The 72,089-nt window shown below is 37.7% G+C and overlaps 4 protein-coding genes across 5 annotated transcripts; 2 read left to right on the forward strand and 2 right to left on the reverse strand.

Annotated features, from left to right (window-relative positions):
• The first annotated feature begins 6,679 nt into the window (after positions 1–6,679).
• On the forward strand, positions 6,680–8,080 carry LOC138893546 (uncharacterized). The gene is made up of 4 exons (XM_070178167.1): positions 6,680–7,306; positions 7,412–7,468; positions 7,583–7,629; positions 7,819–8,080. The coding sequence occupies exons 1-4, from the start codon at positions 6,680–6,682 to the stop codon at positions 8,078–8,080; spliced, it is 993 nt and encodes a 330-aa protein (XP_070034268.1).
• A 5,291-nt stretch (positions 8,081–13,371) lies between these two features.
• On the reverse strand, positions 13,372–14,497 carry LOC138893547 (uncharacterized). The gene is made up of 2 exons (XM_070178168.1): positions 13,952–14,497; positions 13,372–13,797 (listed from the first exon to the last, which is right to left on the reverse strand). Exons 1-2 carry the CDS (start codon positions 14,495–14,497, stop codon positions 13,372–13,374), a joined length of 972 nt encoding a protein of 323 aa, XP_070034269.1.
• Positions 14,498–21,959: 7,462 nt separating this feature from the next.
• LOC117281419 (uncharacterized) lies at positions 21,960–23,101 on the forward strand. Its single transcript, XM_070178169.1, has 3 exons — positions 21,960–22,326; positions 22,427–22,556; positions 23,008–23,101. The coding sequence occupies exons 1-3, from the start codon at positions 21,960–21,962 to the stop codon at positions 23,099–23,101; spliced, it is 591 nt and encodes a 196-aa protein (XP_070034270.1).
• An 839-nt stretch (positions 23,102–23,940) lies between these two features.
• Positions 23,941–30,543, reverse strand: LOC104116040 (probable lactoylglutathione lyase, chloroplastic). 2 transcript variants are annotated; one of them, XM_009626808.4, is made up of 9 exons: positions 30,208–30,543; positions 27,724–27,928; positions 27,498–27,622; positions 27,328–27,392; positions 26,886–27,098; positions 26,708–26,755; positions 24,945–25,052; positions 24,449–24,589; positions 23,941–24,343 (listed from the first exon to the last, which is right to left on the reverse strand). In XM_009626808.4, exons 1-9 carry the CDS (start codon positions 30,347–30,349, stop codon positions 24,302–24,304), a joined length of 1,089 nt encoding a protein of 362 aa, XP_009625103.1. In that variant the 5' UTR covers positions 30,350–30,543; the 3' UTR covers positions 23,941–24,301. The 2 variants fall into 2 exon arrangements, with proteins under 2 accessions (XP_009625103.1, XP_070033187.1); XM_070177086.1 differs by having other exon boundaries at positions 30,211–30,472.
• Positions 30,544–72,089: the final 41,546 nt, after the last annotated feature.

Raw genomic sequence — 72,089 nt, forward strand, 5'->3', positions numbered from 1 at the left:
ACCTTCAACTATTTATAACATCATTATTTCATTGTCTCCTTTGGCCATACGTATTATTCTTCATTCACAGCACTGTGGCCATATATCATATTCCGCACTCTTATTTCTTTACTTTCAAGGATTATCATCATGAACATCATCATATAGAATACTCTTAAAATACCTTTCCCAAAAAGGGCAATATACAATTTTCACTCACGAATATGTAAGAACGCAAGACACATTGAAAATACTCACAAAGCATAGCATTAGTTAGAACAGCTACATAGGGGCATGACTTGAGTACATAAGCTTTTAGGCAATTCTAATTCTGAAGTCATTTTGGAACAGTTGAATCAAAGCTCATTTATTAACCTTTCTCACGTCATTTTATTTCTTTGGCACTATTGGCCACAGGTATAACTTTCATTCTTGGCACGGTGGTCACACTTCATATCACCACTTTCTTCTTTCTCTTTCAAGCATCTTTATATATTATCAACAAGGCATTTCAAATCATGACGTTAGGTACACAACACATATGATCAATTTAGTGTCTTAAGCATGTCGAGTTTTTCTCACACAATTCGGTATACTAGCATTCATTTGGAACACGACTCAAAGCCATAACATTTTAATACACATATCATTCTTGAACACATTCCCGAAGGATAACATCATATGATAAGAGTATCCGGAACACATTTCGAACATATATCTTTCAACACAAAGCTTATTCGGAATAGTTGATTTATAAAGAATAACTCGGGACTTACAAGAACATCATTGGATTCAATTCTAGGAAAGAAGTTTAGCCAACATACCTTAAATTCATCCCTTAATGATACTACAACGATCCACTATACTAAACAACTTCAATCTACAATAATAATATCCAATGGGACCAATATTAGTAACAAATCCCATAATTTAGGCCATTTAGGCATTTTATCAAACACCTAGTAGGCATGAATCTCTATATCTTTTAACCATAGAATTAGTCCATCTAACTATTACCATTTACCAATAATTTATCTCACCATCATTCTTAAACAATTCATAACTTCCAACATCACATACATGACCATCCATCCACACCCAACCAACAAAATTCCATCAAATAATGACCTTTCAATCTCTACAATGGTTATGTATTTAAATTAGGAACTTATGGTTTTCAATCACCATACTATAAGTTTCAATACTTAATTCATACTCATATTCCCATAATATATCCATACATATAAGTCTAAGGGTGTAGGATTACCTTTTGGAAGAAATCTTGCAAAACCCTTCTTTGAGTTCTTGAAAATATTTCTTAAAGATCTAAGTATTTTATGTGTAGATCTAATCAATACTAGTGTAGAAATGATAGAATTTTACACCAAGATTATGGGGATTGCTTACCTTGAAGATGGAAGGAGTTTGTGGTCTTGAGAGAGTGGAGAAGAGCTCCAAAATTCGTCCAAATGAAATGGAGAAAAATCATCCCCGAATTGGCTTTAAAAGAGCTGGAGCCGAGGCGCGTCTACTCTAGCGAAGTGTACCTCACTTCGCTATCCACTGCAGGCAAGGGAAGACAAAATCCGCGTCTGGTTTGGTGAAGCGAGCTTCGCTTCGCTGTCCGCCAAATTAACTGGATGATCTAACTTTGGTAATTTGATCATAACTTTTAGTATGAATGTCCAAATGACGAACAACTTAATGCGTTAGAAACTAGACTCAAAGAGCTTTAATTTTAGAGTATATCACCTCCTAAGTCTTTATAGTTTGGTATCAGCATGCATTTGAAGTAGGATGTTGTGCGAATTGAGATATCCTTTCCACTTAATGTATCCAACTTGTTCCACACAAATTCTTGTCATTCACAAAACTTCTTAATATGTTCCAACACACCTTAAACATATATTTGCATTTCAAAATGATATAGTTCTATCCCATAGGTCTCTTTAAATACTTGAAAATATTATTCCCAAAAATTATTGGTGCACTTAAAATATTAAATCATTAGGAAATTTTAACGGGCTTACATGTTGGATTCAGAAATGAGAATATATAGTAGTCATATTCATTCCCGCTACCCTCTTTTCTTGCTAGATCATTAGTTCTAAGACATGCAACGGTCTTTATATATCTTTGTCGATGAAAATTTAAGCATGTTCCATTATCCAGCATTAGCATTTTTGAATATCTCTATTTTGGATTTTACTATAATTGGAGAGGAAGCAGATACAGATACAAATGGAGAAAAAGTAGTACTGTTGTTCCATGTTTGGATTGGTAAAGAAATGTTTCCTGTATATTATTGATTATTTTAGTACTCCAAACTATTGTTTGTAGTATTGATGAATTAGTATACCCTATTAAATTAAAACAAAATAGTCCTTTCAATATTAATATGCAGAATGCAAAAGCGCTTGGATTCAAAAGATTGCAATTCGACCTTTTTTATTGGAATCCCTTTGCTCGACAAATATATATGGAATGAAAGTAGCTTGACTTAAAAATAGAAAAATATGGATATGTAATGAACTTTTCAACCTAATTTGTCTGCACTATTCATTTGTAGTCAAATCTAGAATCCTAAAATTATTCTTTCTCACTATATCTCTTCTATGTATTTGATTTGAAGATATATATCTAAAAATTGTAGTATTATGAAATGACAAACTGGAGATATAAAATATAAAATACTACTAGATATGTTTAGATGTACAATAATCATTTTTATATTCTGATCTTGCATTTTACACTTCAAATATTATTTATATCTCACATATGTTATTATTGTTATGATATTCAAAATGTTTATACTGATTGGCATGAAATATACGTGCAATGCACGTGATCAAAATTATATGACTATTTTGCCTTGGATTTGAAGACCTACTATGTAATTATTGTACAAAAAAATAAATTTAGTCTCCAATAAATGGTAAATAAATAGTACATATACAAAAGTAAAAGATGAAATCAATTCATGCAGCCTGTTCAATTCCTTATCATTGTGACGTTTTTATTGTATATGTAGGTTTCATGTTTTTAAAGCTACTTCCTTTAAGGCTGAGAGATTCAATTAATGTAGCTTATTCAATTCCTTAAAATTATTTTCATCTTTCAATTCCGTATTATAAATGTATATGTATATTTTATCTCAATCATTGAAATGTTCATTTAAAATTTATTATTTTCAGCTTCAAAACTGTAATTATATATGTATTCATGTATGTTAGCCTTTTTCCTTCTATTTATTTGTTAAATCTTGAGAATACATGAACTCGATTAACTAATTCTTTTCTGCCAAAATCATTGTCAATGGAAAAGAAATTCTTTCCATGAAAGAACATTGTTTTTTATATTGCTTATCTGATCATCATCTCCAACACACCAAATCCATCCGAAAGTGTTAAATTAGGTATGTTCATTTCTTTTCCAATTAATTTTTACGGATGCTTTAATAATTTCATGACTTTTTATTTCATCCATTTGACTATATAGGGTAGTTACATAAAATTTAAAAATTTAATGTACTGGTTGTCATATTTGGACAATAATTTTGAATACCAAAAAACTCAAAGGCAGACCAATTTTTTGGGACTGAATTAGTAGGAGAAAAAAATAATTAATTATCAGCTTCATGATATTTTAATGTACTGATTATCAAATTTGAACTATATGTTGGTTATCAAAGAAGTAAAAGTCGATCCCATACATAAATAGCTGTCTAATCTTCTTATTCCTATACATATGTCTTGGAATCGAGATTTGAAAATTCCAATAGGGCAATAGGTTCGCATAATAATTTTAAACTTGTATGTATGTTCGGATCGGATCTCAAGTTGTCCGGAGTTGATTCAAATTTTTTACTCGGGGATACATAGGAAGCCTGAGTCAGGTTCAGTCATATCACATAAGTTATGTCATTTTATTTTTTCGCGATATCATCAACTACACGTGTCCAGAAACTAGTACCTGTATAAATAGCTAGGAGCCCTTTTTTCAGTTGAAATTAGTCCCATTTTCAAAAATTCATTCTTGTTGCAATATCAGAAATATAATGTAATGAACGTATCAAAATACTAAAGTGGAGTCTTAGAGCAATGGTAAAATTATATCCTTGTGACCTATAGGTCACGGGTTTGAATTGTGAAATCAATCACTGACGCTTGTATCAGGATATGATGCAACCCCCTTTCCCTTCATGTGGACTATAAGTCTCGGGTACGATATGTGGAATCAATCATTTACGCTTGCGTCAGGGTACGCTGCCTGCATCACACTCCCTTCGGATGCTACCCTTTCTGAACAATGCATGAATACAGAATACTACATACATCGGACTGTTCTTTTTCTTTTACATATCAAAATACGCTTATTTATTCATAATTAAGCGGACAACACTTCGAATGAACCTGTTTGTAAGTGTTACCTGTGAATGATGTTGTCACCTTGAAATACTTATTGGGGTGATTTGAGTGTCGTCTTTAATTTTGTACTCTTTTCTACATTTTTTATGTAGTGAATATGATATATAATAGCTTGTTTGGTCACGCTTCTCCAAGCTGAAAAGTATTTTTTTTCAAAAATAAAATAAAATAAAATAATTCAAAGTTAAAGTGTTTGGCCAAGCTTTTAGAAGAAAAAAAAGTGCTTTCGAATAGAAGCAAAAGCAGCTTTGGAGAAACCAAAAAAAGTAGCTTCTTCCCGAAAACACTTTTTTTAGAAGCACTTTTGAGAAAAATACACTTAAAAATATTTTTTAAAAGCTTGGTCAAATATAAATTGCTGCTTAGAAGTGCTTTCAAATTAATTAGCCAAATACAAATTGCTTTTCACCAAAAGTACTTTTGAAAAAGCACTTCTGAAAATAAGCTGATTTTTTCAGATTGGTCAAACAAGCAAGTCTTAGTATTTCCTTTATTATATTATGTAAGACATCAAAATAAAAAGGATTTTACTAGCTATGCTTTACTCTTTTTATTAGTTTAATGAAAATCAATAAAATATCTCACATTCTTGGTTCCATGCTTGGTACTAGGAGTTAGAAATAAGATTTTAGAGTTAATTTGAATTAAGAAATATTCAGTTCTTCAAAAAGGAATAATAGGCATAAGAATCCAGCATCATCATTATTTATACGGCAAAGGGTCTGATATGCCTCTCTACTATCATCAATAGTTTAAATAAGTCCTCCGTTATACTATTAGAGCAACAAAGCCCCTGACGTTATACTATTAAACACAAATACCCTTATTTTAACAGATGGGCTACGTGACAACACCAAAATTATCCGGTTAAATTTAGTATAGATCCGACCCAACCCATTACCCAACCCGACCCAATCCTTCTCTAAAATATGGACTGTCACAGACCATTTGGTCAATTTTCCCTTTTTCTTTTCACTCTCTCGAAGCTCTAAGAGACCGGCGGTAGTGGTGACTCCAAACTGCCGATTTCATATGATCTTGGTGTAAAGGTCAGTCTTTTCTTCATTAAATTGCTTGATTTTAGTATTTGTTGATCGATTTTGTTGATTGCTTGTTATATTATTCTTATTTTTGTGGTCTAGGGTTTCTGTTTGGACAATATCTAGGCTTTATCCTTCATTTTTATGTATATACTTTATAGTTTGTCTTCTTGTAGTTGTTGCATGTTTCAGTTTTGAGGTGATCCCGATTTGTAGTGGTTGCATGCTTCAGTTATGCTAATAAATTTACATGGGTATATATCAAGGTGGATTTATTGTCTTCTGGTTTAGAGTTTTTTCTCAGAGGTGGTTTCTTAAGTGGATTATGATTTGTTTTTTGTCTTACTGGGAAAATGCCTTAGTTTTCTGTGATGTTGACTGAGATTTAGTGCTTTTTCTTTGTTTATTAGCTAAGGTGGTCCTAAATGTAGGACCCTTGTATGCAACTGCTTCATTAAACTATTTCGGTGGTTGGATTTTAGTGCATCTTTGCTCTCTTTGTCAATTGTTTATGAAGGGGTAGCCCATAAACTAAACTTTTTTGTGGATTCTTTTGTACATGTTGTATTTCTTTATTCATGGGACCCTCTGTCTCACATGTCATTTTCTGCCTATATTTATTCCTCTTTTTTTACTTTCAGCTTATATTGGTTTTTTTTACTGTTTGCTAACCATTCTTATTTGTTATATTTACTAGATTATTGGAGATGGTCTTAGTTGATTTAATATTCAATTATGAAGGTGAATGGGTTACACATCCTAAAGTTGTGTACACAAAGAATAAACTGCACACTTTATCAGGGTATGATTCAGACTTGCTTTCTTATATAGATATAGAATCTGAATTCATAATTGAGTTAGAGTTTGTAGGGGTTCAACAACTTATAGTTGCTGGACCTTCTAGTAAATTGTATGAGGTTCAAGGGGATGTGGGGATTAGACAGTTGATATCCTTGCTTTCTAATGAATATAATATAGTGAACCTATATGCTGTGGATGAATGTGACCCCCCTATTGAGTGTATTCCCAGTATTGTTGATTATAATGAATCATATCCTTGTTTAGATGAGGCTGGTACTGACTATAGTTTGGGTGAATTAGGATCTGACTCTAGTTCTGATTCTGAGGGATGTGATTCTGAAGGATATGATTCTGAAGAATTACATTTACTCAAAACACAAAAAAAGAGACATAACTGAGAATCTGAATGATTATAAGGAGATATATAAAGGTATGGCCTTTAAGGACATACCAGAAGCTAGGAAGTTTATGAAGTTGTATGCTCTAGCCAACAAGAAACTCTTAAAATTGAGGAAGAGTAAACCAAGGAGGGTTAGGTATAGATGCATTGTGGGCTGTCCCTTTGTTTGTTTAATATCCAAAGATGGTAATGCAGGGGTTACTGTAAAGACATTAGAGTCAGAACATAATTGTGGCACTTCATATGATAATAGTACTGTTGATTTCAATACCATTGCACATTACTTTAAGGGAAAGCTACAGGATAATCCTAAGTATAAGGTAAGGGAGATGGTACTTGATTTGAAAAGAATTTTTGAGTTAAATGTGAGTCATGAGAAGTGCAAGAGGGCAAAAAGAATGACATTGGAGACCTTAGATGGGAGTTTTGCAGATGAGTACAACAAACTTGATGCTTATGCCATTAAATTGAGGGAGAGTAATCCCGGCAGTGATGTAGTGATTAACATTTCAAAAAATGCACTTGAAAATGAGAAAAGAAGATTTTTGAGGATGTATGTTTATTTCAAAGTTATGAAGATGGGTTTCAAGTTAGGCTTAAGACCATTTATTTGTGTAGATAGTACATTTTTAAAAGGGAAAGCCAAGGGTCAATTGCTAGTTGTTGTTGGATAGGATGCACAAAACTATTTTTATCCTTTGGCATGGGTAGTTGTTGATAAGGAGACAAAGCAATCTTGGAACTGGTTCCTACAATTGCTTCAGGGATCTCTAGACCTTAAGGAAGGAGAAGGAATCACCTTCATATCAGACATGCAAAAGGTACTTCTGTCCAGTTTTTGTTTCTGAATTTTTTTTCTTTCTGTTGTCATCTACTTCTGTCCAGTTTTTGTTTCTGAATTTTTTCTTTCTGCATGTTTTCTGAATTTGTTATAGGGATTAATTGAGGCAATTAAAACTTTTCTACCACAAGCACATCATAGGTTTTATGTTAGACATATCGAGGCTAACTGGTGCAAGACATACAATACTAGAGAAAGCAAAAAACTACTTTGGTGGTGTTCATGGTGCACTTATGAAGAAGACTTCAAAGACCAATTAAGAAAGCTAGGAGAGTTGAACAAGGATGCGGCAGAGAGTTTATTGAAGTACCCACCATAGTCTTAGTGCAGAGCTTATCTAGATACAGTTTGCAAGAATCAGTCAGTTGATAACAATTTGACTGAATTATTCAATTCATGGATTCTGGAAGCAAGGCAAAAGCCAATCATTAAGATGTTGGAAGACATTAGACTCAAAGTTATGAACATGATGATAAAACATGAAGCTGAAGCTAGTACATGGAGTAATGAGTTCAGTCCAAAGAGCCTAGAACTTTACAATGAATTCATGGAGATTGCTCAAGTGTGTAAAGTTAATTCCAATGGAGAATGAGGATATGAAGTTAGTGAAGGGTCTGACAGTCTCATGTTTAATGTTATGTTAATATTGGTATTATTAACTAAATTGGATGTCATAGTATGATTTAGGTTGTGTTAGTTTTTGGGATTATAGTTTGAAATCTAATCATCAGTTTCACCTACTAACTTTACTATTTTTGGTGATATATAATTACTGCATTGACAGTACTTCTGATATGTAATTACTGCATTGGTGATAACTTTCCAGATTTTACTACATTGGTGATATGTAGAATGAATTTACTGCATTAGAGTGATCCCCAGATTTTTACTGTTAGTGAATTGCCCAGGTTTTTATCGCATTAGAGCCATAACTGCCTAGTTTTTTTTGTTAAAATCCACATTATTCTATTCTGTTAAATTGGGCATTAACATGCCATATGAAGAACTATATTTAGTGATTACAAACAAGTTGACTAACACAATAAATCCTAAAATGAAAGGTATACTGCACTAGACAAAATGCCATACTGCACTACCCAAAATGCATTCATGAAAATCTGGATTACAACCAAGCTGACCAACTTTTTTCATTCATGAAAATCTGGATTTTACAACAGTTAACTTCATCAAAACCCTATTGTACTACATAAAATGAAAAATTCATTTCATCAATAATGCCACAACAAATCCGACTAACAGTGCAAATGCAACCATAATGAACATCTTCATGTGCATAACTTTTACTTCCATCTCCTTTGCTTTATTCACTTCAACATCATTTATAGCCTCCAAAATATCAACTTTTTCCATTAATTTGTCCCTTTCAAGCTTGCACGCATTCAACAACATATTCAACGTCCTGATTTTGACATTAGCAGCATCTAATTTAGACTTGAAATTGTTGATTACTATCAACGCTTTGTCCGGGAGGGATTCGTCTTGCCATTCCCAATATCCACATGACTCGTTCTTAAAAATACAATCAATAACTACGTTAAAGAGCAGAAAAAATAAAACTTTAAATGCATCGACGAGTAATGAATCACCAACAAAATTCAAACTTACTTCAGGTTTAGCACACTTATAGAATCTCCTTCCGGGGTTGTTTGTAGTCATCGAAGTGAAGTTGTTCGCAATCTCTCCACAGTAGCACCTCCTTCTCGATGTAACACTAGAACTAGACATCGAACCAAGACTATCAGATGTGTTGGTCGAAGAAGAACAAAGAAATTTGAATGAGAAGTTATAGCATTTGAGTTGTGGAAGAGAGGGAGGGACATCTGCAGATATGAGTGAACAAATTAGGGTTCACACATTAATAAGGGTGAAGGGTCTAGTATTTTATGGTCGGGTTGGGTCGGATCTATACTAAATTTAACCGGATAATTTTGGTGTTGCCACATGGACCATCTGTTAAAATAAGGGTATTTGTGTTTAATAGTATAATGGCAGGGGTTTTGTTGCTCTAATAGTATAACAAGGGGCTTATTTAAACTATTGATGATAGTAGAGGGACATATCAGACCCTTTTCCGTTATTTATATCTATGTAGTTTAACCTTTGATCCAGCTTCATTTTTATAAGATTAATGTAGACAATAAATTTCAGAAAAATAATCAAGACTGAAAAATATTGCAACAATCGTAGTATTTTATTTCAAATATTTGAGTGTACAATCTCTATGAATCCTCTGATTCTTCTTTCCAATAGTAAATAAATTCAAGGGCCTTTGAGCTTGATCTTGAATCTATATTTGTTTTCACGAACGATGATCTTGAATTCAACTAGCACGAACTTTGATTTGAACTTGTACTTCTTGATTCTTGACTTGTTCTTCATTCTTGAGCTTGAAGTTCTTCGTTCTTGAGCTTGAACTTGATTTCTTGAACTTGAACTTGATTGCTTGAAGCTTGAAACTTGTAGAGAAATTTGCGGCGCTTGATCCACGAGCTCTTTATTGCTTCTTGTTATAACTTCTGGTGTCTTTTCTGGGTTATGAAGACCTCTATTTATAGTTGCGGGAGGGAAGAGAGATGATAAGAACAAACTCTTTCCGACCAATCAAATAGAAGTGTGACAAGGCCGCATTTGATTGGCCAGAATATGTCACTTGCACACGTGGCGCGGTTTCAATGGCCTTTTAATCTGACTTGGTATGCCATGTCATTTTTACATGTAGCATGCTTCTAGTGGTTCTTTCATTTGACTTAGCGTGCCACGTCATTTGACACGTGGCACTGGGCCTCTAGGAAAATGACATCTTGGACCTAATGAAATGAGCTCATCGCTTGTAGCCCGATTAAATGGGCTAGCCTAATGAGTTTGGACTTATTTATTTAACTCATCTATATTGGACTTATTTAATCAATCTAATTATATTAGCCCATAATTCTTTTTTTATTTGGACTAGTATATTTAAAATATAATCTAAATTATTTATTGAATTTGAATCCGATAAATTTTACATACCTACAAATGCCCCCTACTTCAAAACTTGTCTACATGTTTACTTCTTGAATTTCAAAGACAAGGTTTGAAGTATTTATAATTGAGCGCTTGAGCCAATTGCAATCTGCTCACCAGATGACGAAAGCTATCAAACTTTATACTTTCCAACATTTGTTCATGGAGAATTTGTGCATTTGTAAAGTACGTTCATTCTCAACATATGTCATTTTCCTGTTAAATGTACAGTAACCATGAATACTCCAACTTTAAGCTCACAATCTTTGTCCACATAAGATCAAGTGGAATTTTCTTTTCCTTTCCAAACAAATGCTCTTTCCTGTTCTTGAGCCAATGGCCATATTTATTTAATAAATCTAATTCAAATAGGAACTTGATCTCCACGTGTCATGCAATTGACTTGATTTGGAGATAAGCCATTGAAGGAACCAAGCAAATCACCACATATTACCAAACCAAACAAACATTGGATTTGGATGCGAGGACTCCTACTGCTGTCGGCTCCTTCAAACCGGTACAGTGATTCTTTCTCCAATTGAATTAGGATACCTAGTTCTTCTTGAACTCTAATAATGTACAGTCCCACATCACTATTAGTTTTCTAGTAATCATATCACTGAGTCTATAAATAGCCTTATGCCTTTCATTCAGTTGGTATTAAGCGTCAGCATTTGCAAGCTACTCCGTCATTTACAGGTGAATTGTTTTTTTGTGTTTTTTGTCTTCTTTTTCCCTTTTTTTGTAGGCCAACCGAGAAGGATAATTTTTTTGTTGTTTAACGAGATGATCCATGCATGATGAAGACAATCTTAGGGCATTAGGGGATGAGTACTCATTCCCGCACAAATATCGGAGAGATTACTCTCAATGTGGCTCGACTATCGGAGAGATTACTCTCAAAATGACCCGACTATCGGAGAGATTACTCTCAATGTGCCCCAACTATCGGAGAGATTACTCTCAATGTTCCTCGACTATCGGAGAGATTACTCTCAATGTGCCTCGACTATTGGAGAGATTACTCTCAATGTGCCTCGACTATCGGAGAGATTACTCTCAATGTGCCCCGACTATCGGAGAGATTACTCTCAATGTACCCCGACTATCGGAGAGATTTCTCTCAATGTGCCCCGACTATCAGAGAGATTACTCTCAATGTGCCTCGACTATCAGAGATATTACTCTCAATGTGCCTCGACTATCAGAGAAATTACTCTCAATGTACCCCGACTATCGGAGAGATTACTCTCAAGAGACTTACATGTCCACCTTAAGATTGGAAAATATAGTTTTCTTTTAAGGACAAACCCATAAAGAGGCCGACTTAAGGTGCAAAGGGACTCATATGTCTACCTTAAGATTGGAAAGTTATAGTTTTCTTTTAAGGACAAACCCACGAAGAGGCCAACTTAAGGTGCAAAGGGACTCATATGTCCACTTTAAGATTGGAAAGTTATAATTTTCTTTTAAGGACAAACCCATGAAGAGGCTAACTTAAGGTGCAAAGGGACTCATATGTCCACCTTAAGATTGGAAAATTATAAAGCTTCAACTCAAAGACTTCGTGGACTTGACGACATTGACTTGAATATTTGGAAACTTTGAGGATTTGGCAGACTTTGCAGACTTCAACTTGAAGAGTGGCGAACGTGAAGACTTCAACTTGAAGACCGACAGACTTGAAGATTTCAACTTGGAGACTTCAACTTGAAGACCTACGGACTTGAAGACTTCAATTTGGAGAGTTGGAGGGTTTAAACATTTCAACTTGAAGAGCAACAAACGTGAAGACCGGAGGACTTAAAGATTTGTGAACATGAAGACATAATAAATCCCTGAACTTCAATGCAAATACTTGGTAGCCTCCTAAAAGACTATAATCGCCCTATTGAAGACACTGGTTTATCATGAAGGCTTGCCCCCTTTAAGTCATATGAGATCCAAAGTTCAAAAGAATAATGAAATTTCAGCCTGATTTTCAAGTGTTGTTTGAATGAATTACTTCCATCATACTTCATTTGGACAATGACTAGGGCAATATGTATCTTTTGAACTTATGCGACTGAACTCAGAATGAAACTCTAAGCTACCTACGTACCTCGGTGAAGAGGATCAAGTCATACCGTAGTTCAGAATGGGTGGATATTGTTTTATTTTTTTTATTTTTTTATTTTTTTTATGTCCTAACTTTTGCTTAGACCGCCCCTTTTGAGTTTTTCAACCTAGCGGACTTTTTTTTTATGTCCTAACTTTTGCCTAGGCTGCCCATTTCGAGGTTTTCAACCTAGCGGATTTTTTTTTTTTGGGTGGGCCGTACATAGTTTAAACGCATACGGTCCAGGAGTGTAGGAATATACAGTTTAGGCTCATGCATCAAGGAGCGTTGCAACTTCAAGGATAATACTTCTTCAAAAACTTGCCATTGATAGGGTCGATTCTCATGCCATCTGCATCAACCAGCTTGTAAGCCCCACTTGAGTAAGCTTCTTGTATGACATATGACCCATCCCATTTTGAAGTGAACTTCCCTACAGGTTTATGGTAAGTAATAATGGGTCTTCGTATGACAAGGACTTGATCTCCTACTTGAAAGGATCTCGGGCGAACTCTTTTATTGAAGGCGCGATACAATCGAGCTTGATAACATTCAAGACTCTGTTGAGCTTCCAACCTCTTCTCATCAAGAGCCTCCAACTCTGCTAATCAAAGTCGAGCATGCTCTTCATTAGTGATCCCTTCTTGAATAGCCAGTCGTAATGAAGGTATTTGACGCTCGAGTGGCAAGATAACTTCAACTCCATAAACGAGCGAATACAGAGTCGCTTGTGTTGGCGTGCGGTGAGTCGTCCTATATGCCTATATGGCTTCTTTTATATGGCCATTCCAATCTCGTTTGGATTTGGAGACGACTTTCTTTAACAAGTTGCATAGAGTTTTGTTGAATGCCTTAGCTAGACCATTGGCGGCAGCATTGTACATCGAAGAGTTACGTTGCTTAAAGCCAAAGAGATTACAAATCTTGTTCATCAACCTATTATCGAATGGCTTTTCATTATCCATTATTATGTAACGAGGAATGCCAAAGCGATAGATTATGTTTACTCGGATGAAACTTGCAACATTTTCCTTCTTTACCCTTAAGAGCAACAACTTCAGCCCATTTTGAGAAGTATTCAGTTGAAGCCAAGATGTATAGGTGACCACCAGAGGACTTTGGCAGTGGTCCAACAACATCCAATCCCCAAGCGTCAAACGTCTAGGATGCCACAGTCGGGTGCAACACTTCAGGAGGTTGATGAATAAAATTCGCATGGAATTGACAGGCCTTGCATCTTCGAGCGTAGTCCAAGCAATCTTTTACCATCGTTGGCCAATAATATCCCATCTTTTTTATATGGAAGTAGAGCTTTGATCCAGACTGGTGTGACCCACATACCCCAGAATGTGCCTCTTGCAAAGCTTGGAGTTCTTCTTTTCCCCCTAAGCATCGCAAGAGTACTCCCTCGAATGACCTTCTGTATAGAGTATATTTGTAGTAAAGGAAGCGAGGTGCACGACGACGAATTTCAGTCCTTCTCCTCGGATTTTCTGGAAGTATCCCATAACATAAATAGTCGATAATGGGTTGTCGCCATTCTTCTTTCTCAACTTCAGAAACAGCGACAAGATGATTGAGTTCATTTTCTTCACCTTCAGCCTCATTTGGTGGCGGTACTACCCATGTTTGGTAGACAGTAACTTGCACTTGATCAGGCAGGGTTAACGATGAAGCTAGGGCAGCTAAAGCATCAGCCTTCTTAGTTTCTTTCCTTGGCACATGCTGAATAGTCACATCACCGAGCCACCCTATTAATGTTTTAGCGTAATCATGATATGGCCGTAGTTCAGGCTTCTTGACCTCGTAACTACCTAGAAGCTGATTGATCACTAACTGAGAGTCACCAAAGACTTGCAATTGCAACCGCTTCATTTCGATAGCCATTTCAATCCCAAGTATTAGTGCTTGATACTCAGCAATGTTGTTAGAGCAGAGTTGCGTCAACGTAAAAGAGTAGGGAAGAACTTCACCTTCAAAAGTGACAAATACTACACCAGCACCAGCTCATCCGCAATGTGCACCACCATCAAAGTACATCTTCCATGGAGGCTGAACTTCAATAACCATTGCGTCCTCATCAGGTAGTTCGTCAATTAGCTCCCAATCATCAGGTATAGGGTGATCTGCCAAGAAGTCTGCTAACACTTGTCCTTTTATAGCCTTTTAAGGGATGTACACGATTTCAAATTGTTGAAACTGGAGGTACCACCTTTCTAGTCGATCACTAAGGACAGGTTTTGACATCACGAACTTGATGGGATTTTCTCTAGAAACCAAATGAACGACATGAGCTTGAAAGTAGTGCTTCAACTTTTGGATTGAGAAGAAACATAACTTTTCAATTGGTGAATAATTCAGCTCATTTGGTGTCATCATCCTGATCAAGTAGTAAAGGTAGTTTTCCTTCCCTTCACTATTTTCTTGGGCCAACAGCGCTCCAACAGACCTTTCTTGTGCTGAAATGTATAGTATCAGCGGCTTTTCAAGTATAGGGGCTGCCAAAACTGGAGGCTTCATCAAGTAGGATTTAATGTTCTCAAAGGCATTGCTACACGCTTGGTCCCATTTGAAAGGGACACCTTTCTTCATAAGACGACTGAATGGTTAGCACCTCCCAGCTAGGTTTGAGATGAATCTCCTAAGGTACGCTAACATTCTTTGCAGACTTTTCAATTCGTGAATATCCCGAGGCTCAGGTATTTTCAAAATGGCATCCACTTTGGCTTGATCAATTTCGATTCCTCTATGTCAGGCAATGAAACCAAGGAACTTTCCAGAAGTAACTCCAAAGGCACATTTCAATGGATTCATCCTAAGTTGGTACCTCCAGAGTAACTCGAACACCATTCTCAAGTCTTTCAAGTGGTCGCTCTTCTCTCTTGATTTTACCACCAAGTCGTCAACATAACATTCGACATTCTTGTGGAGAAAATCATCAAAAATATTCTGCATAGCCCTTTGGTAAGTAGCACCAGTGTTCTTCAAGCCAAAAGGCATTACCTTGTAGCAATAAATTCCCTTGGGGGTACGGAATGCAGTAAGGTCTTCATCTTTTGGCGCCATGCAATTTTTGTTATAGCCCGATGAACTGTCCATAAATAACATTGCCTTGTACCCAGTAGTAGCACCGATCATCAGCTCTGGAATAGGAAGCGATAATTCATCTTTCAGGCACGCATTGTTGAGATCCCTGAAGTCAACGCACACTCGAATCTGGACATTTTTCTCCCTTACAGAGACAATACTTGAAACCCATGTTGGGTATTTAACTTCACGAATAAAGACAGCTTCGATGAGTTTGTTAACTTCGGTTTCAATCAAGGGAACCAAGTCCGTCTAAAGTGCCTTTGGGCTTGTTTAACAGGGCGAGCACCATTCTTGACGGCAAGGTGATGGACTGCTACTTTCGGGTCCAAGCCAGGCATCTCTTTGTAGCTCCAAGCAAAGACATTCCTGAACTCCTTGAGTAACTCAATATAAGTGCTTTCTTCATCAACTTCTAGTAAAGCACTTAGGTAGGTGGGTCTTGGTTATTCATCGGTGCCAAGGTTAATTTCTTTTAAGGCATCAACTGTAGTCTTCACTCCTTCTTCAAGTTTAGGTGGAGCATCTTCTTGAGTGTCCCCATCGTTGAAGGATATGTGATGACATGGTGAAACATCCTCCAATTCTGCATTATCCTCCATTGAAGATGGAACACCATTCTCGCCTTGTACTGTAACATGATACGAAGAACCCACACTTTCTTCATCTTCGTCACGTTCCTTAGTGTAGACCACAGTATATGTCTTTACCTTCAGTACTTCTTTGCATGAAACCACAAGTTTTATTTGTCGCCTCATTCTAGAAGGAACCAAACTTTTGAAATCCTTAGAGATCTTCTAAATTTTGGGCAAAACAGGTGTTCTTATGCTTTGAAAATTTCTCTGGAACTTATTCCCCTTCTTTAATGGACCCAACCTCTCAAACACGGAAGTCCTCACAGTTGATTTTCCAAGTCGATCAAAGACAGAAGGCTTGTTAGAAGCGGCAGATTAATCTTCTAAAGTGATATAATTGCTGCTCGCACTTCTTATGGAGATGCGCACTGGTGACGGTTGCTTGTATCCCAAACCTTCACGCGGTTGTCTCGTCGCAGCTTCTGATGGTAGCTTCCCTAACTTTGACGGCTCATTAGGATTGTATCCAGCTTTTACAAATAGCCTGTAAGCGTTATGATCAAAACCTTTATCTGTTCTCTTTATAGGGAGCGCCACATTCTGCAAACAATTTTGGACCACAAACCCTGCAAGCGGTATTGAGGACGACTTTACTGCCTCAATTCGTTTGACCGGAAGAGTTAACCCATTTAGCATGTTAATTTAGACATTAGATGATTCACCTTCATCTTTCTTTTTTTTAGGGACGTATTGTAGCGGAGGAGTTACTTTCTTGCCGTGAGACACAATGTTCCCTTTATGAGACTTCTTTTGGTTGGGGTGTACCTTCTCAGCAACAACTTTGGTTTTGTCGGCAACCACCTCAACTCTCTTAGTTGTGGACTCGTCATCCTTGTCATTCATGACATCATCAGCTTTTAGTTCCTTTATAATGCAGTTCTTCAAGTAGAACTTTGCATCGGCGAAGTGTGACTCAGCTTCGGTGAATGGTTCGTCATCAGCAATTATCTTTTTCTCGACTTCACCTTCGTAGTATTTCAAACATTGATGGTAAATAGATGGAATCACTTTATTCTCATGTATCCAAGGCCTTCCAAGCAATACGTTGTATGAAGTCTTTGCATCGATCACATGTAGCCATGCACTTGATTGCATATCTTCAATAGTGATTCCCAGTCTGATCGCGCCTATGGCTCTTTGCCCCCTTTGGTTGAATCCTTGGATCATCACATGACTTTTTGAGAGTTCGTTCATGGGAATACTAAGTTCTTTCACAGTGCGAATTGGCAAAATGTTCACTGAGGATCCTCTATCAACCAAAATTCGATTTACCCTTTCATCATGCATATAGCCAACCAGGTACAATGGGCGGTTATGAAGAGTGTCACCTAGCAGAAGATCGTCATTTATGAATATGACTTTTTCCTCACAAGTATTAACTTCTTGAGAAGTGGACTCGATGAGATTTTACGAAGATGGTGCCAATGGTAGGTCATCACTATTTTCTTCCCCTTCGTTAGCATGGCAACAAGAGGCATCAATACCCCCATAGGAAATCTTCGTGCGGAACCAACTTGGTAAAAACTCCTCCAAGGTCACTGGATGTCGTGGCTTTTGAGGGTGGTGCACCTCCACTTTTTATTTCTTTAAGTGCTTAACTAGATTCCATCTCCTTGGTCTTTTTACCATCATTTTCCTTGTTGGTTGTTCTACTGATTCTTTTCGTGGGCTCCTTCTATGGTGCCTATGACGAGTCACTAACGTCCAACCTTCATCATCCTCAGGTTGATCGTCTTCAACTTTGTTGTTCTCCAGTAATTCTTCATCTTTACTTTCTTTAAAACTACATAATTCGTCTGGACTGAATGAGCCAAATGTGATAGAGACTTGGTTTGCGCTTGCTTTCTCATCTTCAAGCACGATCTTCTTTTCACGAGCCAAGTCCATAACTTTGTCCTTGAAGACAAAGCACTTCTCCAGAGGGTGGCTCATAAGTCGATGATATTTGCAGTAATTTGGGTCATCAGTTTTCCCAGCTTCATTTGGCCGCTTCATCTCTGGAATCTCAATGAGATTTAACTCGAGGAGTTCTTCGAAAATGGTTGGCACATCAGAATCCAGAAATTGGTACTCTTTCTCTTGCATTTCCTTTAGAGTCAACTTTCCACTTGGCTTATCTTGAAACGAAGTGGATTTCATACTCTGCTTTTTGCTCACCTTCGTCGTGAACTTCACAGGTGGTATGTTGACATTCATAGCTTCTTTGTTTTCAGATCTTGGTACAAACTTGCTCCATTTTCTGACTTCTTGCTTGTCGTTCCCTTTGCGAGGTTCATAGATGGGCAGCCTTTCATTTCCAGCGGAGGCCATGCTCAATTCCATGTCATGGTCATGAGTTGCAAGTTCTTCAAATATGCTAGGCTTGATACCTTGCAAGATGTAGCGCAATCCCCAATGCATGCCTTAGATGCACATCTCTATGCCAAAAGCTTCACTAAGCATGTCTTTACAGTTGATGCTTGCGTTCCTCCAACGATTGATAAAGTCGATAACTGGCTGACCCTTTCGTTGACGAGTATTTGTGAGTTCCACCATGCTCACAGTGCGCCTTGTGCTATAAAAGCGATTGAGGAACTCTTGCTCTAGTTGATCCCAGCTATCAATAGATCCCGCCTCGAGGTACGTATACCAATCAAAAGTATTTCCTTTTAGCGAGCGGACAAACTGTTTGACAAGGTAATCTCCATAAGTCCCAACATTGTTGCATGTCTCAACGAAGTGCGCCACATGTTGCTTTGGATTGCCTTTACCATCAAACTATTGAAACTTTGGAGGTTGATAGACAACATGCATCTTCAACATATAGATCCTTGCAATGTACGGCTTTGCGTATGTAAGGGAGGACTTGGTAGCAACTTCATATTTATTCTTAATCGTTCCTTCAATGAACTCCTTCAGTTGATCGATGGGAATCATCCCTTCAGATGAGACAGGGATAGCCTTAGATGCTACTCGTATCGGGGGAGAATCAATCTCTGGAACTTCTGGGAGCTTGCCAGGTGCATGGGTGGATTATTCTTCCATCAAGATTCCCACCTTGTCTGTTAGCTTGTCAATTCTAGCATCTTGATTTTGCATGCACTTGATCAAGCCAGCGATTGCTTCCGTCAAGTTCGCCAACTGCTCTTCCACAGATGAAGTGTTTGTCACCATAGCTTGCATGATTGTTGTAGATGATAGAGAGTAGCATGGATTGTCACACTGATTGATTCTCTAATGGCTCATGCTACACGGTGTAAGTGGGGAGGATCCATCACTTGAAGCATCATCATCTTCCTTCACAAACGAGTTCTTGGATCCGGAGAGGTCAAGAAGAGCAAGAGTTTTCTTAATCTTTTCAGCAACATCGCTTCCTCCTTCGGGTACGTTTGTGGAAGATCTTTCTCCTTTTGGGGATGAAGATCTGAAAATAAGGGTTGATGCGGACGACACTTGGGGTGCTTGTTTTCCTAATAAGCTTGCTTTGCTCCTCGTAACTGGTCCAAAGCTTCCAAAGGTAACATCGAGGATGCTTTCCACATCAACATAGAACCTAGAATTAGCAGCCTTGGTAGAAGTTGAACTGGAGTTGATTTTCTTTGAAGCCATTTCAATGTTCTTGAACTTTGGTGATTTGAAAAGTTGAGATGAGAGGTAGAGATTTTCCCACTGGGCGTGCCAGAATTCGTAGAAAATAAATTTGCGTCAGGAAAATAATCGAGACTGAAAAATATTGCAACAATCGTAGTATTTTATTTTAAATATTTGAGTGTACAATCTCTATGAATCCTCTGATTCTTCTTTCCAATAGTAAATAAATTCAAGGGCCTTTGAGCTTGATCTTGAATCTATATTTGTTTCCACGAATGATGATCTTGAATTCAACTAGCACGAACTTTGATTTGAAATCGTACTCCTTGAATCTTGACTTGTTCTTCGTTCTTGAGCTTTAAGTTCTTCGTTCTTGAGCTTGAACTTGATTTCTTGAACTTGAACTTGATTGCTTGATTGCTTGATTGCTTGAAGCTTGAAACTTGTATAGAAATTTGCGGCGTTTGATCCACGAGCTTTTTTTTGCTTCTTGTTATAACTTCTGGTGTCTTTTCTGGGTTATGAAGACCTCTATTTATAGTTGTGGAAGGGAGGAATTATGAAAAGAACAAACTCTTTCCGACCAATCAAATTGAAGTGTGACAATGCCGTATTTGATTGGCCAGAACATGTCACTTGCACACGTGGCGCGGTTTCAATGGCCTTTTAATGTGACTTGGCATGCCTTATCATCTTTACACGTGGCATGATTCTATTAGCTCTTCCATTTGACTTAGCGTGCCACGTCATTTGACATGTGGCATTGGGCCTCTAGGAAGATGACATCTTGGGCCTAATGAAATGGGCTCATCGCTTGTGGCCCGATTAAATGGGCTAGCCTAATGAGTTTGGACTTATTTATTTAACTCATCTATATTGGACTTATTTAATCAATCCAATTATATTAGCCCATAATATTTTTTTTATTATTTGGACTAGTATATTTAAAATATAATCCATATTATTTATTGAATTTGAATCCGATAAATTTTACATGCCTACAATTAATTTATCGTTAAAAAAATTATAATTACCTAATAAGTTACCTAATTGTTTAAATATGTTTTACTGTCTTCCATATTAAAAATTACACTAAATATATTTTTCACTTTAATATAATTTCAGAATAAACGAATACTTCCTAAATTTGGGTCACATTGTGAGTTATATGTAAGAAAATATTGGACAAAATACAAAATTTGCCGGTCAACCGAAACTAATTGTATTTGCTAGGGCCATAAAGTGTATAAAATATATACTTTTATTTTGGTAAATATGGACAATTTTATTAAGTACCAACGCAAGAAATACAAAACCCATCTAGACTTACTCAGCCCTGCTGGTTTATATGTACATATTTCTAATCGACCCTAGTAAAAATAATAAAAAGGGGGGCCTTAGTCCTTAGAATCGAATTCTAAACCGGCGTGGTGCTGATGGATGCTTCTGATCAATAGAACAAGAAGAGGACCAAAAAGAAAGACCACCAAAAGTAACGACCACCAAGATAGGCATAGTAATTCGATCTTTTGATCACCCATTTTTTGAAAACTATTTTAGGTGGCTTCCGCCTTACATACGGAAGATTGGATTGCCTGAATCACGAGTCTTATATATTTATATGTACATATTTCTAACCGACCCCTAAAAAAATAATTATATGCTTTGCTAGGGAGGCGGGTTTCCATTTCTCCATGTAGCCGTAGTCCCTCATTACCTCAAGCTCCATAAAATATGTATATTATATGTATAGAGTACACACACATATATATATATATATATATATATATTTTGTCGACTATTATTTTCGAGAAACTAAAAATATTCTACGTTCAAGAAAAAAAAAAGGTAAAAAGCCCATCCAACCATTTGGGTTTCTTCTGCCCTAATCATAAAACCCTTTGGGCAATAGAGAAGCACTAGAAGTACTACTGCCGTGTAGTTTCTTCCTCTCCAAGAAACTACAATCTCTCTTCCTTTTAATAAGTCCTCGTCCTTATCACACTCAGCAGAAGAAGAAAAAATCAGAAAAGAAAAATCTTTCAAATAATTCAGATATGGGGGAACTAGAAAGAGAAGATATTGCTGCTGCTTTACTTCTTTCTTGGTTGAAATACACTGCTGTTAGTAAGCAAGATGTCCAAAATATGGCCACCATTTTTTATGAGAAAAAAGAGTCCAAGAAATTGCAAAAATCAAGAAGAAAAATTTCAAAGCCAATTCCAAAAAAGATTCGAATTTCACCCTCTACATTGACAAATTTACCAAGTTTGCCCCCAGTTCAGAATTTGAGAGGAATAATTGGTACTATATGTAGTGATCCTTTTCAGAAGCAATTGACAAAATCTGATGTTGATGAGCATCAGGGGAGGCTATTATTGAACAATGAAGATGCGAGGAGTAAATTATTACCATTATTGAATGGTAAAAATGGTGAAAATCTGGCTAATGGTGTAAAAGTCACAACTTTTGATCAATTGTGCAATTCTTATAAAATGACTTTTAAGACTTGGGGAAATTACAGGAGTTGTGCTTTTAGGAAGTTGGAGACAGTTTGTTAAAGATCATAAGTTGAAAGAAAATGATTATGTTACTGTTTGGATGTTTAGACATAGAGAAAGTGATGGCCTTTGCTTTGCTATAACTTGGAAGAGGTATTTAAGTGAATATTAGTAGAGGGGCGGGATCATTATCCCGAGTTTCTAAGGCTGCCACTTGGTCCTAAGGTTGGCTCCAGATGGATTTCTCGGTCGTCTCAAAGTAATTATATTTAGTATATAGTAGTATTAGTCTAACAATTGATTAGTCATTAGAGTATTTTAATTTTGATTAGTTATTAGTTAGTGATTATCTAGAAGGTGGAATTAGTAGTGTTATGTTTTTCTGTAGGGAAGTTCAAATTTTGTTTGGTCCTTTATGAACAAAAAAGGACAGATGAATTTTCCTAGTTGAAAGATTGAAGTAAATATATATATAAGAATAGTTTCTAATATTTGTATAAAATTTGCATGATTTCTGAGTGTTTTATGACTTGTGGATATTGTCACAGTGTGTTGAAACTGCATAAAAGTGAGTTTCAAATTTACAATGCAAGTTTAATTGCAGTTACAATTATCATCTGGTACTCAAGTTGAGAGCTTTCTTCTTTGGAAAGGGTCACATTTGCTCATTACTCTTAGAAATTGAGCTCCAAGGCTAATTTTAAAGCATTGAAGGGGAGTCTTGGTGTGACTGGTAAAGTTACTGTCATGTGATCAAGAAGTCATGAGTTCGAGCCGTGGAAACAGTCTATTGCAGAAATGCAGTTTAAGGCGACATACAATAAACCCTTGTGATCCGACTCTTCCTCGAAGGTTAATTTAAAAGCATTGGAGGGGAGCCTTGACATAACTGGTAAAGGTGCTGCTATGTGACCAGGAGGTCACGAGTTCGAGTTGTGAAAACAGCCTCTTGCAAAAATGTAAGGTAATGCTGCGTACAATAGACTCTTGTGATCTGGTCCTTCCCCAGACTCCGCGCATAACTGGAGCCTAGTACAATGGGCTGCCTAAGTTAATTTTAAAGCATACTGTAAATTTGGACATCTTTTCTTTGAAAAAAAATTGGACATGAAAATGAATCTCTAAGTGACTAGGTCAAATAAGAGACGAGGAATCAAGTGACAACGTCAAATATGAGACGATTTGCTAACGACAAGAATATAAGTCAAGCAAAAGTGCAACGAAAGGCAAATTTGAACCTATTATAGCAAGTTACCATTTTTGCTAGATTACCAATCAAGCTAATTACAAATGATTTCCTTTAATCACTTTTACACCATTTGTGCATAGAACTTTTATTTACTATTGAACAAAAACTAAACTTGACCTGTTTTTTCATGGCTTCCTCTACTCTTGAATTCTGATTCATGCCCAACTAGAAGGAAATCAGATATGGCTTTTATATTCACTTTTTTTATTAGAACAAAATAATTGACCACAACACAATAGTGGAACTTGCAACTGGAAACTGACTGATCCTCGGTACCTATAGTCCAACTAGAAGAAAAAGAGTTAAATGAACAATTGAAATTAGGGATTGTACATATTGGAAATAGAGCACTACTAAGTCCTCACTTTGCTAAAACTATTGATTCCCTACTTTGCAAAGTTTTCCAGTAAGAAAAGGCAGTAAACTTATTACAAAAAGCACGTAGATTTATGAGTTCATGCTTCTATACTCTTCTAATGCTGGTGAAGCCACAACTTCTGTAATTTTATCCACAAGATGCACAATTTTAGGCTCTTTTTCATGGTAGTCCCTTTGTATCATTTCGGCCAAAGGCGAGGAAGTAATTTCGATGAAGCATCAATGTCCTCAAGATGTTCCGTGTATGCCAACTATTTCTTCCGAAAACAGCTTACTCCAATTCCTTGAGAAAATCTACATTGTCAACAAAAACCTGCATGTTTTCCAAAGATGTTAGACTTGCGTATTCAATAACAGTAGAACTTACGATTAGAGAACTAGGGGGAAAAACACATAGTTGTAATGTTAATAGTATTACCGATTTCCAACCATCAGGATCTAGGCATGCTACAATCTTGGTGCTGATACCAGGTAGCGGTCCTGGTTCCCTCGTAATCTTTCCACCACACAGTCTGATTGCTTCTGCGGTCTTGTACACATCATCTGTGCCTATAGCTATCTGTTGGCAGATGTGTAAGTCAGTGAACTTTGGATGGAATGAGTAAGGAATCAAGCTACAAGTCTCGTATACGAAACACACTACTTCTTTTTCTTTCTTTCTTTCTGTTTTCATTGATAACAGAAAATATTTGCTCTAAAGGGACGCAAGCTTGGTTGATTCTTGAGTGTACTTTGGTAATAGTATGAAAGATCTAATGACCGTAATTATTTGTCCACTCAAGCCGTTGCAAGCAAATGATTTTGAAAGGCTTTGGCCATTTTTGGTTATAGGAATTTAACTGGTTCAGATAGTGTGCTACCAGTATAACATATGACATGTAAAGTAAAGGTGCTACTAATATATGGAGTGCTACCTGTGCATATGCATTTCCCTTGTCATATTCAGTGACACCATAATTATATGTCAACTCCATCACAGAACTCGTGTCTTCTGGACCATATCCCAGCATTGCTATTGTATACTGCAAAATATAACAGCTTGATAAGACTTTTGTATCAACAAAATACACAATGAAATTTCCATCCATTGTCTTCTATATGCATGTTCATTTAGTTTGATAGAAGTTGCTTCAAATCAAGCTACAAATTTGTCATGTCATGAAATTTGTAGTACGGCTGGTCACAAGAAGAAGGCAGTAGAAGTTAGCAATCTCTCCTTTCTATGAACACTAGTTAGTAGTTATTGTTTCAACTATGCTAACCTATTGGAAGTTGCAAATCGATATTTGAATAACTGCAAGGGCAACGGATATGACGGATATTATCACGGCGTGCTCTTAAAACACAACTCAGATATAAAGAGCAACATATTCAGTTCTGGCAAAAATAATATCTGCTCCTCCATTGCAAAAGCTTGACAGATTCAGCCTAGTAAAGACAAGCTCACCAATCTTCAGCCTCATTCTTGGTCACTAATTTATGTTTTCTTACTGAACAAAAGTCACAAGATCAGAACCTTGATATAAAACGACTAATATGCCCTCCAGTCCATTTTATATGACGAAGTTTAAGATGTTAATTTGACCTATAACTATATTAGTGACAGTAGAAGAAATATCTTCAAGCAATGGTTGAAATATTAGTTTGAGAGATAAATATCACATCAAAAGTTTACAATTTGAGTAGTTTAATGAAAGTTGTGAAAGTTGTAGAGAACCCGAGTGGTGTCAAACATCTTATCGTCTCAAAATGAAATGATTGTTATATAAATTCAGATAAAGTGCCTATAAGTTCAGATCTACCAAATGCTACCTTTTTTTGAGTAGATAATAGTCAAAAGAAAAAATATTTTGACTCTTCAAATAGTAAATAAGTCAACTTCTTCATTTTAGTTTTATTTTTTTGCATTAAAGTATAATTAATTAAATTTGTCTCTACAATATTAAAGTTTATATCACCACATAAAAGAATATTGTATTAATTAGTATAAGAAGTCAGTTCAATATGTACTGATATTGGATCGTGATACAGCCATTGAAATCCTGAAACTTGTCGAAAGGTACAATAATTAACCTTGCTATCATCATCCGCGGAACTGTATCAAACCCTTTAGGATGTTGGGAAAAGAAACTGTGTCACATATAATGTGATGCAGGAGCATTAAAAAAAACAGAGTGGTCATCAACACTTACAAAAGCAGCATAAAAAGGAAGTCAAATTGAAGTACTACTACGAGTAGACTTTGAACCATGCACATTAAAGAATAGCATAAATAGCAGGTTTGCACTAACAATTGGCCTAATTGAAGTACTGCTACAAGTAAGACACAGAAGCCTACATTTTTTTTGTTTGTTGGGGGGGGGGGTTAGTCATTTTCATTCTGTCCAGCCACATCTGTAACTGCCATTTCATAGAACAACAGGGCAAAGATATTCCTCCTTGCTTGAATTGTTTCTTGAGAGAAAGCTTGCTTGGGAAAACACCAAAAAGTATGGAAATGCATCAGAGTCAACCTATCTCCACCGTGCAATATAATTACATATGCATGATGCATTCCGCTAACTTATCTTCTTACTAATATTCCAGGCAAGAGGTATTTAAGCTGCATACACTAGGTCAAACATCCATGATGATTTCATTTGTTATGCTGACTGTTTAAGAAAATCTGTCAACTTACCTTGTATTCCGGGTTGTCACGTGTGCGGAGAAGCTTCATACCATAAGCCTGAAGATCAAATTATGGAAAGTAAGGATTTCCGGCTAACAAAACTGAACCTTGCAGTTCAGCTAATAAGAGCACAAGACTAGCAGAAAGTACAATAACAACAATATTTATGAAGTCGTAGTAATCTTACCTTCTCATAAAAATTTATGGCGCGGTCAAGATCTCCGACTCGAAGCATTACTTGGCATAGGGGCTCGGGTGTTGGACCCCTCTCTAAAAGTTCAAACTTGTAACCATCAGGATCTTCAATAAATGCAATAACTGTCTTCCCTCCTTTAACAGGACCTGGTTCCCTGCTTACTTTCCCTCCCTTAGCCTTTACGAGTTCCACAGTCTTTGAAACCTAATGCACACCCCACAACCAGGCAAGTACTCAAGTCATACAAAGATGCAATCGTTGAAGATGTAAAAGATGAAACCTGAACAACAGGGTTATGCAAATAATACACCCTACTTTAGCGACCAAAGACAAAATGCAGTAACAGTTAAGCAAAGAAAGGGCCTTTCGAGATATGCAAGATTATACATTCTATGTGATATTCTTTTCACTCTCTGTTTATAGAGGAACTTACATCCTCTACAGCAATTCCGAAATGGCCAAACCCAGATCCGATATCATACTTGTCAACTCCATAATCTGATAGTGTCATAAAATGAGAACATTAGATTCTGACAGTATAGAGCTTGTAAAAGAGATACTTACCTGTAGCCGTAAATATGTGAGTTGTTTCCAGAAACTTACTGTATGTGAGTTCAATAACAAAATGAGAGTCCTCTGGTCCATATCCTAGAAATGCATTTGTGTATCTTTCCTCAGGGATGTCACGCTTTCTCAATAATTTCATCCCTAAGCACTCTGTATAGAATCTGAACACAATTACGGACGGTTAGAAGAGGCAGTTAAAGAGAATAAGATCGTGACTTTTGAACAGAATTAGATTAGCAAAATACGGAGAAGATATTTGTACTTTATCGTCTTTTCAAGGTCCCCAACACGGTAAACTACATGAAGCATTCTTCTCTTGTCCTGCTTGACCCACTCTAGGACATTTTCTTGGGTCGTAGCAGTGCTTGCATGTGCCATATTTCCCGCAGCACTGACCGACAAACCGCCTCCCTTTTCTCTTAACAGCTTAGAAGCTTTAAGGCCAAAAGATTGCAACTGTGGAATTGCTGCAGAAACATCAATATTATTAGGTAAGCAAATCTCTTACTAACGGAGACACCCTAAAATGCAGGGATACAGTAGAGTCTGAAGGTCAACAGATTTAAGCAACAATTTCCACCTACAGCATACAAATCGATGGCATTCACTGGTGTGCTGGTGAGCAAATCATCATAAAAAAATTGACGTCAAGCTATCTTATTGTCACTGTTTCAAATTATTGTAAGTTATATCCTTCTTATCCCCATGAAGACAAAAGCTCACACTACTCTCGGTGCAAGAAACAATTGTAGAGAAAGAGTAAAATAAGACGTCTTAAAACAGAAATACTCCAGCACTAACCTTTTTAAGTTTACTGCAGCACATGTTTCCATGTTAGACATCATCTAAGGGTGGTGCTCGTATGGTTAAATGCGGGGTAGTGGATTTATTAGTGCATAGAGGAGCGATCACTTATTCTAACTACAGAACTGCCACAGTTCAGCGAATTGAGGTATGTCGTTTGATGATAGAAGCGATGATTCAGTTGAAAATTATGCTGTCTGAAAAGTAGAACCAGCAAACTTTTAAATGAAAACAACAACAAAGAGAGTAATCCCCTTCACTGAGACTCTAACCCCAGAAAATTGTGCTCTTTTATTAATATATGAACCAGAGATGAAAGATGTGACTCTTAAATACAAGATCCAAGCCAATGGGAAATAGAAATGTAGTAAACCACGTTAGCTATACATTTTTTAGCTATACATTTTAAAGCATACGACTGGCATAAACGATTTGACTACAAGTATTTATATTTTCTAAGTAGACTGCATAAAAATGACATTAGCGCTCTAATTTTCTATGAAAATAATAAAATATTTGCTCCTAGACCAATGAAACTAATCGTAAAGAAGAAGAAAGTTCAGTACCAAAGACAGAGATAAACTACTATTTTACGTCAATCAAAGAATGTTAACTATCCATATAACAATTTCTTAAAGAGTAAATTTGGCCCCTTCAAGAAAGGTTTTGTTAATATCACAGATACTGACAATTCCATCATAGACTAGAGTAGACACATCAGCAATATGCCAAAATCACATTTCCATGTTCCACATGAACATATAAGTTTTTCAAGAGACAATGTTATCAAAGAAAGAAACTTCTACATTCAGTAGCATTACGACATTTTCTTTAACCTCCATCCTGCAGTAGCGGAACACATCATAGACAATTCCATCATAGACTAGAGTAGACACATCAGCAATATGCCAAAATCACATTTCCATGTTCCACATGAACATATAATTTTTTCAAGAGACAATGTTGTCAAAGAAAGAAACTTCTACATTCAGTAACATTACGACATTTTCTTTAACCTCCATCCTGCAGTAGCGGAACTAGGTGCAGAAAAGGGGGTTCAATTGAGCTACTTTCGCCGGAAAATTATACCGCGCAAATAGGACAAAAAAGATTTTTTTTTAGTTATCTATAAATTGTTGAATCCCCTTAACATAAGAATAGATCCCAACTATCACATTCTAGTTTTTCTTTTTTTAATCCCCTTGTATAAATTCCTAGCTCCGCCACGGCCACCCTGCGCCACTATACGATACTTCCTTGTGCATTAAATTGAAAATAAGCACAACATACTACAAGATAATTTACATTTGCACAAAGAAAATACCCATAAAATCATAACTGTATACAGGTATTCTAGTGCACATTTTATACTACAAAATGGATACATACAATAACTGGTCATAAATTGAAGAAAAACAAATAGAACCAAACAAACAAGGATTCAATATGAGCACTTAAAGAAAAAAAATATAAATTAGGTACATAAGAAATTGGACAAGAGTGGGTTGCTCTAGTGGTGAGGACACTCCACTTTCAACCAATAGGTTGTGAGTTCGAGTCACCCCAAGAGCAAGGTGGGTGGGGAGTTCTTGAAGGGAGGGAGCCGAGGGTCTATCGGAAACAGCCTCTCTATCCAGGGTAGGGGTAGGGTCTGCGTACACACTATCCTCCACACACACAACTAGTGAGATTATACTGCGTTGTTGTACATAAGAAATTGGCCATACGTTGAAAAAAATATGAATTTTATATATACTGAATTTAACTGAGATAGCAGGTTAATTGCCATTTTTCACATATACCAATTACTAATATTTACCTAGAGATTTACATAATAATTTGACTTGATTGTATAAATATAGAACCTAAACTCAGAAATTAAAAGGGGTTTAATATTAAGGGCTGAAACGAAAAAATAATAATAAAAAGATAGAGAATTTACCACTACCCAGATGAAAAGAACCGAACTTTCGTTGAGAATTATGAGAAAGAAGCGAAACACAGAATCTTGAAGTCCCAGAAAATTTATTTAGGGATGAAAGTGAAGGCCTAATTGAAGAGGCCATAGGTATTATCCTCACCATTTTTATTTTATTTTTTAATGTAAAGCTGCTTTTTTGCAGCTGTTTATGAGACAAATGGCAAAGGCTGAAAATGGGGAAAGAAGAAATGAAGATTTGATTTATGTGGGAATGAAGTGTGGAGCTAAACTAAAGAGAGAGAATATACAAAAAACAAAGAGTGATTAATTTGATGATGACTAAGGTTGTATGATTGCGATGGAGAAGAGACACGAGATTTCACCTCTTCTATGTCTTTTGATTTCAAGAATAAAAAAAAGATATTAGTCCATTTATTTTTTCTAATTATATATATAAATTATATATTTATTATATATAATTATATACATATAATACATAAGTTATGTATATATTATAGTTTCATCGATTATTTTTAGTTTAAGTGATTGAGTGAACGACTATTTAGATTAATTATTCAATAAAAAGTTTCAAAACTTTAACTAAATAGTCGCTCACCTAATCGCTTAAACTAAAAATAGCAGGCGAATATATAATTTACTATTTATAATCATGCATCACATCTATATAAATGTATGTAATCATTGTATAATTTATATATATACTAGCTAAAAAAAGTAAACAGTAAATCTAGCCGGCTATTTGTGTTAAGAGAGAGATGGGCTATCATGACCCAAATAGCACAAAAGAAGAATGGATCTAAATAGCGATCCATTCAACGGCTCAAATTAAAAATAGTTGGCAAATGTATAATATACGTATAATGTATATAATACATATGCTATAATCTATGTATACTGACTAAAAAAAATAAACAATAATTATTGTTGGCTATTTGTGTAAAGATCCCCTATCATAAATCATGACGTTGTGGTTGGCTTAACTATTTAACCAAGATGTACAACTCTCTAAATCACGTGTAGTTGAGAGGTTCGAAATATCAATATTTTGTTATAGTCAAATGAAGATTATGGAATGAGTTTCAAACCTGTTTACTTTACACTTATCGAGATTGAGAGTCAAAGAACTACTGAAAACTTCGAAACGAGGTGTCTTGCGGGATTAAGAGCCCGTTTGTACATAAAAATCGCTTTTTTCCTGAAATTGATCATAATTTTTTAAATTTTTATTTAAAGATATATTTTGAAATTTTTCGAAAATTTTAAAAACTCTAAAAAGTTATTTTTCAAAATTTTCATTCAAATCACTCACAAAACTTCAAAAATAATCCAAAATTATATTCATGTCCAAACACAACTCTAGTTTTTAAATATAATTTTTACTTGATTTTTTTTTTTTTTTACTTTTTTCCGAAATTTTACAATTCTTATGTCTAAACGCCCACTAAGCCTATATAGGGAAAAATGAGTTTGGACATAGCAAGAATCAAGGAGACTTGGGACCCGTTTGGCCATAAATTTTGCCAAAATAAACTTGGATTTTATTTGGCAAACACATGTTTGGCCATAGATTTTGCCTATATTTTGACAAAATCCCAAATTCCAAATCCCAAAATCAGCTCAATCGCTGGTTTTGGGCCAAATCCCTAATAATACACATATTTTTCCAAAATAAATTTGGGAAATATGTTATGAAAACGTATGTCCAAACATATTTTCATCTTCAAGCCAAACTTCATCCAAAATAAATTTTTCAAAACAAATTTGAGAATCTATGGCCAAACGCTAGCTTGATCATTTGATGGAAATATATAAAAAGGAGATTTGATTTTTATAGTTCGCAGCAAATGTTACTGTAAGTGAATATAAAAGATCATTTTCTAAAAATAGGACTCTCCTTAATATACTAACAATGGAAGAGTACTAATAAATGAACCGTGGACCTATTTGTATTACAAATTCAACCTAACTTAAAGTGGTCATTTCGTTGTTAATTTAAGATAGGATTAGCTACTACTCTTTCAAAAATGGGATAAACATATGATACACGTTATAATACATATAATGCAAGAAAAATAAAATAAAAAGAAAGAGATAAGTCTCCACCTAGCTAACTAGCTAAGGAAGCCAAGTGCCCCTAACATATATACTCGTTATACTCATGAATTGACACCTCGTCCGCCTAGATCGTCAGGGACTCATTGTGTCACGGCCCAAAATTCACATGTTATAATAGTGCCTATCTTAATATTAGCCAAGCCGATAACCTCAATAAAATATTGTAATCTTTTAAGTTTGAAAACATAATATTTAAATTCAACATAAAAATCTCGCAAATACTGATATAAAACACTCCCAAACCCCCGGTGTCACTGAGTACATGAGCATCTAAATTAACATAGTCTAGCTGATCAAACACTGTTTGAAAAATATAGAACAGTACAATCAACTGAAAGGAAAGAGAGTCAAGGTCTGCGGACGCCAAACAACTACCTTGATAGTCTCCAATAGATAAAACTGTGAAATCTAGCAGCCGCCGTATCTGGGAGTACCTGGATCGGCATACGAGATGCAGAGTGTAGTATGAGTACAACCAACTCAATAAGTAACAAGACTAACCTTTGGGCTGAAAGTAGTGACGAGCTCAGCAGGTACATTCTAGTATAGAAATAACAGTACAGAAATGTAGGCATGCTTTCAAGTTCAACAGTTAAACTCAGTACAAGTAAAATAGATCAATTCTGAATGATATGAGGAATATGACATCTCTATATCTACATGCCAATGTACATGCTGTATGTGATGCACCTCAGTGAAAACCTTGTGTACTTACAATCTCAAAATACTTGATCACTCAGTACTGTATATGACCAATCCAGCCCAGGGAAGATTCATTATATATATATATATACACACACACACACACATCAACTGACAGTCAGTTACTCAGTACTGTATAAGACCAATCTAGTCCAAAAATATAAATGCTTCGGGAAAGATCCATGCCCAGGGAAGATCCATCCCTAATATAAATAAATAAGGCAACTCCATGCCCTGGGAAGTCCATCCCAAATATAAACATCAACTGCGCTCACTGTGGGGGGGAGGGCTGCAAACTCTGGAGGGGCTCCTTTAGCCCAAACTCTATATAAAGCCAATATGGCCTACTACGGCGTGCAGTCCGATCCCATAATAATAAAGCCTATAAGGCATGCTGCAACATGCAACCCCGATTTATATAATAATATATATAAAGTCAATATGGCCTGTTGCGCCGTGCAGCTCGATCCCATAAATATCCTCACAAATGGATGAATATGACTGAGTATAAAATTTATATTTTTAAAATAATTAATTCAACAATAACACAACCCTGTAGGTCCCAAAATATCGGCACGTAACCTAAACATGATCTTTAATACGAGCCTCATCTCAGTTTCTCTAACACGTGGAGGATATGCGGATAATGACATGATTTTTTTAATTTTACAACTCTACATAAGTTATTTAAGTCACAATCTCAATGGTGCAAGCCCACACGTCCGTCACCTAGCATGTGCATCACCTTCATACAATTCACATAACACGTAATTCAGGGATTTATACCCTCACAACCAAGTTTTGAAGTGTTACTTATCTCAAATCATATAATTCTTTATTCCAATATGCCCTTGCCTCGCGAATCGGTCTTCGAATACCTCGAATCTAGTCACAATTAATTCGATTCAGTCAATACAAATTATAGGAATTAATTCCATATGAAAATATAATTTTTCCAACAAAATTCAAAATTAAACTAAAAAATCACCCGTGGGTCCCACATCTCGAAACCCGACAAATGTTACAAAATATGAACGCCCATTCAACCACGAGTCCAACCATACCAAATTTACCAAATTCCGACATCAACTCTACCTTCAAATCCTCAATTCAACTTTAAGGGTTTTCACAATTTTTTCAACTTAAAACACCAATTAAATGCTACAAATAGAAATAGATACGGGTTATTTGACCAAAATTGAGTTAAGAACACTTACGCCGATATTTTTCTTGAAACTCTCCCGAAAATTGCCTCTGCCCGAGCTCCAAACCGTTAAAAATGGGAAAATGGGACGAAGTTCCATTTTCAGAACTTAAATCTGTTGCCAAGTCGTTTGCTCTACGCGATCGCGGATTTGTCCACGCGATCGCGAAGCACAAATCTCCCACTGCCCAAATAAACTTTACATGATCGCGGATAATGCCACGCAATCATGAAGCACAGCTTCTCACACCCACACAATCGCTGACCTGTCCACGCGATCGCGAAGCATAACCTCCGTGGCCCTTGTTACCTCATTTCTTCTACACGAACGCGACATGCCTTATGCGTTCGCGATGCACTGGCATCCAAAGCTACGCGATCACAACCCTTTTCACGCGATCGCGAAGAATAAATTTCTCCACTGCCCAGCTAAGACTACGCTATCGTGGACCTTCTCATGCGATCGCTTAGAAGGAAATCAGAAAGTGCATCAGAAAAATTTCAGCAATATTTCAAGTCCAAAATTCAATCCATTAACCATCCAAAACTCACCCGAGACTCCCGGGACATCAGCCAAATATACAAACAAGTGCTAAAATATCATATGAACTTAGTCGAAACCTCAAATCACATCAAACAACGCTAAAACACGAATCATATCCCGATTCAAGCCTAAGGAAAACTAACAAATTCTAACTTCTACATTCGATGGCGAAACCAATAAAATCAAGTCTGATTGACCTCAAATTTTGCACACAAGTCATAAATGATATAACGTACCTATGAAAATTCTTAGAACTGGATTCCGACCTCGATATCAAAAAGTCAACTCCCCGGTCAAACTTCCAAACTTAAACTTTCTATTTTTGCCATTTCAAGCCTAATTTAACTACGGGCTTCCAAATAATTTTTCGGATACGGTCCTAATTCCAAAATTACCATACGGAGCTATTGGAATCATCAAAACTTATTCTGGAGTTGTTTACATATAAGTCCACATCCGGTCCCCCTTTTCAACTTAAGTTTTCATCTTTGAGACCAAGTGTCTTAATTCATTTCGAAACCTCACCGGACCCAAACCAATTACTCCGACAAGTTTTATAATAACTATAAAGAATAAATTGAGCAGTAAATGGGGGTAACATGGATGTAATATTTAAAACGACCGGCTAGATCGTTACATTCTCCCCTCTTAAACAAACGTTCATCCTCGAACGAGTTTAGAATCATACATTGAGCCTCAAATAGGTGCGGATATTTGCTCCGCATCTCCCGCTCAGTCTCCCAAGTAGCTTCTCTAACTGGCTGGCCTCTTCACTGTACTTTCACTGAAGCTATGTTCTTTGATCTCAACTTTCGAACCTGTCGGTCCAAAATAGCCACCGGATCTACATCATTAGTCAAATTACCATCCAACTGCACTGAAATCCAAAACATGAGATAGATCTCCGACATACTTCCGGAGCATAGATACATGAAACACTGGATGAACACCCGATAGACTAGGTGGAAATACAAGTTCATAAGCCACCTCTCCAATCATTTTAAGTATTTCAAAAGGCCCAATATACATAGGGGTCAACTTGCCCTTCTTAACGAATCCCATAACACCCTTAATAGGCGAAACTCGAAATAGTACCTTATCTCCTACCATGTAAGAAACATCATGAACCTTCCGATTGGCATAACTCTTATGTTTAGACTGTGCCGTGCGAAGTCGTTCCTGAATTAATTTAACCTTTTCCAAAGCATCCTGAACCAAATCAGTACCCAGTAGTCTAGCCTCACCTGGCTTAAACTAACCCACCGGAGACCGACACCGTCTCCCATATAAAGCTTCATATAGAGCCATCTAAATGCTTGATTGGTAGTTGTTGTTATAGACAAACTCTGCAAGTGGCAGAAATTGATCCCATGAACCCCTAAAATCTATAACACAAGCACGTAGCATATCTTCCAATATCTGAATAGTGCGCTCGGACTGTCCGTCCATCTGAGGGTGAAATGTTGTACTCAACTGAACCTATGTGCCTAATTCCCGCTGCACTACTCTCCAAAACTGTGATGTAAAATGTGTGCCCTGATCTGAAATGATTGACACTGGCATACTGTGAAGGCGAATAATCTCGCGGATATAAATCTCAGCCAACCGCTCAGAAGAATAAGTAGTACCAATTGGAATAAAATGCATGGACTTGGTCAACCGATCCAAAATCACCCAAACAACATCAAACTTCCTCGAAATTCGTGGGAGTCCCACTACGAAGTCCATGGTAATACGCTCCCATTTTCATTTAGGAATTTCAAGTTTCTGAAGCTATCCGCCCGGTCTCTGATATTCGTACTTCACCCGTTGACAATTTAAACACCGAGCTACATACCCAACTATATCTTTTTTCATTTTTCTCCACCAATAGTGCTGCCTCAAATCCTGGTACATCTTAGCGGCACCCGGATGAATGGAATACCACGAACTATGGGCTTCTTCAAGAATCAACTCATGCAGCCCATCTATATTTTGCACACAAATCTGACCCTACATCCTCAACATCCCGCCATCCCCAATAGTAACATCTTTGGCATCACCGTGCTGAGCTGTGTCCTTCAGGACAAGAAAATGGGGATCATCATACTGGTGCTCTCTGATGCGGTCATATAAAGAAGACCGAGAAACCACACAAGCTAGAACCCGACTGGGCTTCGAAATATCTTATCTCACGAATTGGTTGTCCAAGGCCTGAACATCAACTTTCATAAGCCTCTCACCAATAGAAATGAATGCAAGGCTACCCATACTCACCGCCTTTCTACTCAAGGCATCGGCAACCACATTGGCCTTCCTATGATGATACAAAATAGTAATATCATAGTCCTTTAGTAATTGCAACCATCTTCGCTGCCTCAAATTTAGATCCTTCTGTTTGAATACGTGCTGAAGACTCCGATAATCTGTAAATACCTCATAAGACACACCGTAGAGATAATGCTTCCAAATCTTTAGTGCATGAACAATAGCTGCCAACTCTAAATCATGGACACAGTAGTTATTTTCATGTGGCTTAAACTGGCATGATGCATAAGCAATCACTCTACCCTCCTGCATTAAGACACACCCAATACCGATCTGCGAAGCATCACAATACAGTGTATAAGAACCTGAAGCTGAAGGTAAAACTAAAACTGGAGTTGTGGTCAATGCAATCTTGAGCTTCTGAAATCTCTCTTCACACTCATCCGACCACCTGAATGGAGCACCTTTCTTGGTCAATTTAGTCATAGGCGCTGCAATAGATGAGAAGCCGTCCATAAAACAACGATAATAACCGGCCAAGCCAAGAAAACTCTGAATCTCAGTAGCTGAAGATGGTCTGGGCCAACTCTGAATTGCCTCTATCTTCTTCGGATCCACCTTAATTCCTTCACAGGACACTATGTTTCCCAATAATGCCACCGAACTAAGCCAGAACTCACACTTAGAGAATTTGGCATAAAGTTTCTCTTCCCTCAGCCTCTATAGTACAATACTCAAATATTGTGCATACTCCTTCTGGCTACGTGAGTACACTAGGATATCGTCAATAAATACTACGACAAATGAATCATGATATGGCTGGAATATACTGTTCATCAAGTGCATAAATGCTGCTGGGGCGTTGGTCAATCCAAAAGACATCACGAGAAATTCGTAGTGACCATAACGGGTCCTGAATGTCGTCTTTAGAATATCCGAATCCCGATTTTCAACTGGTGATATCCATATCTCAAATCAATTTTGAAGAACACCCTCGCTCCCTGAAGTTGGTCAAATAAATCATCAATACGTGGCAAAGGATACTTGTTCTTGACTGTAACCTTGTTCAACTGCCTGTAGTCAATGCACATCCACATAGTACCATCTTTATTTTTCATAAATAGAACTGGTGCACAGCAAGGCAATACACCAGGCCTAATAAACCCCTTATTAAGAAGTTCTTGAAGTTTCTCTTTCAATTCTTTCAATTCAGCTGGTGCCATACGATACGGAGGAATAGAAATGGGTTGAGTGCCCGACACCAAGTCAATATCAAAATTAATATCCCTATCGGGTGGCATACCTGGTAGGTCTGTAGGAAATACATCCATAAAGTCTCGCACTACCGCTACAGAATTAATAGTAGGAGTGTCTGCATCAACATCTCACACAAAGGCCAAATATGACAAACACCCCTTCCCAACCATCTGTTGGGCCTTCAAATAAGAAATTACCGTGCTGGGAACATAATCAAGAGAACCTCTCCACTCGACCCTCGACAATCCCTATGTCACGACCCAAAATCTAACTAGTCGTGATGGCACCTAACCCAATCCGCTAGGTAAGCCAATTAACAACTATCAAACTTCCAATAATATTAATAAGACAATTATTCAAAAGAAATATCTGAATCTGATACATTCCCCAAGAACTAGTAGTACAAATCATGGGCTTCTAAGAATAAAGTTTACAAAGAAAAAATAAAATAAATACATAGTCTGTTTGAATAGTACATAAACAGAGTTTTAAAGATCTAAAGCTACCATGAACAAGAGACAGCTACAGCCGGGACACAGGTACATCTTCAATCCAGCTCCCATCGAACACAACAACAACAACAACCAACATCTGCACGCAAGGTGCCGAAGTGTAGTATGAGTACAACCGACCCCATGTATTCAATAAGTAACAAACCTAACCTCAGGTTGAAAGTAGTGACGAGCTAGCAGAAAGGTCGGGGCCAATACCAATATTCCACAATAATTCATAACAACATAAAACAAGTAATACCAGAAGTAACCCAACAATCAAATGTTCAACAAAAACATGATTTCTGAAAATAGTTCTGCCTTTCGAGTACTTCAATGAAAACCCATATCGTTTACCAGAGTTACCAAAAATATGAATAAGTTTGAAAAAATAATTTTCCAAAAAATCCTTTCCATAATAAATAAGATGTTTCGTTTTCTTTCCAGATAACCAGTGTAAAACAAATGCATCACTATGCCAACCTGTCATCATGTGTGAGAAATCATGAATGAGGTGATACCGTACAACATGAGAAAAATGCATCTCTATGCATGTATGTCATGTGTGCATGTCAATGCAACATAACTCAGAGATGAACTCATGTACTCACACTCTCAGAGTACTCAATCTCACTGTCTCGCATTCTCTCTCACTATGCTCAAGGCTCAGCACACTCAATCAGTCAGCGATGTATAATACCCACTGTGACGTGCAACCCGATCTACACACATATATATATATATATATATATATATATAGTCGACTGCGCTCACTAGGGGTGTCCAGACTCTGGAGGGGCTCCTTCAGCCCAAGCGCTATATTGCTACGGCGTGCAGACCGATTCAATATTGTTGCGACGTGCAACCGATCCAATATTGTTGCGACGTGCAACCCGCTCCAATATTGTTGCGGCGTGTAACCTGATCCAATAATATATATATCCCGAAGGCTTGTTGCGGCGTGCAACCCGATCCATATAAAATATAATCAATATCATATGCTGCGGCGTGCAACCCGATCCCTAAATGTCACTCTCACTCAGGCCCTCGTCCTTACTCAGTCATCAATCCCTCTAGTCTCACTCACGGGCTCACAATGCCATGAAACTAGCCCAACAACAATGATATAATGTATCAATAAACAACAACGGAGACTGAGATATGATATAAATGCATGAATATGATTGAGTACAATATATCAATAAAATCAGTGAGATGATAGAAAGAAACGACCACTATGGATCCTAACAATATCAGCATAAAGCCTAAACATGATATTTAGCATGATTGACAACTTAACTACTTTATCACATGGTGATAACACAGATATCAACAAAATAGGACCATTATACAGTGCCATGGAAACAACGGAGTCACAATTCACAGGGTGCACGCCTACACGCCCGTCACCTAGCATGTGCGTCACCTCAATATCAGTCACATAACACGTATTTCAGGGTTTCATACCCTCAACACTAATATTAGAAGAGTTACTTACCTCGAATAAGCCAATACCAATGCCGAGCAAGCCAAACGATGCTCCAAGATGCCATCCCGTGCGTTTCGACCTCTGAACGGCTCGAAACTAACCAAAAACAACTCAAATACATCAAACAATGCTAAAGGAACCAATCCCGATCGAAAAAGATCAAATCTTGAATGAAAAGCCCAAAATCGGCCAAAAGCCCAACCCGAGCCCGCACCTCGAAAGCCGACAAAATTTACAAAATCCAACAACCCATTCAATCACGAGTCCAACCATACTAGTTTCACTCAAATCCGACCCCAATTCGATGTTCAAAGCTCAAAAATTCATATTATGAAACTTTAGGCCAAAACCCCCAATTTCCTCTTTATATCAACAACCAAAAGCTAAAATCTAAGATAGATTCATGGAATATAACCACAACCGAGTAGAGACCACTTACCTCAATTCATATGGTGAAAATTTCTTCAAGAATTGCCTCCATCCGAGCTCTACAGTTCCCAAAATGTAAAAATGGTCGAAACCCTCGAAATAGATTACTTTATAATAACTGAGCGAATCAATGAATCGCGATCGCGGAAATACCTTCGTGATTGCGAAGAAGAAAATGGACTGCCCCTGAAAATACACTACGCGATCGCGAAGCACACACTGCCCAGTCTCGAAAAGAACCTACGCGAATGTAGCCCCAGGCTCGCGAACGCGATGAAGAAGCCCTGAAGACCTGCCCAGCTCAGCTCTACAATGCGAACGCATGCACACCTATGCGAATACGAACAATCTTCAACACAAAGCTACGCGATCGCTTCTGGAAAATCATGATCGCAAATAAGAAACATCCCAGCTCCATTTTCCTTTATGCGATCGCATCAACTGATCCGCGATCGCGAAGAACAATCCACGCATCAGAAAACTAGAACACACTAACAAGGCCAAAATGGAGGAAAATAGTCCGAACACAATACGAAACACGCCCGAGCCCCTTGGGACCCCGTCTGAATATACCAACAAGTCCAACAATATAACACGGACCTACTCGAGGCCTCAAAACATAGAAAACAACATCGAAATGACGAATCACACCTCAATTCGGATTCAATGAACTTTGAAACTTCAACTTCTACAACCGATGCCGAAACCTATCAAATTACGTCTGATTGACCTCAAATTTTACACACAAGTTACATTCGACATTACGGACCTGCTCCAACTTCCGTAATCAGAATCTGACCCTGATATCAAAAGGTCCACTCCCGATCAAACTTTCCAAAATTTCAACTTTTGCCATTTCGAGCCAAATTCAACAACGGACCTCCAAATCAAAATCCGGACGCTCTCCTAAGTTCAAAATCACCCAATGGAGCTAACAGAAACATCAAAATTCCAATCCAATGTCAAATGCTAAAAAGTCAAACTTGGTCAACTCTCCCGATTTAAAGCTTCAACAATGAAATTCATTCTTCCAATTTGATTCTAAAATACTTGAAAACCAAAACCGGCGATTTAGACAAGTCAAAATACATCATACGGATTTACTCACGCCCGTAAACTACCGAGCGAAGTGCAAATACTCAAAACAACCGGTCGAATCGTTACACCCGGTATCTCCAACGTCATGGTTTTTGCGTGACAGTCCAGAATAGTATGACATGGAGACAACCAATCCATACCCAAGATTACATTGAAATCAACCATAAGAAGCAATAAGAGATGAACTCTAGTTTCAAGTCCCCCAATAGTTACCACACACTACTGATACATATGGTCTATAATAATAGTATCGCCTACCGGCGTAGATACACGAACAGGTGAAACTAAGGACTCACGGGGCATATCCAGATAACGAACAAAATATGATGATACATACGAATATGTGGAACATGGGTTAAATAATATAGAAGCTTCCCTGTGGTACACTAAGACAATACTTGTGATCACTGCATCTGAAGCAACGACATCTGGCCTAGTAGGAATAGCATAGAATCGGGCCTGACCACCATATGATCGGCCTCCCCTTCTTGGGCGACCCCTAGTTGACTAAGCCCCTCCCCGAGCTGGTTGGGTAGGTGGTGAAGCAACTGGTGCAGGAGTCGTAGCGTGACTCCTCTACTGAACTAGACCTCATGAAAAATGGGGACAATATTTCCTCACATGACCCAACTCTCCACACTCATAGCAATCCCTCTCGAAAAATGGTGGTGAGTTCTGAGGCGGACCTCGAGAACCAGAATAACTACCAGAAGAACCTGGTACAAATGAACCCTGAACTGATGGTGCACGAGATGAACTCTAAGCTAGAAGTGCACTAAGAGAAGACTGACTCGGTTGAGCACTGTATGAACCATGGCTAGCTGATGCACCACAATGAGATGGACGAGCCATCTGAGCGAGCCTATAAGGACAACCCCTGCTGTGATAAGGTTGCTGTCATTCTCCGACCTCGGGGAGCGCGACCGGCGCTCAACCGTTATAACTCAGTCGAACAAGCCTACTTAATACCTTCTATCCAATCTTACCCATGAATAATATAAAATCAATATCAAAGGATATACATGAGGGGAGTGTAATGTTCCCCATTCTTTTCCCATTTCTCAAAAGAAATGCTTTTACGATTTCCAAAATATTACAAGTTTATAGATATAATGAAAAACATGTTTGACAAATACCAACACTTCTAGTTCAATTCCCAACTTCAAACACCACCCACAACCTATCTACAAAGCTTCTAAGTACAACAAAAGAGCAGTATGAAAGTGCCGACAACATGGCCCCGACTATACCTCAAAACACAAAGTACAACATCAAGTGAAATTAGGCCCGGAATAGAGTAGGGCTCACCAAAACCTACTGAATAGGGAGTAACTGATAACGAGGACCAAAGCTTCCCACCGATGAACCACCTGCATCCATTGAAGATGCAGCGCCCCCGACAAAAGGGACATTATTACATATGGAGTAGTATTAGTATGTAAACCTAAATGTCCTCTTTCAAAATAGAATGCCAATATAAGAAAGGTAAAACCATGGAAACCACAATCAACAATCAATGATATCCAAATGCCAAGTTAAAATATAGTAATTTTCAAAATACGAAGATAATATTTTTTTTTCTTGGTTGGGAGATCTTTAGCACTGTATACCACTGTTCACAATACCACCATACTTTTAGTACGGATTCGATCATGACCCGATCGGCTAGTCCGTCTCATCCGAGACATCAACCACAATTATAATTTCAATTATAATTTTCAGCTTCAGCACAATCACCACCATGTGTGCTGCATGGCGTCTGATCACGATTCAATCGGCTAGGCCATCTCACCACAATGTTGTATGGATCGACATTATCCTTTTTTATAAATCATCTCATCCCAATTAAGGGAAAGTATTTTCATCACATCAATCTCATCCCAAATAAGGGGAATAATCACAATCCACTTCTACACCGACACGTGTAGTTTCGGGTTAGGTTATTTCAACCTACCCTTCCTCGTGTGTAACGATACTTCCATGAATATTTTTGATTTTCATACAAATGAAACAATAATACAAATGCATTTACCTCATAACCTTTCACACCATTTATATCCTCATTGGTACTTTTAACCACTTACATCATCATTATTTCATTGGCTCTCTTAGCCATACGTATGATTCTTCATTCATGGCACAATGGCCGTATTTCATATTTCATATTTTCATTTCTTTCATTTCATGGATTATCATCATAAATAGAATATTTTGGAAATCACAACTTTAGGTTCATTAGTAATGAAGACATTAAACACAATGGATTTCTTTTCAAGAAATGGAGTAAAATGATTGGCAATCGAAGTACAAGTTAAAATCATAAACGAGTAATACATCATTTATTCTTGAAACACTTTTCCCCAAAAAGGAAAATACACAATTTCAACTCATGAATATATAAGAGCTCAAAACACGTTGGAAATACTTACAAAGCATAGCATTAGTTGAAACAACCACATTTAGGCACGACTTGAGTACATAAGCTTTTAGGAAATCTATTTTCAAAGTCAATTTGGAACATTTGAATCAAAGTTCATTTCATAACCTTTCTCACATCATTTCATTTTTTTGGCACCATTGGCCACAAGTATAACTTTCATTATCGGCACGGTGGCCCCACTTTACCTCTTCAATCCACTTCTTTCACTTTCCAGTATCTTTATAGATTATTAACTACAAGGCATTTCAAATCAAGATTTTTAGTACACATGTGAGCAATTAAGAGTCTTAGGCACATAGAAATGTTTCACAAAATTTGGCATAATAGCCTTTGTTTGAACTTGACTTAAAGTCGAAACATTTTTAATGCACAACCCACACTTTGAACACATTCTCAAATAATAACATAACATGATAAAAGCATTTGGGACACATATTGAACATATATATTTCAACACAAGCTTATTCAGAATAACCAATTTTATAATGAACAACTCAGGACTTACATAAATTACATGAATATCGTGGGATTCAATTCTAAGAGAGGAGTTTAGCCAACATACCTCAAATTTGTCCCTTAATGATACTACAATGATCCACTATACTAAGCAACTTCAATATACAATAACAACATCCAATGTGACCAATATTAGTAACAAATTCTATAGTTTAGGCCATTTAGGCATTTTATCAAATACCTAGTAGACATGAATCTCTACACCTCTTAACCATAGAATTAGTTCATCCAACTACTACCATTTACCAACAATTTATCCTACCATCATTCTTAACCAATTCATAACTTTCAACATCACATACATAACCATACATCTACACCCAACCAACAAAATTCCATCAAATAATCACCTTTCAATATCTACAATGGTTATGTATTTAAATTGAGAACTTATGGCTTCCAATCACCATAACATAAGTTCCAATACTTAATTCATACTCATATTCCCATAGTATATCCATACATGTAAGTCTAAGGGTGTAGGATTACCTTTTGGAAGAAATCTTGCAAAATCCTCTTTTGAAATCTTAAAGAAATTTCTTGAAGATCTAAGTATTTTATGTATAGATTTCATCAATACTAGTGTAGAAATGATGGAATTTCATACCAAGATAATGTGGATTGCTTACTTTGAAGAAGAGAGGTGTTGGTGGTCTTGAATGAGTGGAGAAAAGCTCCAAAATTCGTCCAAGTGAAGTGGGGAAAATGAATCCCAAAATTGTATTTATAGGCCCAAATATCTGGGTTTCGGATGCTTCCCCAGATGCTATGGTAGCACTTCACTACCAGCCCTTCTTTCGGATGCGGCCTCGGATGCTTCGCATCCGCTGTTCAATCCTCTGCCAGCCTTTGGTAATTCGGTCATACCTTCTTGTAGAAATGTCCAAATGACGAACGGTCTGAAGCGTTAGAAACTAGACTCGACGATCTTTCATTTGATAGGTTTTCCATCACATAACTCCTTATATATATATATATATATACACACACACACACACACACACACACTCTCGTCCTAAGTTAGGTGTTGTGCCGAAACATAACAAATCGATCCGGAATGACCTCAAATTTTTCAAACAAGTCATAAATGAAATAACGAAGCTATTCAAATTTTCGGAATCGAAGTCCAATCCCGATACATTGAGGTAAACTCCCGGTCAACTTATGAATATTTCAAAACTTCAACTTTCTAACTCGTTCGAAGTAACTTCTTCCTACCTACAAACCTCCTTAATATGTTTCGAAACACGTTTCATGTCAAAATAATATGGTTCCACCCCATAGGTCTCCTTTAATACTCAAATACGTTATTCCCGAATAGCGCTGTCGCACTTTAAAAATCTTAAATCATTAAGAAATTTTAACACGGCCTTATAGTTTCCCCCAGAAGGAACACTGCTAGAATTACCCAGACCACGAGACCTCTTGACCTCCCTCTCCTCACGCACCTGAGTACAGACCATTTTTAGCTGTTGAGCACTGTTAACCACCTCGTCGAATTTAGCACCTGCTACATTCCCCAGAGTCATAACAAAATGGAACTGTTGGTTGAGGCCATTAATGAACCTCATGATCTTCTCCCTCTCAGTGGGAACTAACCAAACTGCATAACGAGCCAATTCTGAAAACCGCATCTCATACTGAGTCACAGACATGTCTTCTTGACATAAATACTCGAACTGCCTGCGCAGTTCCTCTCTGCAGGCCTGTGGCACAAACTTCTCCAGAAATAATACTGAGAACTCATGCCATGAAATTGGTGCCGCACCAATTGGTCTACTTCTCTCATAACTCTCCCACCATCTGAAGGCTGCTCCGGTCAGCTAAAAAATAGTAAACGAGACCCCACTGGTCTCCAGAATACCCATTGTATGAAGCATCCGCTGGTGTCTGTCCAAGAAATCCCGAGCATCCTCTAACTCAGTTCTACTGAATGTTGGAGGATGGAGTCTCCCAAACCTCTCTAATTTCTTATGCTCCTCGTCATTCATAATAGGACCCTCCTGGGTCTGAGCAGCTGCAACCGGCTGGACTAGTACTGCCCCGGTATATAAAGTCTTTGCACTATCTGCTCTGGAGTACGGGCGATAGGGTTATGAGTACCTCCCCCTGCCTGAGAAGTAGCTGGTATGGCCTTAGCCGAAACCACCTGAGCAAGGACAGTGCAAACAATCAATATTTGGGCTAAAGCCTCCTGAAGGCCTGGGATCACAATAGGCACAGCTAGTGCCTGAGCTGGCTTCGCCGGCTCAACTATATCTAGAACCTGTTCCTAAGCTGGAGAAATTGGTGATTCTATAGGTGCTGTTCTATCTGCTGTGCGAGCTACACCTTGACCTCTACCAAGGCCCCAGCCTCTCACGGCCCTAACTGGTGGCTGGCCGATCCGGTAGTACATGTCCTCACCATCTATGAGAGAATAGAATAACATATATTTTAGTTTCCAGAATGTGATGACCCAATATGTCATCTTTAGTTTTAATAATTCATTTATATGTTCTGAGACCTCGAATATCACCTTTCAGCATTCCTCGACTTGCATGCATAGTCCGTAATTTTTTTGAAAAAGTTTTTATGTGAAAACAATTGATTTAAATGTGAAATGGAGCTTCAAAACTCATTTGAGTTTACTTTGGTCAACGATTTGAGCAAACGAACCCAGATCAGTATTTTGACAGTTCTAGTATGCCCGTATCATGATTTAGGACTTGGATGTATGCCCGAAATCGAATTCGGAGGTCCCTAGCTCGAATTATCGCCATTTAACGAAAACTAGAAACTTAAAGGCTTAAGGTTTCCAAAGTTTGACCGTGAATTTGACTTTATCGATATCTTACTTCGATTGAGATTTCGAGAGTTGGAATAGCTCTGTTATGCCATTTATGACTTGTGCGTCAAATTTGAAATCATTCTGGATTCATTTAATACGTTTCGGCACGGGTTTTGTAAAGTGAAAAGTTTGAAACTCATAAGTCCGAATCGAGGTGAGAATTGTAATTTCGACGTTAGTTGATGTGATTTGAGACCCCGAGTAAGTCCGTGTTATGTTACAGGACTTGTTGGAATATTCGGTCGAGGTACCGAGAGGCTCGAGTGAGTTTCAGACGAAGTTCGGATCGTTTAGAGCATGTTGAAAGCAGCTGGTTCTTGGGAAAACCTGGTGTAATCGCACCTGTGAAATGGTAACCGTAGGTGCGCAACCATTTCTGCGAGAAGCTGGTCACTTTTACGATCTGGGCACTGGCTAGTTTCTTTGCCTCTGCGGAGAAATAAGGCGCAAATGCACGACCGCTTCTGCGGTCATTTGGTCGCTTTTGCGATGTCGCAGGTGCGACATTGAAGTCCGAAGATTCGGAATTTTTCCTGGCAAGCCCATTTCGCAAATGCGAGCTCGCAGATGCGAAAATATGTCCGCATATGAGAAAATGCTGGACAGAATACATAAAATCGGGTGTTAGCCATTTTTGCTCATTTTTTGAGTTTTGAGTCTCGAATTTGGGCGATTCCAAAAGGGTTTTTTTCATGACTTCGACTTGGGTAAGTGTTATATAACAGAAATTAATTATATTTCATAAATCCATGTTTACATTCGTTATTTATTTCAGATTTAGATGGAAGAAATTGAAATTTTTGTAAAACTTTCTAATAATGAAAATTTAGGATTTGAAAGACAATCCGATGTCGAAATTCGATAATTTTAGTATGGTTGAACTTGTATCGGAACGGGTGTTCGGATTTCTGTAATTCTTTGTTGAGTTCTGAAAAGTGGGCCCCACTTTGACTTTTGGTTGACTTTTTCAAAAATAACTTAAATTTAGTCTATTTCGAATTATGAATAATTTCTAAAGCTCCAACTGAATTGTTGGCCCCTAATTTGATAGGTTTGATATGTTTGGAGACTAATTCGAAAGGAAAAGTTGTGGTCGAGTGATCACTTGAAATTGCAAAACAAGGTAAGTGTCGTGGTTAACCTTGACTTGAGGGAATAAAACCTTGAATTATTTGTTACGTGAATTTCATGTGTAATGATGTATAGGCGAGGTGACGAGTGCCTATACGTCGTCAAATCGATTGTTTGCATATTTATCTGACAATCGTAAATTATTTTACATCATGAATTAATCATATTATTAATTATTTCTCTCATATTCCTTGTCCAATATTATGTATTGAATTCATGCTATAATTGCTACATTTTTATTTGACTTATGTGTCTTAATTGCTACTTGACATTTAGCATATTAAATATTAAATTGCCTATTTTCTCCTTGATTTTCACAATTAATTGTTACTTGTCATTAATTGTTTCCTAAGTAAATCATAAATATTGTATACTTTGTTGCATAATAATTTCTTATTAAATGTGGTATTTATTGGAGTATTTTTACATTTAAGAGTTGTTAAATTATATTGTTGGATCGGGTTGCACGCCGCAACATATTTTATTTTAAGTTTATATTGTTGGAGTGGGTTGCAAGCCGCAACGGAATTTATTCAAAAGATTATATTGTTGGGTCGGGTTGTAAGTCGCAACGAATTTTATGTTAAGTTTATATTGTTGGAGAAGATTCCACGTCGCTACGGAAATTAATTGAAGGTTTATGACTGCTGAACTGACTTCAATTATTGATATTATTTACCCGTCTTAGCTTATTATTATTATTGCGTACATGTTAGTGTAAGCGATATGCCTTAGCCTCGTCACTACTTCGTCGAGGTTAGGCTCGGCACTTACATAGTACATGGGGTCGGTTGTACTCATACTACACTCTACACTTCTTGTGCAGATACCGGAGTTGGTCCCAGTGGTGTACTGTAGATCTGCTCGGATTCACCTATCAAAGGAGGCTTGAGGTATAGGTGGACGACGTTCACAACTCTGAAGTCCCCTTCTACTTTATCTTAGATGTGTCTTTTCTTTCAGACAACTTTATTTTATCTATACCCATGTTTGTATTATTCTAGAAGCTCGTGCACTTGTGACTCCAGTTCTGGGATGGTACTTAGACATCGTTATTATTTTGACTATTCATGTAAATTCAAATATTATTCCAGTTATTGGTTTCTTTGCTATTTAATTAAGGCGAATTGTTAAAAATAGTTAAAATTATTCTAACGTTGGCTTGCCAACTGAATTGTTAGGCGCCATCACGGTCCCGAAGGTGGTAATTTTGGGTCGTGACAAGTTAGTATCATAGCACTAGGTTACTTAGTTCTCACGAGTCACGAGCAAGCTTAGTAGAGTCTGAAAAATTGGTACGGAGACGTCTGTACTTATCTTCTAGAGGCTATGAAGTTTAGGAACAATATCACTTCTTTCTTATTTTGTCATGCGATTTTATTCTATCATCGATGATTGAACCATTCTATTCTTATTCTCTCACAGATGGCGAGAACACGTAATACATCTACCGACAGAAAGGAGCCAGATCCCCCGATGGCAATTATGACCAGGGATAGAGGCCGAGGCCGAGGCAGAGGCAGAGGCAGAGCCCAACCTCGAGCTTGAGCAACAACATCTGTTGTGGAGACTCAGGTAGATTTCGAAGCGGAGGTTCCAGCTCAGACTGTACCTTTTGGACCAGTTCAGGTTCCGGAAGGATTCATAGCTATTCCAGTATTTCAGGACGCTCTAGTCCATTTGGTGAGACTTATGGAGGGTATGGCCCATAATGGTACATTTTCAGTGGCACCAGCTGTCTCACAGGCTGGGGGAGGAGCACAGACTCCCACTACTCCCGCTACGGAGCAGATAGCTCCCCAGTATCAGGCTCCAGCAGTCCCTCTAGTTGGGATAGTTCAGCCAGTTATTGCGGCACAAGCCGGTGATAGGCCCGCCATGTCTTTTGAGACCTTATTGAGGTTGGACAAGTTTACTAAGCTCTTTCCAGTTCACTTTAGTGGTACACCTAGTGAGGGCCCACATGATTATATTGACCGCTTCCATAAGGTGCTGCGGAACATGGGAATAGTTGAAAGCAACGGGGTCGATTTTTCTCTGTTTTAGATAGCTAGTTCCGCCAAGAGGTGGTGGAGAGATTATGTATTTGCTAGACCAGCGAATTCTCCTGTACTTACCTGGGAGCAGTTCTCACAACTGTTTCTAGAGAAGTTTGTTCTTATTACATTGAGAGAGGAATACCACAGGCAGTTTGAGCATCTCTAATAGGGTAGTATGACTGTTACCCAGTATGAGACCCGATTAGTGGACTTGGCATGTCATGCCATCGTCTTGCTTCTTACTGTAAAGGAGAGAGTGAGTAGATTCATTGATGGACTCACTTATACTATCAGGCTTCAGATGGCCAAGGAGACATGGAGTGATATTTCCTTCCAGATAGTTGTGAATATTTCTAGGAGGATCGAGTTAGTTCGTGCTTAGGAGAGATGGCCAATGTCAGATAAGAGGCCCCGTCATTCTGGTAATTTCAAAGGCGCCTCATCTAGAGGCAGGGGGTACTTATGGTAGGGGTCATCCTCCCATGCCATTTTATTCAGCACTTCATGCATCTCACTGTACTTCAGGGAGTCATGGTCCTATTATGCCTTACTCTGGGCAGCCATCATTTAGTGCACATTCAGCTCCTATCAGTGCACCACCGCTCCACAGTCACAGCAACAGTTATCCGGCCCATTCGGATCAGCTTCACTTTAGCAGCCACAACAACAAGATGGGTGTTATGAGTGTGTGAACATTGGTCACATCAGGAGATATTGCCCTAGGTTGTCGAGCAACAGATCTCATCAGGATTCTCATGACATCATACCAGCACCAGTTGCTCCACTGCCCGCCCAACCTGTTAGGGGCTGAGGTCAGACAACTAGAGGTGGAGGTCAGGTCGTTAGAGGCGGAGGCCAGACAGCTAGAGGCTGTCTCAAAGATGTAGATATGAGTGGTGGGGTCCAGCCCTGATTTTATGATTTTCCAGCTAGGCCTGAGGCTGAGTCATCCGATGCCGTGATCCCATTCAACCACGAGTCCAACCATACCAAATTTATCAAATTCCAACATCAACTCGACCTTCAAATCCTCAATTCAACTTTAAGGGTTGTCATAATATTTCTAACTTAAAACATCAATTAAATGCTAAAAATAGCAATAGATTCAGGTAATTTGGCTAAAATTGAGTTAAGAACACTTACATCGATTTTTTCTTGAAATCTCCCGAAAACCGCCTCTCCCCGAGCTCAAAATCGTCAGAACATAAATCTGTTGCCTAGTCGTTTGCTCTACGCGATCGCTGACTTGTGCATGCAATCGCGAAGCACAAATCTCCCACTGCCCAAATTAACCTTACGCGATTGCGGATAATGCCACGCGATCGCGAAGCACAACTTCTCATACCCACACGATCACGGACTTGTCCACATGATCGTGAAGCACAACCTTACGTGTCCCCTGTTACCTCATTTCTTCTACGCGAACGTGACATGCCTCACGTGTTCGCGATGCACTGGCGTCCAAAGCTATGCGATCGCATCCCTCTTCACACGATCACGAAGAACAAATCTGTCCACTGCCCATCTAAGCCTATGCGATCGCGGACCTTTTCGCGCGATCGTGTAGAAGGAAACCAGACAGTGCATCAGAAATATTTCAGCAAAATTCCAAGTCCAAAATTCAATCCGTTAACCATCCGAAAGTCACCCGAGGCCCCCGAGACCTCAATAAAATATACCAACAAGTCCTAAAACATCATACGAACTTAGTTGAAACCCTTAAATCACATCAAACAACTCTAAAATACGAATCATACCCCGATTCAAGCCTAAGGAAAACTAACAAATTCCAACTTCTACATTTGATGCTGCAACCAATCAAATCAAGTCCGATTGACCTCAAATTTTGCAAACAAGTCATAAATGACATAAAAGACCTATGAAAATTCTCATAATTGGATTCCGAACCCGATATCAAAAAATCAACTCTCCGGTCAAACTTCCAAAATTAAAATTTTTGTTTTCGCCATTTCAAGTCTAATTTAACTATGAGCTTTCAAATAATTTTTCGGACATGCTTCTAAGTCTAAAATTATCATACGGAGCTATTGAAATCATTAAAACTCTATTCTGGAGTCGTTTACATATGTGTTCACATGCGGTCCCTGTTTTTCAACTTAAATTTTCATGTCTCAATTCAAACCTCACCGGTCCCAAACCAATTACCCCGGCAAGTCACATAACAATTATAAAGCACAAATTGAGCAGTAAATGAGGAAAACCCGACTGTAATATTTAAAATGACTGGTCGTTACACATTGGTATCATTGGTTGAAGAAATATGGTCAACATGGATTCACATAGTCGATCCCGACTTACAAAAGATTAAAGAATAAATGTTACTATTATTTTTTCGTGTTTCACAAAAGAAAAATAATGACTTGAGAGTGCGCGATTAGATTACGGATCGCTCCTCCAAACTATATAGAATTATTAGTGTGTTTAGATCATAATAAGTTGACTTATTTATATATAATTCGGGCCGGAAGAAATAATAAATTCAATTGAACTTATAGAATCCACCGTGCCAGACATCATGATATATATTATCCATTACTCGAGATTGTAATTTCCACTTTCACTTTTTTTTTTGGTTGCAAGTGTTCTCTATAGTTGACAATATAGATAGAGAGAGAGCATGGATTTGAATTTAGGATCTCAATATTTAAATTAATATTTTGGGGTAAATTCAATCTTTAGTTTAAGGGTAAGCATTATTAGTTTCCCCTTGAAAATGCAAAGAGAAATTAAACGCATTAATGAACCTATTAAATTAAAGTATAACTCATAGAAGGCTAAAATTTGTGTTTGGGATGCTGGAAAATCCAATCAAGATGATATCACTATGGATAAATATAGATAACAATACATACTATTAGGTGTAGTCATCAATGGACATAGATGCAGGGCAGAGCTAGCACATAGATTCAGAACTCAATAGTTTTTGTAATGATCCGACTTGTCGTTTTGAGTATTTACGCCCCTTTTAATTATTCGAAATCTTGAATAATGATGTATTATGATGGGTGTGAATCGTTAGTTTTGATTTTCAGGTGTTTCGGGATTAGTTCGGATGAATGAAATTCATGTTGGAAGCTTAAATGAAAAGGGTTTACCGGAGTTTGACTTTTGTGCAAACGACTCCGGAATAGAGTTTTGATAATTTCAATAGCTCCGTATGGTGATTTTGGACTAAGGAGTGTGTCCGGATATTTATTTGTAAGTCCATAGTTAAATTAGGATTGAAATGGCGAAAATAGGAAATTTAAGTTTGGAAGTTTGATCGGAGAGTTGACTTTTTGATATCGGGGTCAGAATCCAGTTCTATAAATTTCAGTAACTTCGTTATGTCATTTATGACTTGTACACAAAATTTGAGTTCATTCTAGATTGATTTGATATGTTTCGGCGCGAGATTTGAAAATTGAAAGATATAAAATTTATTAAGTTTGAATTGAGGTGCGATTCGTCATTTCGATATTGTTATATGTGATTTGAGGCCTCGTGTAGGCGCGTAATATATTTTCGGATTTGTTGGTATATTCGGACGGGGTCCCGAGGAGCTCGGGTAAGTTTTGGACGGGGTTCGGATCGATTTGGAATTTTTGGAAGCTGTTGGATTTTGGGTTGCTGGTGTAACCGCTTCTGTGGAAGCTTGGTCGCAGAAACGACTCCGCAGAAGAGAGCAGCTCATCGCAGAGGCGGACTGAGCAAATGCTGAGTGTTTTTGTAATGACCCGGCCGGTCGTTTTGAGTATTACAATCCTGTTCCTCCATTTACTATTTAATGTATTGACCCGGCCGGTCGTTTTGAGCATTACTACCCCGTTCTCCCATTTACTGCTCAATTTATGCCTTAAATTTGTTATGTGACTTGTCGGGGGTAATTGGTTCGGGTCCGATGAGGTTTTGGAATGATTTAGAACACTTAGTTCCAAGGTTTAGAATTTAAGTTGAAAAGGTTGACCGGATGTTGACTTATGTGTAACGACCCCGGAGAATTTTTGCTAAGAAAATTAAGGTTTTGTGGTGCCGAGGTAGATCAATTAGTACAAAGGTTATAGAAATTTCTCGCGGCTCGGATTTTTTGGGTTGAACAATGCACTGGGGAGTAAAAGAAAATTTTTGGCAGAAGAGGATGTTTCTGCGGCCCATTATGCGGTCGCAGAATCACTCTGTAGACTGCATAATGGCCACAGAATGAAGCAGATGCGAGGCAAGATTTGAGAAAATCTATGGTGCATTATGCGACCGCAGACCTATTCTGCGATGCATTATATGAACGCAGAACATGTATGCGGGCCACATAATCACCACAGACCTAAACATGTGACCCTCGTTTTGGAGGTTCAATTATGCGGTCAGTTTGCGGACCGCATATGTGTTATGATATCGCATATGCGATCGTAAATCTGCATCGGGGCTTCAATTCTTTTTAATTTTTGACCCGACCCAACTTTGATTTATAGCCCTTGAAGCTTATTTTGGAGCAAAAATGTGACATTTTTAGAGAGAAAGGAGAGTGTTCTAGAGAGAGAAAGTGAAGACTTAGTCAATTGTTCATCAATTCTTGTTCAAGACTTGAAGATTTCACAAGGATCTTTCTAGGGCTACAAAGATGTAAGAATTTCTTCCCCCAATTCTTCAATTTTGATTTTTGGGATAAAGATGGGTGATTAAGAGTATGATTCTTGGGTGTAAGAGTATTATTTATACGTATCAATAAGGTTTATAGGAAGATTGTTGAGTTCAAATAGGTAAAGATTGGGTTGAAAATGATAGAAATCTTCAAAGACTTTAGTTGAAGATTTGAGGGTCGAGTTGATGTCGGAATTTGGTAAAATTTATATGGTTGGGCTAGTGGTTGGATGGGCGTTCATATTTTGTAACTTTTGTCGGGTTCCGAGACGTGGTCCTCACGGGAAATGTTTGAGTTAAATTTCGGATTTTATTGAAAAAATTAGTATTTCCTTATGGAATTAAATATAATAATTGCTATTAACTGAATTGAATTAATTGTGGTTAGATACGAGGCTTTCAGAGACCAATTCTCGTGGCAAGGGCATAGCAGAATAAAGAATTTCACGGTTTGAGGTAAATAACAGTTCTAAATTTGGTCCTAAGGGTATGAAACCCCGGATTATGTGTTATGTGATTGGTTTTGAGGTGGCGCACATGTTAGGTGAAGGGCGTGTGGGCGTGCACCGTAGGAATTATAACTTGGTCAAATTCCATGGAACTATGTAGTTGAATTGTCTGTTGATATCAGTACATTCTCTACGTGTTAGACATATGCTGTTATTATTGGTACCCACTAAGGTCATTTTCTGTGGTTGAATTATTTGTTCAAATTGAAATTTCACACTCAATCATGTTCATTTATTTTATATCATATCTCAGTCTCTGTTGCTATTTATTGATACATCATATTATCATTTTTGGCTCGATTTTTATGACATCTTGAGCCCGAGAGACTGGAGAGGTTGATGACTGAGTGAGTCCGAGGGCTCAATTGTGAGGATATTTATGGGATCGGGATGCAAGCCGCAGCATGTTTCATTGTTATATGCCATGACTGGCTTGATATAGCGCTTGAGTTGAAGGAGCCCCTCCAGAGTCTACATACCCTCAGTGAGCGCAAGTACCTACTGAGTGCGAGTGTCGAGTGATGAGTGACTGTGAGGAATGAGTGACTATGAGGAAAGATTGACTGTGAGGAAAGAGTGACTGTTGCTTTGAGAGGATGCATTGATTTCATTATTGCTGCATTTCAGCTGTCATATATCACTGATTTGGAATTTTCTTGTTCTAAAAGACATTCTCTTATATTTTCAGTTGAAGTTGATATGAAATTACTGTGGAGTTTTTAAATGTTGAACTTGAAAGCATGCCCACTCTTTTATGTTGGAAAGTAATGTAATTGAACTTAGCTGAGAAGCCCGTAACTACTTTCAGTTCTTCATTTATTATTATTACTTACTGAGTTGGTTGTACTCATACTACACCCTGCACTTCGTGTACAGATCCAGGTGATCCCGGATACAGTGGGTGTTGATTATTTCACACAGTCAATTTTTCGAAGATTCAGAGGTAGCTGTCATGTTTTGCAGACTTTGTCTCTCCTTCCCTACCCTCTTGTTTACTGTATTTCGTTTTAGACTATTATAGATCGTATTTTCCAGACTTATAATGTATAGATTCTCATGTACTCAGTGACACCGAGTTTTGGGAGTAAATTATATTCAGTATTGGTGGGATTTTTCCCCTTAAATTAATTATTATATTTCCAATATTTAAAAGAAATTATGGGTTATTGATGTTGTCGACTTGCCTAGTATCGGGATAGGCTCCATCACGACAGGTGTGATTTTTGGGCCGTGACTGTTACCATGTGTCCAATTATAATTATGTGACTTGTCGGGGAGGTTTCAGAATGAATTGGAATATTTGGTTCCAAGATTTAAAGCTTAAGTTGAAATAGTTGATCGGATGTTGACTTATATGTAAAAGACCCCAAAATAGAGTTTTTATAATTTGAATAGCTCCGTATGGTGATTTGGAACTTAGAAGCGTGTCTGAAAATTATTTGGAAGCCCGTAGTTAAATTAGGCTTGAAATGGCGAAAATAGGAAGCTCAAGTTTGGAATTTTGACCGTGGAGTTGACTTTTTGATATCGGGGCCGGAATCTAGTTATGAATATTTTCATAGGTCCGTTATGTCATTTATGACTTGTGTGCAAAATTTGAGGTCAATCGGACTAGAGTTGATAGGTTTCGGCATCGAATGTAGAAGTTGGAATTTTTTAGTTTCATTAGGCTTGAATTGGGGTATGATTCATGGTTTTAGCATTGTTTGAGGTGATTTGAAGCCACAACTAAGTTCGTATGATAATTTAGGACTTATGGGTATATTTGGTTGAGGGCCCGGGGGCCTCAGGTGAGTTTCGGATGGATAACACATCAAAATTTGGACTTAGAACAATTCTGGAAATTTTTCTAGTTCTGGTGCGATCGCACCTGTGATGGAATATTTGCACGTACGTGATCGCAGATGTGGACGGGGAACCACAAAAGCACGATGTCCATAGAAGTGGACTGGGTCTCGCAGAATCGAGCCCATCGAAGAGGCTTCAACGACGCAAAAGCGGAGGAAGTCCAGCCTTGGGAAAAATCGCAAATGCGGTAAATTCTCCGCAAAAGCGGAATAGCAGATGCGATTAAGTGTCCGCAGGTGCAAAACCTCTAGACAAATTACAAAACAGAGGGGTTCTGACATTTTTGTCATTTTGGACATTTCCAACACGGGTTGAGGCAAGTTTTGAGCGATAATTCACAGGAAAACTTGAGGTAAGTCACTTATGATCATTGTTAGTCAATAATATTGAATTTTCATCGGTTATTTCAACTAAATTACATGTATTTGAGGTGTAATAAGAGGATTTGGACCTAGGGATTTGAAAATAAGATTTGAAGATTTGATGGTCTAGTTGATATAGGAATTTGGTAAATTTGGTATGGTTAGACTCGTGGTGGAATGGGCGTTCATATTTTGTAACTTTTGTCGGGTTTCGAGACGTGGGCCTCACATGCGATTTTTGAGTGTAATTTCGAATTTTGTTGGAAAATTAGTAATTTTTTATGGAATTAATTCCTATAATTTGTATTGACTGAATCGAATTAATTGTGACTAGATTCGAGGCGTTCAGAGGTCGATTCGCGAGGCAAAGGCATATTGGAATAAAGAATTAAACGGGTTGAGGTAAGTAACATTTTTAAACTTAGTTCTGAGGGTATGAATCCATGAATTACGTGTTGTATGAATTGTTTGGAGATGACGCACATGCTAGGTGGCGGGCGTGTGGGCGTGAGTCATAGAAATTATGACTTAATTGATTCCGTGGAGTTGCATAAGTAAATAAATATTATTATCCACATATCCTCCACGTGTTAGAGAAATTGAGCTCAAACTCATATTAAAGATCATGTTTAGGCCACGCGCCGATATATTTTGGGACCCACATGGGTTGTGTCGCTATTGAATTATTTATTTAAATTTACAATTTTGTACTCAGTCACATCTATCAATTACATATCATATCTCTGTCTCTGTTGTCATTCATTGAAACTTCATATCATTATGTCGGGTTTTATTTTCATGTCATTGAGAGCCCTAGATACTGGAGATTTTGAGTGATATTTATGGGATCGGGCTGCATGCCGTAACATATTTTTTTTTATTTATGCCTAGATGTGGTTATTATAGCGCTTGGGCTGAAGGAGTCCCTCCGGAGTCTGCACCCCCCACAGTTAGCGCAGTTGATTTATATTGAGGGATAGATTTTTCGTCGGTATGGATCTTGCCCGAAGTATTTATATTGAGGGATGGATTTTCCCTGGGCATGGATCTTTCCTGAAGCATTTATATTGAGGGATGAATCTTCCCTGGACATGGATCTTGTCCGAATCATTTATATTTGGGGATGGATCTTCCCCTCGGCTGGATTGGCCTTATACAATACTGAGTGATTGACTGTCAGTTGATGTGTGTGTGTGTGTGTGTGTGTGTGTGTGTGTGTATATATATATATATATATATATATATATATATATATATATATATATATATGGGATGGATCTTCCCTAGGCTGGATTGGCCATATAAAGTAGTACTGAGTGATTGAGTATTTTGAGATTGTGAGTACGCGATATTTTCACTGAGGTGCATCACATACAATACGTACATTGGCATATAGTTACATAGATGTCATATTCCTCATATCATTTAGAATTGATCAATTTTACTTGTATTGAGTTTAAATGTTGAACTTGAAAGTATGCCTACATTTATGTACTGTTATTTATATACTTGACTGTACCTATTGAGCTCGTCATTCCTTTCAGCTCAAAGGTTAGTCTTGTTACTTATTGAGTTGGTTGTATTCATACTACACTTTGCATCTCGTGTGAAGATTCAAGTACTCCCGGATATGGCGGTTGCAAGATTTCAGAGTTTTATCTATCAGAGACTATCAAGTAGCTACTTGACGTCCGCAGACCTTGACTCTCTTTCCTTTCAGTTATTTGTATTGTTCTATATTTTTCAGACAGTGTTTTATCAGCGAGACTATGCTATCATTTAGATGCTTATGTACTCAGTGACACTGGGTTTTGGGAGTGTTTTACATCAGTATTTGCGAGATTTTTATATTGAATTTAAATATTATATTTTCAAACATAAAAGAAATTGTGGTTTAATAAAGTTGTCGGCTTGCCTAGTACTGAGATAGGCGCCATCATAATATGCAGATTTTGAATCATGACAGTTTTACGCAGAAGCGCGACCGCAGATGCGGTCTAGGGCATCACAGAAGTGATCACTGCTGGCCAAGTTGTTCTCGAAGAAGCGAGATGTATACCGCAGAAGCTAAGGTCGTAGATATGACTGTGCGATCGCATATGCGGAAAACCTGGGCAGAAGCTATAATTAAAGTTTTGGTCATTTTATTCACATTTTCGGATTTTGGAGCTCGGTTTGGGCCATTTTGGAGAGGAATTCTTCCACACAATTTAGGGTAAGTATTCTTGACTCCATTGTGATTATATTTCATGAATTAATCTTCGTTTTTAGTGTTAGATTATTGATTTTTCAAGAGAAATCGGAGGGATTTTCTATAATTATATAAAATGAATTTTTGAGCTTTGAACACCGATTCAGAGTCGGATTTGAGTAAAATTAGTATGGTTGGACTTGTAATTAAATGGGTTGCCGAATTTTGTGAGTTTTGTCGAGTTCCAAGACGTGGGCCCCGCTGTCAACTTTTTGTGCGAAGTTGGGAATTTTCATAAATTGTTAAATTGTAAGCATTTGAGTAAATTGTGATTAATTGCACGTTGTTTGAATAGATATGGATCGTTTGGCTTGAATTGAGGAGATAGGAAGGCGTTTTGAGATAGATAAGCACGGAATGAAATTTTCGGAGTATTGTTTATCTTGCTCGGCATTGGATTGTTCGAGGTAAGTAACACTTCTAAATTTGGAGTTGAGGGTATGAACCCTGATTTTACGTGTTATGTGAGTTATTTGGATGTGACGCACATGCTAGGTGACAGGCGTATGGGTGTGCACCATAGAAATTGTGACTCAGTCGATTTCGTAGAGCTGTGTAGTCAATTAACTTGTATTTTCCATGTAGTTTTCATGTGTTAGAGAAACTAAGTGTGACACATATTAAAAATCATGCTTAGGTAAATGTTGGTATTATTGGGACCCACTGAAGTCATTTTTGATGTCGAATTATATGTTTAAACTGTAATTGCATACTCATTAACCAGTCATATTCATTTATTGCATATCATATCTCAGTCTCTTGTTATTTATTGATACATCATATCATCATTTTGGGCTAGTTTCATGACAATGTGAACCCGAGAGACTAATGACTGAGTGAGGCCAAGGGACTGAATGTGAGGATATTTATGGGATCAATCTGCACGCCACAGCAGGCCATATAGTCTTTATATATTTTACAATTATGGGATCGGGCTGTACGCCACAACATGCTTTATTTATTTATGCTTGGATCTGGCTTATCATAGCGCTTGGGCTGAAGGATCCCTTACGGAGTCTGCACCCTCACACTGAGCACGTTTGATTTATATTGAGGTATGGATCTTCCCTGGCATGGATCTTGCCCGAAGTATTTATATCGAGGGATGGATTTTCCCTGAGCATGGATCTTTCCGGAAGCATTTATATTGAGGGATGTATTTTTCCTGTGCATGGATCTTGCCCGAAGCATTTATATTGAGGGATGGATTTTTTCTGGGCATGGATCTTGCCCGAAGCATTTATATTTGGGGATGGATCTTCCCTTTAGCTGGATTGGACTTGTAAGTACTGAGTGACTGAATGTCAGTTATTATGTATACATTTGGTATGGATCTTCTTTGGGATGGATTGGCCATATACAATACTGAGTGACTGTGTGTAAATACAACAACAACAACAACCCAGTATAATCCCACTAGTAGGGTCTGGGGAGGGTAGTGTGTACGCAGACCTTACCCCTACCCTGGGATGGAGAGGATGTTTTCTATAGACCCTCGGCTCCCTCCCTCCAAGAACTCCCCACCTTGCTTCTGGGGTGACTCGAACTCACAACCTATTGGTTGGAAGTGGATTTACTGAGTGACTGTGTGTAAATGATCATTTATATTTGGGTTGGATTTGCCGTGTACAGTGTCGAGTGACTGAGTGTGTTGAGTAATGAGCGTGATGAGTGAAAATACGAGACAGTGGGATTGAGTACTCATAGAGTGTGAGTACATGAGTTATTCACTGTGCTGCATTGCATTAGACATGTATGCCTGATATGTAGGCATAAAGAAGTATTTTCCTCATGCCATCTGAAAATGAAATTTCTTATCTATCGTTAAAGTTTTTGAGAAAAACCACAGATTTCAGACTCACTCATATTTCAGTGATTTTCGACAAATGATTGGGTTTTACTGTTATACTTGAAAAGAAAACATTTATTTTTCCGGAATTGTATACGAGCTGAGCATTTTATTGTTGAGTTATTACTGGTGTTACTTTCATTATATTGTTGTGAACTGGTGCAGGTTATTGGTTTTGTACGCTGACCTTTGTTACAACTCATCACTGCTTTCAACCTAAGATTAGGTTTGTTACTTATTAAGTACATGTGGTCGGTTGTACTCAAACTACACTCCTGCACCTTGCGTGCAGATTTCTGATGCTGATGTTGCTGCGTATTGCGGGAGCTGGATCTGAAGATGTACCTGTGTCCCAGTCATAGCTGCCTCTTGTTCATGGTAGCTTTAGAATTTTAATTTGTTCATGTATACTTCAAACATATGTAGTATTTTATTTCATACCAGCCTTGTAAACACTAAATTTTAGAAGCTCATGATTTGTACTACCAGTACTTGAGGAGTGTAATAGAGTCAGTTGAATATTTATTGAATCGAATTGTTATTATTTGTCTTACCTAGCGGGTGAGGTTAGGTGCCATCACGACTAGTTGGATTTTGGGTTGTGACAAGTTGGTATCAGAGCTCTAGGTTCATATGTTCTACAAGTCATGAGCAAGTGTCTAGTAGAGTCTTGCGGATCGGTATGATGACGTCCATACTTGTCTTAGAGAAGCTACAGGGCATTTAGGGTAATTTCCCATCTTTTTTTCCTTATCGTGCGAAATTGATTCAGCTTGAAACATAACTCTTTGAATTCCTTCCATGCATTCTTTTGCGCATGTAAGTGATCGATATCAGTTGTACATCAATGGCTTGTGATTCCATGAATGAGGTTCGAGATGAGTATTCTTTGTTTTGGTGATGGTCTAGTCTGGAGGACTTGAGGCCAAGGTTAGACCGCAGCTTAAGCTCGGTAGTTTCGGTTGTGAGAACTTGTGCGTTTGGACTTATGAGTCTGGTAGTGTCCCTATGAGTGAAATTTATGACTCGATGAGCTGTTGAATGACTATGTGATGGTTTGAATGTGACAAGAAGAGTTTCTCGAAATTTAAAAAGGGCCATTGGGTGCTTGATGTCTGTCTTAATTTAACGTATAGTCTCGAGTATGAGTATGTTGAAGAATCTTTCACATTGTTAAATTGTGGGACAAATTAAATTCTCATGTTCTGTTAATGAGTTTGGACTCAGAAAGATTTAGTGCTTGCATAGTAATTGTGGATACGAAAAGGTATAACAAGATGCCAATTTGAGGCTAAACAGGTGGGTTATCTCCTGCGGAGTAGTATACACAGGTGTGTTCCTTATAATGTTGAGTAGAGAATTTATTTTCTACTAGCGGGGTGTATGTGTTGAAATTTAAATTTGAATCTGGTTGAGAAAGTTGATTTGACTGCCACGAGAATGAAAGCGAGCTTAGCAGATGAATTGAGGTATTTTATGGTTTGTGTTACCTTAGCTTGTGAAGAATTTTTGTTGAATTGACTGCGGGATTATGACAATAGTAGAGTATGGGTATGGTGAGTTATCAGATATTTTGTTATATATCTTTGAGACAAGTGGGAGAGTGTGCTATCTTCGATTTGATTGCACGGTTATGTGTTTTATTGGTTTTGGCCCAAGGCATACTTGTGGGTTAGTTATGACTTGCAGAGGTTGAGATCGAGGATGACTCGAGTAAGGAAATTCCTGGATACGGGTTATATTGACTTTATGAGTATATGAAAATCATAGGGATGAATGAGTTATTATTTATGAAGGATGTAGTGCACACGGAGTATGAATTTGATCGGTGATGTTAAGGCAGAGATTACCTCTTAAGTGTTGTTGTGCTAATAGGGCACGTGTCTTTCGGCAGTTTGGGTTGTACAATTTAGATTTGAGCAGAGTGGATGACTCTAGAGAGGGTTCTAATGGATTCAAAATGTATATGTGGCAATTGAAAATTTTTCGAATTTTGTATATCATTAGAATCGATGATTTTCATTTGATGGTGCCTGAACTTGTGGTAATTATGTATGACTATGGATTCTACATTCCAGTATAAGAAAGGTACAAGAACAATGTTAAATTCACATAAGGTATTTTTAGAGTGGGCGTTTCGATTGTGGTATTTATGGGGGTGATTAAGAAGAATAAAATATCTTATGGGCCTTAAGACGGTGTCATTATATGTTAGGATGTCTTGTAGTGAGCTTTGGGTAAGGATCGTGGTGTTCTGACAAGAAGAAGTGTCAACTTGAGGGTAATTAAGAAGAAACTAGGATGAAATATGATGGTATGCTAGACCAGTATGGTAATTGTATTCTCGGTTATTTTGGGTAATTATGATGTGGTGAGGCTCTACAGATGTTTTGATGGAAACATTCTTGGGTTTGGTGACCTGCATGGCTTGATGAAGTTAGAGGAATTCAGTCAGATAGCTTGTTATGTGCAAAATGGATTTCAATGTGTTCTTGATGGTTTCTACCATGGTCTGAGCCGGATATGTCCTACCGGTGTGAGGAACATGTTGTGTATTGTGATTTTCTCCTGTTTGGGAGAAAGAGGAAGGTTTCTAACTAACCGGGTATGTAAATTGTTGGTGACTCAGAGTTGATAATGAGATTCGTGTGCTTGTCGCATGATGGCATGATTGATGTGGTGTATTGTGCGAGAATAAGATTTACATGTACAAGGTGGCAGTTCAGTCTTGAAGGGAAGGTCACGAATTTTGGACAACATGGTCAGTTTCAGATATTTAGATGAATGCTATAACTGTTCGGTAATTTCTGAGAAGGGTACGCATTTCAGAAGGCGCATTGTGTTTTACGAATGTTCTTTGGTATTGCGGTACTCACCTGGTTGATAGACTGCTGATATTCAAATTATTGTTATGTAGCACGGAAGAATTATGGAAGTGTTCTTAGTGGGATGAACGTGCATGAAGGATGTGAAAGTAATTCGAGTGCTGGAGTTGTGATCAATTACGGTGGTTAATATGTTCTATAAATTTGGGGGACTGGGAGTTCTCAGGAGCAAATTGTTTTGGGGCCGCGGACTGTGAAGATGTGGCCAAGTTAACTAGATAATAGTATGTGTTATGGCTAAGTCATTGAGGACTTTTCAGAGGGCTATTTATCCATGCTCGGATTGCGTTTAGGCTATAATAAGCCTAGAATTGACTGTTAAGCTTTAAGCTATGATGTTTCTCATATCTGTAACATTGCGTGAGCTATTTGAGCTGTGTTTGAGGCTACATAGGGGTTAAAATACCTAAACGAACTTGATAAATGCCTCAGTGATGAAAGATTTCCGATTTGAACTACGATAACACACTTTGTACATGCCTACACTTTAGCATGTCATTTATACCAGTCCAGGAACATGAGGATCTTATCACTCCCATCATATACCTGTATACCTGTTTAAATTCTCCCATGTGATATGTTTGGACTGGAGGCTTGGGACGATACTAGGTGGATTATGTTATTGACACATAAGTTGTATGTGCGGATCCATATATTGATATTATTGGCAAGTAAGTTGTTCGTGCGAGTTCTATTGTTGGCACGTCAGTTATTTGTGCAGCCTGTGGAATTTGCGTTTTCTTGATTGTTTATTTGATTAATTGTTTCTTTCCTCTTCATGCTATGATATTGCCTGCTCAGGGTAATTTGAGAAAAATTATGCACATGTACACACATATATTCTTCTCACAGAATTTGATGAGTTGGTTTTAAATAATGTTCTGTGCCGTTGTTTTTATAAAAAAAGCAGGATTACACCGGAATAGCTAGAATAGTTGTGTTCGGTGATATAAGGTCATTGGACCTAGAATGGATACTATCAAGTTTGACTACAACGTGTTGGAAGAATAATTTAGAATTCATCTTAAGCAATTGGCTATGGTACTTGTTGAACGAGGAAACATTTCGTGACCTGTTGATCTAGTGAGTGTTTGTGAGTTCCTGTATGTTTATTTCATTATCGCTAGTGTATGAAGGTTTTAAAATGACGTTAAGTGGAATCTAGGGTTTAATACCAGTACTTTGTTGGTTTGGAGTAGTTTCTATGATCGGGAATTATGCTGCGAGCATGAGAGTTGTGTAGTATGTTATGTGATTATATCGAGGGTTATGGTTATGGCTTGATACAACTTGTTCAAACTTATACAATGTGTAGATGTGAGATTCGGGTCTTGAAAAGAATTCTGGATGCCAGAATTTGGGCTCCAAGTTTTTGGGCTAAAGTTAAATTAATGACTTTTTTAGTTGTGTTGTGTTATCAGGCCTATATAGAATAGGGTGACGTGGGATCCACCCCGGGTATGTGCGTGGTAAGGTGGAATAATGATTTGAAGGTTTAGGAACAACTCTTGGCTTGTTCGAGGACGAACATATGTTTAAGTGGGGGAGAATGTAACGATCCGACTTATCGTTTTGAGTATTTAAGCCCCTTTCAATTATTCGAAGTCTTGAATAGCTTCATATGATGTATTACGACGGGTGTGAATCGTCGGTTTTGATTTTCAGGTGTTTTGGGATTAGTTCGGATGAATGAAATTCATATTGGAAGCTTAAATGAAAAGGGTTGACCGGAGTTTGACTTTTGTGCAAACTACTTTGAAATGAAGTTTTGATGATTCCAATAGCCCCGTATGGTGATTTTGGACTTAGGAGTGTGTCTGAATATTTATTTGGAAGTCCGTAGTTAAATTAGGCTTGAAATGGCGAAAATAGGAAATTTAAGTTTAGAAGTTTGACCGGGGAGTTGACTTTTTGATATCGGGATCGGAATCCAGTTTTGGAAATTTCAGTAGCTTCGTTATGTCATTTATGACTTGTACGCAAACTTTGAGTTCATTCCAGATTGATTTGATATGTTTCAGCGCGAGATTTGGAAGTTGAAAGATTTAAAGTTTATTAAGTTTGAATTGAGGTGTGATTCGTCATTCGATGTTGTTATATGTGATTTTAGGCCTCGAGTAGGTCCGTAATATGTTTTGGAATTTGTTGGTATGTTCGGACAGGGTCCTAAGGGGCTCGGGTAAGTTTCAGACGGGGTTCAGATCGATTTGAAACTTCCTGAAGCTGCTGGAATTTTGGGTTGCTGGTGCAACCGCTTCTGCGGAAGCTTGGTCACAGAAGCGACTCCACATAAGCGATCAGCCCATCGCATAGGCGGACTGAGCAGCTAGGAAAGAGTCCGTAAATGCGGAGTGTTTTGCGCAGAAGCAAGACCGCAAATGCGGTCCTGGGCATCGCAGAAGCGATCACTGCTAGCCAAGCTGTTCTCGCAGAAGCGAGATGTATACCGCAGAACCAAAATTCGCAGATGCGACTGTGCGATCGCATATGTGGAAAACCTGGGCTGAAGCTATAATTGAGGTTTTGGTTGTTTTATTCACATTTTCGAATTTTGGAGCTCTGTTGGGGTGACTTTGGAGAGGAATTGTTTCACACAACTTGGGGTAAGTGTTCTTGACTCCCTTGTGATTATATTTTATGAATTAATCTTCATTTTCGGCGTTAGATTATTGATTTTTCAAGAGAAATCGAAGGGATTTTCTATAATTCCATAAAATGAATTTTCGAGCTTTGAACACCGATTCAGAGTTAGATTTGAGTAAAATTAGTATGGTTGGACTTGTAATTGAATGGGTTACAGGATTTTGTGAGTTTTGTCAGGTTTCGAGATGTGAGACCCACTGTCGACTTTTTGAGCGGAGTTGGGAATTTTCATAAATTGTTAAATTGTAAGCGTTGGAGTAAATTGTGATTAATTTCACGTTGTTTGAATAGATACGGATTGTTTGGCTTGAATTGAGGAGATAAGAAGGCGTTTGGACGTTGATACGCGCAGAATGGAATTTCCGGAGTATTGTTTATCTTGCTCGGCATTGGATTCGGCTTGTTCTAGGTAAGTAACACTTCTAAACTTGGAGTTGAGGGTATGAACCCTGATTTTACGTGTTATGTGAATTATTTGGAGGTTACGCACATTCTAGGTGACGGGCGTGTGGGCGTGCATCGTAGAAATTAGGGCGTGCATCGTAGAAATTATGACTCAGTCGATTCCATAGAGCTGTGTAGTCAATTAACTTGTATTTGCCATGGACTTTTCATGTGTTAGAGAAACTGGGCTGTGACTCATATTAGAAATCATGCTTAGGCAAATGCTGATATTATTGGGACCTACCGAGGTCTTTTCTGCTGTCGAATTATATGTTTAAATTGTAATTTTATACTCATTACTTAGTCATATTCATTCGTTGCATATTATATCTCAGTCTCTTGTTATTTATTGATACATCATAACATCATATTGGGCTAGTTTCATGACATTGTGAGCCCGAGAGACTCGAGAGATTGATGACTGAGTGAGGCCGAGGGCCTGATTGTGAGGATATTTATAAGATCGGGTTGCACGTCGCAGCAAGCCATATTGTCTTTATATATTTTATTATTATGGTATCGGGCTGCACGCCGCATCATGCTTTATTGATTTATGCTTGGATCTGGCTTATTATAGTGCTTGGGCTGAAGGAGCCCCTCCGGAGTATGCAACCCTCCACAGTGAGTGCGGTTTATTTATATTGAGGGATGAATCTTCCCTGGGCATGGATCTTGCCTGAAGTATTTATATCGAGGGATGGATTTTCCCTGAGAATGGATCTTGCCCGAATCATTTATATTGAGGGATGAATTTTTTCTGGGCATGGATCTTGCCTGAAGCATTTATATTTGGGGACGGATCTTCCCCTGGGCTGGATTGGCCTTGTACAGTACTGAGTGACTGAATGACAGTTATTATGTATATATTTGGGATGGATCTTCTCTAGGCTGGATTGGCCATATACAGTATTGAGTGAATGTGTACAAATGATCATTTATATTTGGGTTGGACCTGCCCTGTACAGTGCCGAGTGACTGAGTGTGCTGAGTATTGAGAGTGATGAGTGAAAATGCTAGACAGTGGGATTGAGTACTCTGAGAGTGTGAGTACATGAGTTTTTCACTGTGCTGCATTGCATTAGACATGCATGCCTGATATGTAGGCATAGAGAAGTACTTTCCTCATGCCATCTGAAAATGACATTTCTTATCTATCATTAAAGTATTTGAGAAAAATCACAGATTTCAGACTCACTCATATTTCGGTGATTTTCGGCAAAAGATTGAGTTTTACTGTTATACTTGAAAAGAAAATATTTATTTTTCCGGAATTGTATACGAGCTGAGCATTTTATTGTTGAGTTATTACTGGTGTTACTTTCATTATATTCTTATGAATTGTTGCTGGTTATTGGTATTGTACGCTGACCTTTGTTTCAGCTCGTTACTACTTTCAACCTAAGGTTAGGTTTGTTACTTATTGAGTACATGAGACCGTTGTACTTATACTACACTTCTGCACCTTGCGTGCAGATTTATGATGTTGATGTTACTGCGTACGACAGGAGTTGGATATGAAGATGTACCTGCATCCCAGTCCTAACTGCCTCTTGTTCATGGTAGCTTTAGCATTTTAATATGTTCATGTATATTTCAAAGAGATGTGGTATTTTATTTCATACCAGCTTTGTAAACACTAAATTTTAGAAGCTCATGATTTGTACTACCAGTCCGTGGGGAGTGTAATAGAGTCAATTGAATATTTATTGAATGAGATTGTTATTATTTAGCTTACCTAGCGGGTGAGGTTAGGTGCCATCACGACTAGTTGGATTTTGGGTCGTGACAGTTTTAGTCCAAACCTTGTATTTATCTTAAAAACTATTAAAAATATACAAATTATTAATCTCAAACCTAGTAACTTAAAAGAAATAGAATCCCAAACTTATAAGCTTAAAATCATGGCTCCGCCTTATAGATGATGCCAAAAAGCACACAAAAAGATATAGAGTCATTGCTAGATAGATAAATGATTAAATTATATACACCAACAATAGAAAATATTATTAGATAATTGCATTTTAACTTATTGTACATATAGTAGGTTCACTGTCTTATTTTCTGGGTTTACTAATTTTACTTATTATGAAAGTCATCTATAATCATTTTTAACTGATTTAATAGTGTAATTTTAAAAAATATATAATTTATGTATAAAAGTTAAACTCATAATTGAACACAGATATAATAACATATTAATAATAATTGCAATCCTAACATTTATCTAACTTTATTTTGTTGAAAAGGAGCAGTTGTAATATTCTATTATTTAAGTAGAGAAACATGAATGGCGTGTTAACTTTACAACAAATGATATGAACTAACGTGACATCATTTGTAAAATCTTTATAACAAATGTTATTGTCTTTTAGTTACGCATCATGATCTGCAATTTGTCTTCTAGTTAATTACGTGAAATAATGCAGTTCTATCTATTCATCAGTTTTGCAAAATTTTCTGTTTGTTGAAAACATCAAATGGAATTATACCTATTTTATTTATTCAAAATCTTGTATGATAAAGGGCTAAAAGTATGTACTATGTATTATCCAAATATAACACGTGTATCTTGTTGCCACGATCCAAAATCCATTATAGGTCATGATGGCGTCTAACACCACTATCAAGCAAGACAACAATAATTAATTAACTTAATTACTCATTTTAGTATCTGAAATCGCGATTTTCTTCAATTTAATAATAAAAGATGGACTTTACAGAGTAAATAAAAATATTTTTCACAATTTCAATACCAAAGAACCCATAATCACCCAAAAATCAGGTGTCACAAGTGCATGAGCATCAACTAGGAAGTAATATAAAATACAGTATCTGTCCGGAATACAAATTGGACAGAAAAAATATAAATACTCTGAAAGAGACTCTGCTGGCTGCGAGTTGTAATATGGAATGGAACTCACCTAAGTCCCTGCATTTAACCACTCCTCTGCTCTCACGAGGCCACTAGATATATATGTACATGCACAAAATGTGCAGCAAGTGTAGTATGAGTACATAAATCAACGTGTACCCAGTAAGTATCCAGTCTAACCTCGAAGAAGTAGTGGCGAGGGGTCGACTTCGACACTTACTATGGGCTAAAAATAAAATGTCAATCTTATATTTAAGCATGGAATACATAACATAGTTGAAAATTCAATAACCGGAAATAATCGACAATTCTTTTTACTAATAGAACATCCCAAATTCATTTTTCATCATTTAACAATTTATATCGCAAGCCAATAAAGCAACGTCAATTATTATTAGTTCCAAAGAGTTCTCATGCGCAAGTCATGCCGAGGTCGTACGCCCCGATCCAACATATAAATATAAACTGTGCACCGCCAAGGGTCGAACGATACGAACCAACATATAAATATAAATTGTGCACTGCCGAGGGTTGAACGACACGAACCATAGATGCATCTATTAACCTGCCGAGGTGAACGGCCCGCTCCCATGAGAGTAGTGAAAATTTACCCCGCTCGCGGAATACATTTGCGACGCGGTTGCACATAGATTTCTTCAGTTATTATAATATTCTTCAATTCTTTTTCAAAAATACGAAATTCAATGAAAACTTTCAAGTCTCAAAATCTTCAATTTCAACTCTTTTCAAGGCATTTTACAAGCATACTCGATCTCAATACTTTTCAAGGAAAATAATAAACATAATCAAATAATGGTATCAACAAGGCATGATATAAACCTAAAACTACCCGGACATAGGCATAACTAGTAGCTACGTACGGACTCTCGTCACCTCATGCGTACGTAGCCCCCCACAAGTGGAAGCACATATTAATTCAATTCACCTATGGGGTTAATTCCCTCTTATAAGGTTAGAAAAGAGACTTACCTCGCTCCGAAGTTCCATAGCCGGCTCCCAAGCCTTTCAAACGACTCAATTCGATGGCC

The sequence above is a fragment of the Nicotiana tomentosiformis genome, chromosome 6 (assembly GCF_000390325.3).
Source record: "Nicotiana tomentosiformis chromosome 6, ASM39032v3, whole genome shotgun sequence".
Classification (NCBI taxonomy): Eukaryota; Viridiplantae; Streptophyta; class Magnoliopsida; order Solanales; family Solanaceae; genus Nicotiana; species Nicotiana tomentosiformis.

Excerpts from the sequence above, each read along its gene's own strand:
- LOC138893546 (XM_070178167.1), top strand. The coding sequence starts at position 6,680 with ATGGCCTTTAAGGACATACCAGAAGCTAGGAAGTTTATGAAGTTGTAT. Across the intron at positions 7,469-7,582 it reads TCATATCAGACATGCAAAAG|GGATTAATTGAGGCAATTAA; the intron begins GTACTTCTGTCC and ends AATTTGTTATAG. Across the intron at positions 7,630-7,818 it reads CTACCACAAGCACATCATAG|AGCTTATCTAGATACAGTTT; the intron begins GTTTTATGTTAG and ends GTCTTAGTGCAG.
- LOC138893547 (XM_070178168.1), bottom strand. The coding sequence starts at position 14,497 with ATGGCTATCGAAATGAAGCGGTTGCAATTGCAAGTCTTTGGTGACTCT. Across the intron at positions 13,798-13,951 it reads TGCAAGAGGCACATTCTGGG|TGTTGCACCCGACTGTGGCA; the intron begins GTATGTGGGTCA and ends AACCTCCTGAAG.
- LOC117281419 (XM_070178169.1), top strand. The coding sequence starts at position 21,960 with ATGGGGGAACTAGAAAGAGAAGATATTGCTGCTGCTTTACTTCTTTCT. Across the intron at positions 22,327-22,426 it reads ATTATTACCATTATTGAATG|GAGTTGTGCTTTTAGGAAGT; the intron begins GTAAAAATGGTG and ends GGGAAATTACAG. Across the intron at positions 22,557-23,007 it reads TTTGCTATAACTTGGAAGAG|TTACAATTATCATCTGGTAC; the intron begins GTATTTAAGTGA and ends GTTTAATTGCAG.
- LOC104116040 (XM_009626808.4), bottom strand. The coding sequence starts at position 30,349 with ATGGTGAGGATAATACCTATGGCCTCTTCAATTAGGCCTTCACTTTCA. Across the intron at positions 27,929-30,207 it reads TTCTTTTCATCTGGGTAGTG|CAATTCCACAGTTGCAATCT; the intron begins GTAAATTCTCTA and ends ATGTTTCTGCAG. Across the intron at positions 24,590-24,944 it reads AGGGAAATGCATATGCACAG|ATAGCTATAGGCACAGATGA; the intron begins GTAGCACTCCAT and ends ATCTGCCAACAG.